This window comes from Panthera pardus, unplaced genomic scaffold, assembly GCF_024362965.1.
Source record: "Panthera pardus isolate Hobbes unplaced genomic scaffold, ASM2436296v1 HiC_scaffold_13, whole genome shotgun sequence".
Classification (NCBI taxonomy): Eukaryota; Metazoa; Chordata; class Mammalia; order Carnivora; family Felidae; genus Panthera; species Panthera pardus.
Genome location: NW_026526688.1, coordinates 142,433,617 through 142,494,564, shown reverse-complemented (window position 1 = coordinate 142,494,564; position 60,948 = coordinate 142,433,617). Strand labels below are relative to the sequence as shown.

At 37.5% G+C, this 60,948-nt stretch overlaps 1 protein-coding gene across 2 annotated transcripts; it reads right to left on the bottom strand.

Moving 5' to 3' along the window:
• Nucleotides 1-1,617: 1,617 nt before the first annotated feature.
• On the bottom strand, nt 1,618-36,818 carry CCNI (cyclin I). Of its 2 annotated transcripts, XM_019466870.2 has the most exons (7): nt 36,263-36,817; nt 27,286-27,442; nt 13,604-13,732; nt 10,531-10,605; nt 10,236-10,376; nt 9,717-9,947; nt 1,618-3,183 (listed from the first exon to the last, which is right to left on the bottom strand). In XM_019466870.2, the coding sequence occupies exons 2-7, from the start codon at nt 27,397-27,399 to the stop codon at nt 2,734-2,736; spliced, it is 1,140 nt and encodes a 379-aa protein (XP_019322415.1). In that variant the 5' UTR covers nt 27,400-27,442; nt 36,263-36,817; the 3' UTR covers nt 1,618-2,733. The 2 variants fall into 2 exon arrangements, with proteins under 2 accessions (XP_019322415.1, XP_053757445.1); XM_053901470.1 differs by lacking the exon at nt 27,286-27,442 and having other exon boundaries at nt 36,263-36,818.
• Nucleotides 36,819-60,948: the final 24,130 nt, after the last annotated feature.

Genomic DNA, 60,948 nt, shown 5'->3' with positions numbered 1-60,948 from the left:
CTTTTTACTGGCATTTGGGAACACTCCCCATTCCCAGCCTTCCCCCTCCCCCACACTAATACATCATCTGTGGAAAAAATTCAGTTCTCCACAGATAACTTTATACTCTCAAATTGAACAAAAAATATTTAGCTTCTTCGCTATAGTCTGATCTTCAAGAGGTAGAGCATTCACTTTAACTTTTTCTGTTAAATGAAAGATTGGATAATTTATACCCGTTTATTCCCTTGCCTTTGTGGAGGTTTCATGGAATGATAGGCTTTCTAACCACGTGGAGATACCAATTACCCATAAAACTCAAGTTTCCAAATACTGAAAGAATAATTTGTGATGTGATGCCAAGATTTAAGACAAGTAACTCGGGACAGAGTAATGAGCAGGAACATATTCAATGAAAAACTCCATGCTGTTCAAGAATATTGTGCTTTTTCTGTCTCGATCCATGAGTTCAGGCTCCTCAGAGCCAAGAACCCATGGTAGCTCAGGTCTCTGGAACAGTGAACTTTTTGAAAAGGGTGCTCAGGAAGGTCTGGTCCCCTAAGTACCTTCATTTAATTGAACTATGGGTTAAATAGCTTTGAAGCATGAAAGCTGGCAGCCCAACCATCCCAACTCAGTTTCCCATAAGAACTACCATGTTCTGGGGCACCTGGGTGGCTCAGTCAGTTAAGTGTCTGACTTTGGCTCAGTTTATGATCTCTCGATTCATGATTTCGAGCCCCACGTTGGGCTCTGTGCTGACGGCTCAGAGCCTGTAGCCTGCTTTGAATTCTGTGTCTCCCTCTCTGCTGTCCTGCTTGTGTGCACTCTCGCTCCAAAATATTTTAAAAAACACTTTTTTTTAGAAACAATACTATGTTCCAAACTGATTTATCAGTTTTTGGTAAGATTAGAAAACCTCAAAGTCAACTAATTAAAATCTTATTGCCCTCTTATATTCAATCTGTAGTGGCTGGACTAGAAATATTCTGATGTTAAGAGTTTCATCCCTAGCTTGAACATCTGTTAAATGGAGGTAGGGGGGATTAAGTGCCATTTATTTAACAGAAATGGTGAACACATGTAGTTGTAAATTTCTTAGAGCTCCCCAATGCAGGAGAATTAAGTAACAGACCAGATGAAAATTAGGGTAAGTGTGATTTTTTAAAATGTGTATCTACAAAGCCAATCTCTTGCTATCTTCACCCATAAACAGTTCATGTTTTTAAATCTTCCCTCCCACTGCCTGTACTTACACTGAAGTAAAAGTTTCCCATTTGAATGGATTGCAAGGTTGTGCAGGCAGTCAAACCTTAGTAATTTCAAAGAAGTCAAGTGGTGACCTAAGAATACTCTTGCTCTGCTAAACCAGAACGAAACCAGTGGGCTAAAAATGATGTCATCCAGACATGGGTGCTCTCACAAACCATTCCATCAAATGAAAATTTACTATTTGGAAGGTAAGAAAAAGAGATAATAGAAAAATTCTTTACGTCAAAACCTACATTCCTCAGTCACATTTAAATCCTGTTTTATTTTCTGTGAGCATATTTTGGGATTTTTATCCCAATACCAGTGTCTAAGCAATCAGGAACTTATACCTCTTCACAAGCAGAAAAAAAGTTAAAGATACAAAGGTTAAGGACAACTTTTATTGCTACCAGAGGCTTTTTATCATCAGCACATGGTTCTGACTGCAATACCTTCTTCAGACTGCACAGGGAGCTGAGGATCCAGAAGTCATTAAGAGAAATACAGGGAGGGTGAATAACTTCCATCAAGAAAATCCTAATAGCTTAACATAAATCTAGGGCACTGAATTCAGTTATTACATGTTATAGACCCGAATCATAGAGCTGCCCCGACATCTAGACAGTCTCTCCTACTGATTACAAATGAATGAAAACTGATCAGTTACCAAAAAAAAAAAAAAAAAAAATCTTAGTTGTTACAGGTTTCTTTGGTGAGCACCTGGATACATGAACTTTATCACAAATTCTTTTATATAAATTTCAAAAATGCTTTCAACAAATCTAATAACCATATCCTAATTACATGCCACTTTTAAGCTTCAATTTAAGAAAAACAAAAATAAAAACAATAATTTTGTTTCCAGACTCCAGGAATTGAAATAAGAAACCCAAAATCAATGTGGTAATGTCAGTCCTTTTTCTATTACCACTTCTCATTCATATAGGGCAATTTTAAAGTACCCTTTTGGGATTAATTTGAATCATGGATTAAACATGGCTGTCACACTGAAATGAATTTATTCACTAAATTGCTAAAAAATAATTTTGAGGGTTTCCTAATCAGTGGAAGTCAGGCTATAGATCAACATGCATAAAGTTCATTTAGTATTCAATAAACAAGCAAGCAAAAATGAGGAAAATTAAATCAGGATGCTGGTGACAGAGTGTGCTAGCTATGAATTTTGGAACTTAAAACACTTGAATATAAATTTTTGACATGGGGTCAATCTCCATTACATCTTAGCAGAGAAAAGAATGGAACTGACAAATACTAAAAAAACTTAACTTAAAAAAAATGATCTTTTCTGAAGTTTCTTTTTTGGTCTTTAAATGCTTAAATAATGTTGATTATAATTTGCTACCCAAGTAAATGGGTTTTTTTCTGGCTCACTTCAAATCGGCCTGATAAGGTATGTAACTTTATAGAACCTTTCCTGGTTTTCCATGTTCCTAATTCCCAGAGTAGTCTACCTTAGTTTGCACTTGAAGGTAACACTTGAAGCTACATGACAGAAACTGGCTGCAAAGGTGGACAAGGAGAGGTATGTCCCTCTTGCCTTGACAGATCAGTGCCACAAACAGAACCCACACTTTCTGAAGCATTATCTTCATTATAGAGCCGTTTGATTCCATCATAGAAGTCATCCACTTCCATTTCCTCTACTTTGCGTTTAGCAGAGGTATGCTTGCACCCACTGGCAGCTGGGAGATGATGGTAGAAGGCTGCTGCACCTCTGACTGGCACTTCTGGTTTGCTGTTGTCCTTGGAGAAATCTAAATCTGGGCCTGGGACAGAGGAGGGATGTAATCTGAACACTCCTTTGTCACAGGTCACCAGGGTGTGCTTGAGGGGACGGTAGACATAAACGGAATTTAGAGGCAGGGAAGACTGCAGAGAAGAAAGGTGATGTGCCACAAGCTCCCGACAGTGGATCAGCTGGGAGCTAGCCATCTGGGCCAGGAAGAAAAAAAACAAAGGTTGATCGTTTAATTAATATGCTGGCAGCTTTTCCTCACTGCGCCCTCTGTCCTCCCCAGCTTTGTCTCTCCCCACATCTTCTACTTGAAATCCAGCTATTCCTCCAGTCTACCCATCATCTTCTTAGGGATTATGTCCAAATCTGTACTTCTAAAGGAAGTCTCTTTGGACCTTTAATTCTGTAACTGCAATTATATGCAACATCTTCATGAAAACAGAAACTATTCTCTTTTGTTCACTGTGTATATGCAATGTCCACTCTTGTCCAGTGTATTCCTCTTGTCTACAGGGCCCTTCACTCTACCCTCTTTGCCACTTCCAATCTCTTCATGAGGACCAAGGAACAGATAAACACAAAATTCATTAAAAATTTAAGGAAAAAACCAGAGGCACAAAAAAATTTAAGTAAGGGATGGGGAAGATCATCTAGCTAAGAATTTAGAACAATTTAAGTATTTTGTTTTTAAAACAGCAAATGAGAACTTTTGACAAATTATATTTTTGTAGAAATTAGCAGGCTTGACAACTTTAAGAAGAAATGTTTTTAATTTGGGGTTTGACTAATTTCTTCTTAACCTTCAGGATAGTTCAGGTATCCTTTCTGAAGCTACCCTTAACTCCTCTTGCCACCACACACCCAAATTCCAGGGCCATCTATATCTATTTCAACCTGTCATTACACACCACATCGTATTAAAATAATCCATTAAACATTTACTTTTTCCATTACAGACTATAAGCCCCCAAAAGGCAGCCATTGTATCATATTCATTTCTATTCCCAAACTTTCTTTTCTAGCACAGTGACTATAATAGGAGGCTTTCAAGGAGTCTAATTAGTCTCTGTGTCCTCCTTTCCCTGTAATTATAGCTCTAGTTAAAATAATCTTCCTCTAGGCAACATACATTTCTTCCCCTATTCAATTTTTTTAGCGGCACCCCAATGCCTACCAGAAATAAGCTAACCTCTTTAGCTTGGTATAAAGGCTCCTACAATCTGACCCCAACCCTCTTTTTCAGCCTTATTCCCTGACTTACCCCAATTTCTGCCAAACAGGCGTGCTTTCTCTATTCTGTGTAAATCTTGCCCTTTCTTACTTTATCCTTGCTCATCCTGTTTCTACCTGTTAAAACTGGATTACCAATTCCATCCAGACCTGGCTAACTGCCACCACCTCCAGGAAGCCTATTTAAACTATTAACTATCGGGGTCACTTTCTAGTCTTGTATATTTTACAAGTATTTTTGGACATTTCTTAACCACATCTTATTTATACCTATATAACCTGCAGTACACAGCATAACTATGTGAAATACCAGAGAGAAAATAAAGTAATATGGTCTGCGATAACAGAAACATATTTGGTCACAATACTATTTTTATCTGTAAGAATATTATTTGTTATGCAGGAAAGCATCAGTGGAAAGAAGAAATCAACAGCAGGTGCTTTCACAGTACAAATGTTAAAATGCCTAAAACTGTCAGAAATAATACACGAAAATGACCATTTTTAATATCTACTGTTTTGTTCACTAAATTTTTTCCTAGTTTAAAAAACACTAGGTAACACCTTAAGGGCAAAATACTATTAACTAGTCTTAGAATTTCTTTTCTTCCCTTAAAAGAATTTATAATACTTAAAGATAGTCCCCAACTATTAAGCTTACAACCATAGGCTAGGGCTTATCATGTCTCAGGGATGCAGAACAAGCTGAGTCATGCTAAGAACAGTGGAACAAAAAACACAGAAGAGGAATGGGGCTTTAAAAGTTCTTTAAAGAAAGAGGTACCCTAGCCAATGCGTCAAGAAGCCCACAAAAGAGTGGTAACAGAAATGAAAGACACAAATTGGGAAATGAAAAAAGGGCTAGAGTATAATACTGTTCTTAGCAAATGACTAATGCTCGGGGGCCCACAAAAGTATCATACATACTCTCATGCCTTGGCCATGGGGCATAATACCACAGCAGAATCCTGAAAAGTAGAGTTCATATAGATGCTATTGGTTTGAAAAAAGACATGTATTTCAAGTAAAAGGAAGAGTATGCCACTATAATCTTTCTCTGTGAAAAAATTAATAAATTTTAATAGAACGTTACACAGTTGACCCTTGAACAACATGGGGCGGTTATGGGCACCAACCCCCAAAGTTGAAAATCTGCATCTAACTTTCAACTCCCCAAAACTTTATTAACAGCCTACTGTTGACCAGAACCCTTACCAATAACATAAATAGTTGATAAGCACATATTTTGTGTATGCATTATACACTTACAATAAAGATGGAGAAAAGAAAATGTTAAGGAAATCGTAAGACATATTTATAAGAGCGTACTGTAAAAAAAAATCAATTTATAACTGGACCCATGCAGTTCAAACCTGTGTTCAAGAGTCAACTGTATTTTAGAAAATGACAGAGCTAGAAAGACATTATTCAAACCAATACCATCTATATGAACTCTATTTCCATCCAATTAAATCCTTTTTCCAAAATAACATATCAAAAGAAATTCCTTCTAATTTACTACCTGAATTTGTTCTACGTAAGAGTATGACCCTTGCTGAGATCCAGTGGAGGAAACAAAACAAGCACATAAACTGGAATTACTACAACTTCATACACCAGACAAGTCCTCTAATGAAACTGTTTTAAAGTGAACTCATTCTAATTGTAGGATGTTAAGAGAACATCTATTGTTATTTTTCATGACTACGTTCACAGACTTCAAATACGGTAAACATTTTTAAGTATCGCTTGCTAAGAAAACAAACACAACTGTAATGTAGCTCACCAAGGAAGGTGGGGCAATTATAGGACAGACATCCAGATGGGAAAGGGGTGAAGAATACCATCACATAAATGATAGGTTTTGAAGGACCCATGTTTGGTGGACAGCATGAAGGACTGAAAACACCTGCTGCAGCAGTCTGATCTTAGGCACCTTAAAGAAGAACTGGGAGATCCTGGTGAGGAAGGCCTGCTTCTTTAATTCCCTACTCTAGTTAAAAAAATTTTTTTTTATTTTTTTTAATTTATTATTATTATTTTTTTTTTTTTTTTTGAGAGAGAGAGAGAGAGAGAGAGAGAGAGAGAGAGAGAGAGAGAAAGACAGAATCTGAAGCAGGCTCCAGGGCCTGAGCTGTCAGCACAGAGCCTGACACCAGGCTCCAACCCACAAATCACAAGATCATGACCCGGGCTAAAAGCTGGACCCTCAACCAACTTAGCCACCCAGGCACCACATAACACCCTCCTCTAGTTTTAAACTACTGGAGAGAACATCAACTGTGACTACTGCTTGGCTAGGGACTAGGAAGACCACCACACTCTTTCAGCAAAGTTAACATCCTGAGATTCTCAAAGGTGGGCCACATCAGTCAGAAAGAGGAAGATGTGAGTACAGCTACAGAAGTAGGGCAATGAAAAAAGGGGTAAGAGAAAGAGGTTTGGCCATCTCAAAATGGCGACCAACATGTAGCTAAGAGGCAGGGGTGGTCAACTAGGAGGGAAGCTTGCCTTTCAAACCAGGGAAACTTTGTCTGAATTCCAGAGGGAACAAAGGCAGAGCCAGTGACAGTGGCCCCCGCACAGCATGAAGTATCTAGGATAAAAATGAGCAGTCCTCTCAAACCAGGATACTGGGAAACATGTTATAAGTAATTCTGGCATGGTCTCACCAATATTCCACAAAAATTTCCTATACTAGACCCAAGAATCCAGGAGGAATATTTATTTGAACCCATCTAATTACAAAGATATTAGACCTCGTATTCCTACCTAAACACAAATGAACTTAGCAAACATAGCACTGAGCCTTCAAGAATCCAGATCCACCAGGTTTAGGCCACATATGTTGGCTATCAGTCCCAGCTGGTTTTAGAGAACTGTTAAGACCAAGTACCAAAATCTCAAGTGCTGTGACAATTGTTTTTATCTTCTCCGTTAGAATTTGAATACTACACGGGGCAGAACCTTTTTTTTGTTTTTTTACAACCACTGTATTCCCAGTGCCTGGATCACAGATTTTCCAGTAAAAATTTGTGGAATATATTTATGTATGTATAAGAAAATTAAACACTGGTTTTCAAACTATATCCAAACAACATGCAGAAGGGAAGGGGCCATGTTCAGACTCTGCATCCAACAGGTCTCTGCCCCAAATACATTATTACAAAGAAATACTTTCCTACCTTACATTCTGGGATTGTGTGTGTACAAGATTTTACTGGAGTCAAGGGAAGGATTCCAGTTCTAAAAGAAATTCTGAAAACCACTGAACTAAATCTTTAAGGTTTGTATGGACAAAGCACTGGTCCTTTACTAAGTAGTCCTGTGGGTCTCTGAGAAAGTACCAAGTACCCTGAACTGCAGATTTAAAATAAAGGAGTTGAATGGAATTTCTAAGAAGATCCCTTCAAATTCCAAGAATTCCAAGTCTATAATACTACTTCAGTAAAAAAGGAACAAGTTTCAATGAACATTTTCTTAACACAAAACACCAGAAGACTTATGAAAGAGAATAAGCATATTTCCCAGTGTTTTTTAGAAATAAACTCTCAAAGCTACAGAATACATACGCTATTTATAACATTCTTATTATTTATGCTTCAAAGTCCGTCCTTTCTTTTTGACAGTAACAGTTCATATAACAACTTTTCCTGTACTAGCTTTGGGAATTAGCACAGAGATCAAGTCAGAGCATTTAAAGATGTCATTTGTCCCAATAAAAAAATGAAAAATGAAATGTAGAGGTTTTCTATTAACGTCCCATACCCCACTTCCACAGTCTAATGTAAATGATTAACATTCAACTTCACTTTCCAATACAATAGATAAGCAAATTTCCTGTACCACACTATTCTCTTCTATGATTTGTGATAGTTTCTAAAAATTCTCACTAAATAGCAACTATCTCCTAGAATCTACTTTCACTATAGCATTAATTTCAATGGAAAGAAATACTTTTCAATTATAACAATCTAAGGTACGCTAGAAGAACTTATCTCAGGGTGCCTGGGTGGCTCAATCGGTTAAGCGTCTGACTTCAGCTCAGGTCACGATCTCGTAAGTTCATGGTTCGAGCCCCATGTCGGGCTCTCTGCTGACAAATAGCTCAGAGCCTGGAGCCTGCTGCAGATTCTGTGTCTCCCTCTCTCTCTGTCCCTCCCCTGCTCATGCTCTGTCTCTGTCTCTCTCAAAAATAAACAAACGTTAAAAAAAAAAAAATTGAAGAAAAAAAAATCTCTCTCCTGTAAAAGAGAAACAGCCTGTGTTTCTAACTAACATCATATGCCTATCTATCCCAGGGATATAGAACAAGCTGACCCATGCTAAAAACTAAACAAAACAGAAGAGGAATGGGCCGCTAGCTAATATACTGTGTTGATCACCAACCTTTTATGAAAAGACCCTCAATCCTTCTCTGCTCACAGACTAGGGCCTAAAATTTTCAGAGCTAAGAGGTAGCACTGAGGTATTTCTATGTCTGCTAACTTTCACAGTTCATATCTATGACATCAATTATAAGCATCTTACAAAACACCAAATTCAAGTATTATTCTCATTTTTCTTTAATAGTATTCTAAGTTTTATTAGTTCAATAACTGAAGCTCTTTGCTAAGACTAGTTTTTTTATTATAAAATATAATTACTTTAGCTCAGAATTTAAGTCTCTTCTCTAAATAAAATCCAATAAAATATATCAGAATAACTACTACCAAATAAGAATAAATAAGGACATATAAAGGGAAAGTGAATTCATAAGTCTTTTATGGACTCAGTTGGCAGAGGCATATGGTTTGCAGATCTAAACTTTACATTCTATTGGGTGACATAAGATTATTCAAAGCATTTGCTAACATATAGTACCATTACTAACTATCCATTTGAGAATTTTCTCCATTAAAACTCTTACATTTTATATAGATAGTTGACAAAAAATTTAACTGGCCTGTAAAATTTTATACGAATTTGCAGATAGAAGTGATTGACTAATTTTAGGCAATAATAGGAACTACCAGGACAAAACCTCTTTCAGAAAGTTAGCTTCTACTTGACAAAGTCTAGTACAAATACTTCACTTTCTAGTCAATTATTTGCTTGTCTAAAAAGCAAACTTCTTGCCATTTATGTTTTTGATTTTTACAAAATAAGCGAAGTATAGATGTACTATGGTGAAACCTACAAATATAGCTAAGAAGGTTCTTCATACAAAACTAAAGGACAATATATTATAGAGAATCTTATTAATTTGTCAAGATTCTTAAAAATTTAAGTAACTTAGAAGGGTTGAAAAGAAGCAAAAAAAATACTAAGCTTTACAAGAGAAAAAAGTTCACCTAGCCCATAAGTTTGAAGTGTATATTACTTTACTCTTGTCTCCTCTTAAAAGCAGTTTGCCATTATAAGATTAGAAATGTCTCTTAGTTTTATAGTCATCTAGCAACCCTACGTATCCCAATGAGAGATGAACTTAAAATGAACACTTAATTTGATTGGCACCTACCTGTGCTTTCTGAAGCAGTTCAATTGTAAGAGGAAGCCAATCAGGAATAAGTTTCTCCATTTCCAAACTAACCATGGCCAGAGCAAGCATGGATCCTTTGAATTGCAGAAGTTGGTTGCAGGCCATACAATGAAGGAGTTGCTTGGTAAGGACTGCCAAATGTTGAGATGGGCTCAGTTTGGGCAAACTGAAAAGTAACTGAGGCCTAGCTGACACTGCAATGGCATGGAACTGAAAAGAAATCGTAAGAACATCATACTAGTTTTATTTAAAGTTTTAGGTAAATTATGCACAGAAACTGATATTAACCTCAGGTATTACTCAATTTCTTAAGTCTGTAGTTTTAGTTTCATGTAATTTGACATATATGTTAATTTCCCAGTTTTCCTTGGTTATCTATAGTAATTTTTCTTTTCCTAAAAATCACAACAAAAAAAATGAGTTGGCAATCTACTTTCTAGGTTACTAAAATAAGACTACATATTCAAATAAAAATCTGAGAGATTCAGGTATACTCACAATGTGAAGAAAATCCAATGGCGTAGCTGTGTGAAGATCCCAATTCAACTTATCCAGAATAATTCTCTCCATCCTCAGAATTTCAGATGAAGAACATCCACAAAAACTGTCTCTTGCCAACACCTTTAATACTGGAATTCTCTGTCAAAAGCAAAGAGGAACACGGCAGGGCGAAGAGGACAGAAAAAAATAAGCTAATTTTCAATTTTTGTTCACATAAATAGAAAGCAAGCTAATAAATGGAGAGAAATTTTCAAGAAAAAGACATAACTGATCTTTAAAGGAAAATATTTACCTCATCCTCCTCAACAGTCTTGGCAGCTAGGAAAAAACAGCTGATTGCAATACAACTCAAGTATTTTGGGTGGGCCTAAAATTTTGAAGAGGAGAAAAAAGCAACTTCAGTGATTTTTCAAAAAGCTGTAAGAGTTTGTTAAAAAAAAAAAAAAAACCAAACAAACAAAACTAGATATATAGGTGAGACAGTATGCACAAAATTCTAAGGAATAATTAATCTGATTCCCACCCATTGTTTTCTAAGACCAGGACCAACTTTTTTAACTTCACAACCCTAGCCATATTATATTCTATGAAAATACTATACTACATTGCTAGAAATTCAACCAATGCTAGTTAGCTAAAGTTAAATTTCTATCCAGCAAAAAAGAATTTAATTTTAGAAGACAATTTTTTATTCAATAAAGTTCCAAAAATTAACTCTTTGTACATGTGTGTATTTTTTGAGCTAATTTTAATCTTACTCTCTTTACCTGTCACGTCAGTAATATTAACATACTAGATGTTAGGAGAATTAAACCGAAAGAATATAAAAAAAAGACTATAAACACATTCGAAATGCTTTAAAAATTATAGGCTGGCAGATGAATAGAAATTTTCTAATTAAGTGTCCACAAAAACAAGTGTGTATTGTGTGTGTGTGTGTGTATATATACATATATACATATTCATATATTCATATGTATATGCATCATACATATACATATATACATATACATATATTCAAGTTCCATAAGAAAGGTTCCTAAATACATACAGAATCAATTAGTAGGGGGGAAATCTTTCTAAAGGGTTTAACACACATAGGAGGGCTTGAATTTGCCTGTTTTCCTGATCTATGACAAGGTAGGCCTACTTTCTATCTTATTGGTAGTATAAGAGTTTGCCAACCCAGCATCAGAATACAGTTTCAAATAACCAGAACAATTAAGTCCAATTATACTGAATGACATAGATGTAACATAAATAAGCCAGCCCTGTTTTGACATTTATTTTATACTCAAATATTACATTCCTGTGAAATTATGGAAATCTTCAGGTAACCTGATGCAGCTTTGATTAACTTATTTAATAAACACGCCAGTGACCACTGTCTTAAAGTGGCATACTGTCTAGAACCTTCTAGTCCTCTGCCTACATGAAAAATAACAGCTGGTTCAAAACTATCAACATTTTTAGGTAATCATTAATATTAATCAGAATATTATGATTTAGAAAGCACTTCCAAAAATATTGTCATGTCTATTATGTCTCAGCAGTTAAGGGACATCACACAAGTGATATAGGAAGTGAAGGCAGATCTTGCAGCTAAGACCATTTTCCAGGCTCCCTTATCTCCCCAAGTATACAACAGACCAAATCCTTGAGGTAATCAGAGTTCACTACAAAGAAGAGCCCAATAGTTAACAACTTTAGGTTAGGTAATGCAACCCTTAAATCAAGGGCACCAATAAATTTTATAATAAAAAGAATCCCAATAGCAAGTGTGATTTTTTTTTTTTTTTTTTTTAAAGAAACAGTAGTTCTCACTCCTGGATGTACATCAGAATCATCTGTGCAGTTTGTTTTGTTTCTTTAAATACAGACATCCAGATATCACCAACTAGAGATTCAGATTCAGAAGCTAAATAGGGCTCAGGGTTCATACTTGTTTAAAAAATTTAAATTTATTTAAGTAATCTCTATACCCAAAGTAGGACTCAAACTCATAACCCCAAGATCAAGAGCTGCACACTCTTCCAACTGAGCCAGCCAGGTGCCCCATCAGGGTCCATACTTTTGAATTCAAGAGCTACGTAGCATTTTCTTCTGCACAGCTAGGATTCAGGCTCCATTCATTGCTGCAGCCTTGTATGGTCTGCTTTTATTTAAAACATGAATACATATTTCAACACAGATTAACCACCTAAGAGAATCTTATGCTAATAACATGACAGGACCCATTAAATAAGAAACGTGAAAATAATGACATTATACTTGGCAACATTCTCTAACTGATCCAGAAACTCCCCCAAATTTGTTTAAAATGTTCAATAATAAGGTAAGAACCTTTTCTGTGACAGAAGCTACAATAAGGTTATTAATAATTTGTGAAGGACATAAAAATCAATAAAGGACACTATCTTTCTCTGTAAGGGAGGTTAGCTATAGTAGGGGGAATGTGAGGGGGGGACTTGATACAGAGCTAAAAGTAGACGTCTCAGATTACCTACATTTCAGGCAATTAGTATCATTATAATTAAAAATTCTTTAAGTCTCTTAAGAGTACAAGTGTGAAACTTTATAAAAAGGTAACTGAGTGGCCATCCAAATTCTTCCACTGGCTTCTATTTTTTATAACAAAGAGTACAGCATCCCCGACACTGAATTCGTAGTTCCCCCAGCTTACATATTCCTAGGCATACAAATGACAACAAATGATTTACTCTTCTACTTTTTCATGCCTTGCCATTAAATGAATGCTGTATTTCTGATTTAAATCAATTGAGGGCCTACTATGACAAATTTCACATAATATAGCCAATGATATGTTACACCAACAGGGACAATATAAACTTCTTTATGTATTTTTGTATGCTGTCATTCAACAAAAACATAACAAACTTATTTTACGTTGTTCATCTTGTTATACTCCAAATGTATGCCTCTAGAATGTATTTATATATTTTCAAAACACTACACAATATGGATATTCAATAAATAAAGAAAAAAATGTGCAACAGGCTTATACTTTTCTAGTCTAGTTCACTGTCCACTTCTAGTACACCAATGTGTTTAAAGACAACGTTCTGCTGATATATGGTATTTAAAATCAGGAAATCAAAAATTTCACAGGTTAAGTATAAGTTATGAATACTTGTAGCAAAAAGAAAATTACAGAATACAATTAGAAATATTTCCAAAAATGTAAAGCAATGGCAAAAAACATCATGTCTTAATAGGCACATATACCATTTCCAGGAAGGTTTTCCACTCTTTTTCACTTTCCAGAATGTTTACTAATTGCCCCTGGTTTAGCATATAAACCCTCAAACAAGAGGTTGTGTTTAAGTGTATCCTAAAATATTTACCTTTACAGTAGCTAAAAACCTGTCCAAAAGACTGCTAGCCAAAGCAAATGTTTCTGGGTAAAGGTTGAATTGGTACTTGAGTTTGGCCAGCCACTGAATCACTTCATCTCTCTGGGATGGAGAAACATTCTATAAGGGAACAAGTAAAAGAGAAAGAGAAAAAAAAAAAAGAGAGAGAGAGAGAGAACAAGTGAAGTTCCAAGTTACCATCAAGAATGAATTCTCTCTTATAAAAGGTTAGCAAATGCAATGGAATACATTTAGATGCTAAAAATGTTAACTTTACTCAAAATCTATCAAGCTTGAGATGAATGAAGATAAAATGTTATTTACTGATCATAGCATTTATTATCAATATCCACCAGTCTCTTTTTCTTTATTAAATAATCTTCATTATGTCATTTCACCATATACTTATACTTCAATTAATCTAAGGTGTCCAGGGAATATATAACACTTTAAAAGTTTAGGTATCACTATTATCAACTGACAGTAACTTTGGAATTAAGTTTCCCAATTCTAGAGAATAAGAAAATACAGGGAATTTCTTTCTAAGGCAGCAAATAGCCATTAAACCATCTTAGAAAATACAAATGGAGTATGGCAATAGGATTAATAGCCCATTAAAATTAAAACTAAAATCAACAAGAATAAATGAAAGATACCAGTGACAACAGATGAATTACAAATTTAAAGATCACAGAAAAATACTGAAGAGAAAATCACCTGAATTAATTTACCAATGGAGATATTACTATACAAACATATAATGTTACTGCTTCCTATGTATTATTTTAAACTGCTTTATAGGCTTAATTTTTAGATGGTACACACTTTAAAGTAATTATTATTTAGATAACTTTACCCTTGAGTTTTGCAGGCCCCACAAAAAAAAATAAATAAAACCTAATACTTATAATAAACAAAATAGATCTGTAAGTACTACTTCTGCCAGGTAAACACAACAAAGTACAGAAATGACTGTGATTAGTGGAAAAAAGTATTTTTAGTAAGTGAGGGTTCCAGACAAGTAAAGGTTTAATCTTTAACCCAGATTATAAAGCACTGCAGTCTTTATAATCATAACCATTTTAGATGGAAAGCTTTTAAAATATATTATTTATCTAATTCCTTAGAAAGTAGAAAGGTCATAGCTTAAACCTTTTTCCTGATTACTCTGGGTCAATTTTATGAAATTAATTCTTATAGCACAGAAAGATACATTAAGAGCTATTAAAACATGGAGGGCTGAGGTGCCTGGGTGGCTGAGTCAGTTGAGCGTCTGACTTCGGCTCAGGTCATGATCTCGGCAGTTTGTGAATTTGAGCCCCACTTCGGGCTCTGTGGTAACAGCTCAGAGCCTGGAGCCTGCTTTGGATTCTGTGTCTCCTCCTCTGTCTGCCCCTCCTATGCTCATGCTCTGTCTCTGTCTCTCAATAATAAATAAACATTAAAAAAAAAAATTTTTTTTTAAAACATGGAGGGCTGTATATCTTAACAACTTTATCTCCTCCAAGTTTAAGTTGGAATTTCTCTCTCTCCCTCCTCCTGGCTTTCTTTAGTCTTGTGAGAAATACATGACTTGGTGCTCATTAAAATCTCTGCCATTGAACTAGCTAGCCAATTTCTCATTTTTTTCCAACTTCTCTGTCACTTTTCACTTTGGCACAACATAGTAAAGTGTTTCTTAGTGTGGGTCAAACCAACTAATCACACTTATTATCATTTTTACATCTAACTCTAAACCCAGTTTTAACTGGTATTTTAGAAGATTAACTGCCATATCTACCTTCTGGTCAACTCCTTTTGTCAATAAAGAATGACCCTAGAATACTACACAAGAAATACGGACAAGAAAATGAGATAAAAATGGTTTACAACCTCTTATGTTAACATCTCACCACCAAACTGGTGTTAAGACTATGACCAATAATCTGAAAACATCTGACAATCAAAACATTTAATTCAGTTCATATTAATAAACATTTAGTGTCTATCATATGACACATCCTGGGAATACAATGATGAATAAAAAAACTTCCTATTTAAACTCTGAAACTTAAAGTCTCATGGTGAGGCAAACTTAAGAAAATATCAATCAACTGTGATTAGCGTAAAAGAGAGGTATGTACGAGGCACTAAGGGAGCATACTGGAAGGGCACTTGGTCCTGTGTGGAAGTAGAATGAAAGCTTCTTATAAGAGACAACAACACATCTGCATCTTAAAAAGTGAGGAAACAATATGATCATTTTAAAGGCACGGAAAAGAGCTGTTTTTTTAAGCCTGTGAACTTTACTCTGAAGCATAGGAATGATGTTAACGCAGAGGAAATAACCTATTGTTAAGCTCTTCTGACTTACAAATAAAATCAAGGTGGGTGAAAAAGACTGCTAGAAACAGATACTCTGAGAATCAGTGGTATAATGCCACTGATCAAAAAGAAACATAAGGCAGTTCATGAAACTGAAGCTATGGGCTTGACAGGTTCTGGGTGCATAGAGTAGCAAGGGAATTTATATCCTGCACAGACTATTGTCCAACATGACAGAGGAAACTGGAGTTACGCTATTAGAACCAGGAGCTTCAATTCTCTCTCAAAGAGTCTCAAAAAGGTGGCAAAACATTATCATCTGGAGCTGGAGCTTCTTGAGAAAGGCGAGAGGAAGCAGACACAGACTGACAGCTAGGCCCTGAGTCAAAAAGCAGTTAGCATAGTCACTGGTTATAATATATCATTTTCCACAGAGCCCTCAGGTGCTACTTTAAGAACTAGTTCCGGTCTAGGGGCTCCCTGAGAGCCAAATGAAGGCAGTCACGATACTTGTATATGGAGAGACTTAAGCATTCAAGAGAAATTAAATTCCTACCAAGATGAGCTTTTATCTAAAATGCCAAAACAGAAAAGTAATGTTAAGCAAGCCATCCAAACAAATCAATGACATGGAAATACATTCATGCAAGGAGAAACAGATGGTGACAGAATCTGATGGAACTGGGGAGGTTTTAGGGAGGTGAAAGAACAATGATCTAGAGTATCAATGAAAGAACAAAGACACCATTAATTCCACCTTCAGCTCAGACATCTACACAATGGGGATAGAGGAGAAAAAGATCCCTAACTCATAAATTATATTACATAGTGTGTTTATTTGGTATTTTTGAATTAAACAGATAACACAAACATATAACTGTAAGAAGTGCCACAAAAGATGAACATAATGTGCTATAAGAGTATGTAACATAGGGAACATGGTTATATAGATTTCATATCGTAGCTATAAAACTAAATGTAGAAACAGAATGCAAAAGGCACTTAAAATACTAGTTTTGTTCTTTCCACTTCTAAAAATACCTGATGCTCTAGTGATGCCAGAAAAAATTTACAAAATATTACATATAATTTTTAAACCAAGTATAATACAACTAGTTATAAAAGAGATAACAGGATCTTTAGACTTTACATCTTATATTAAAATTTGGGAACAGAGCCAAGAAAGCATTCCTGCATGGCTAGTATTAATATCACTAGTCAAAATTAACAAAAATAACAACTACAACAAAAAACTCACAAAAGGTTAACAGTTTAAGACTCACTCTTAGGGAAGTCGTACTAACATCACTTTTTCAAATCGATTCAAGCATGTACTTATGAAACAGTAATATTATTAGGATAGCTTTAGAAAAATTAAGTTCTGTGTCTAAGTAATCCCATTCAGAAGGAAGGACAGAAGGAAGAAAGGAAAGCAGAACTGCCTGCCCACCGCAGATAGTACTTCTTGATCAAGGGATGTTTTCTTTTCCGTGGATTCCTCAAATAGGGTTAAGAGAGTTCAGTTCATTGGTTAACAGCCAATCCTCAAGAGAATTTATAATGCATTGATTCAACCTGGTAAAACATAGGGCTTTATATTTCACATGTTACATTCTGATCATTAAAATACAAATCCTCCCCAGCTTTAAACTCTAAAAGGCTCACCATTACCTAAAAGATTAAGTACAATCCCCCAGGCATGGCATACAAATCCCTATGATCTACCTCTCCAGCCTCACTCACCTTCCATCTCTTTCTGCCTTAAAATTCATACTGTAAGGATAGCATTTGTATATTTATAGTCCTTCCTTGCTTCTGCCATGTTATTTTATTCTATCACTGCTCCTCTGTTCATACTGTTCCCTCTGGTTGGAACACACCCCTTCTCTTTTACCTGTCCTATTATTTATCCTTGAAGAGCTATTTCAATGGTCACTCCTCACTACACTTTTCCTAGTAATTCTAGTTGAGCAAAGTACTTTCCTCTGCTCCCACAGCCTCTCCTGTCACATCTCTAAAGTTGAACATTAAGAAAAGTTACATTTCTGCTTTTTGCTATGACAGATTAGGTAATAACCTACAGTCCAGCGGAGAACTAGAAAAGCTATTCACCACCACCACCACCACCACCACCACCACCACCTGTTTTGAAGTCATCAAAACTTCTAGGACCACCAGGCTTTGCAGATCTAAGATCCTGGATGCGAGGTACAGGTATCCTCAAATTTCAAAAGTCCATGTTATGTCACTTAGCTTTTACTGAAAATCTACATTAGTACATGAAAAACTCTGAAGAGAATTTTCACTTTTACGAAAAAAGGCAAAAAGTAAACACAGCATTCAGCACTTGTTTTGCAACAAGATGTTAAGGAGATGGTGATGGTACACCCAGAGCAGCAGATCGGTACTGCCAATCTCCTTTCCCCAGAACTACACTCAGTATCTCAGCATCAAGCCACCATGGCTTTGAACATTGTCTGAGAGCATCAGTACTATCTTGAGTTACTTTGTCCATCTGTTAGCAAGATGTGTCCTAAGGTATCAGAAAAGCCAAAGAGATGGTCTAGGAACACTCAAAAAATTTCCCTGATAAGTTAATGGTAATTGTTTCTTCACTTTACAACATTTCAGCTTACAAAAGTTTTCACAGGAGTGTTCTATTCACTTTTGAGTATGGGGAAACCTTAAATGAGAGGAATCAATATTCTATAGTAGTTTTCCTTCAGGGCATCTGCCCCTCCTGTGAGTATGCCAAAAGACTGAGTATGGGCAAGGAAACCTACAGAGCTTTTGAGGCTTTTATAGGGCTAGAGACAAAATATGGAGACTTGAGGAGCCAAGAACCTAGAGGGACAGGGAGGGTCAGAGAACTAAATGTGACACTCAGTTGATTTCCCCCTTAATTTTGAAATGAAATTTTAAGTTTATTATTTATTTATTTTGAGAGAACTAGAGAGCACGTGGGAGATAGGCAACAGAGGGAGAAAGAATCCCAAGCAGGCTCTGCACTATTAGTGCAGAGCCTGACATGGACCTGAACTCATGAACCATGAGATCGTGACCTGAGCAGAAACCAAAAACAGGACTCTTAACTGAGCCACCCAGGAATCCCTTGAATGAAATTTTCTGAATAAAATTCTGAAGTTGGGAAGGATAGAGATGTAAGAAGCTAAGCAAAAGCCTCTGAAAAGGAAGAATGAGTTCAGCACCCTTCAGCAACCTCCCAAGTTCTCAGGTGGAATTCTTGGTTACACTCTAGGAGGGGGGCAAACCATAGGGAGATGAAGCCATACCCAACTGCTGCCCAGACTTCAATCAGCACCATCTCTGACTGGGTTAAAGTGATTCATCTCCTACTCAGTTTGCCCACCAAAAAAAGACTGAACCCTTCTGTAACAAGAAAACATCTAGAGCCTTTACAATTTTTCATAATGTTCAGCATCCAATTAAAAATTATTGGGTATGCTATATAGTATAATGCTAAGCAAAGTCAGTCAGAAAAAGGCAAATACCATATGATTTCACACATATGTGGAATTTAAGAAATGGAACAAACGAACAAAAGGGGAGAAAAAGAGAGAGACACACAAACCAAGAAACAGACTCTACTACAGAGAACAAGTTGATGGTTGCCAGAGGGGAGGATGGTGGGGGGGGGATGGGTGAAATAGGTGAAAGGGATTAAGAATACACTTATCTCGATGAGCACTGAATAAGGAATAGATATACCGAATCACTATATTGTACATCTGGACTCTAACACTGTATGTTAACAATACTGGAATTAAAATTAAAAACTTAATTAAGAAAAATTAAGCAGGTATGATAAAAGAACGAAGTGACCAAAAACCAAGAGAAAAAAGGGATAGCAACAAAAAGACCTAGATCTTTGAAAAGGACTTAAGGGACACGTGGGTGGCTCAGTCAGCTGAACATCCAACTCTTGGTTTCAGTTCAGGGCATGATCTCATGGTTCATGGGACAGGGCCCCACATCAGGCTCTGTGCTGACAGTGCAGAGCCTCTGCTTGGGATTCTCTCTCTCTCTGCCCCTCCCCTGCTCGTGCTCTCTTTCAAAATAAATAAATAAACATTTTTAAAAAAAGGAAAAAAAGGACTTAATATACAAGAAAATAGAGGAAAAGCAGGAAAATAAATGAAAAAATGAAGAATTTCACTAGAAAAATGATACCTATAAAAAAAATCCAAAAGGAAATTCTAGAACTAAAAAATATAGTAACTGAAATTAAGAACCCCATGTGAGGCAAATGAGACATGGTTGAACAACTACACTTCGAGGAAACCTTAATTTTAAATGTGTATCTTAAAATACAAGAATCAATTTTTTAAGCATCTACTTCAAGATAAAGAGCAGCAAATTACACAAAGGTAACAGAGGCAAGAAATGAAAAAAAGAGCAAAACTTAAAAAGAAAACAAATGTGTGGGGTGCCTGGGTGGCTCAGGTATCCAACTCGACCTCAGCTTAGGTCTGGATGCCACAGTCTTGAGTTCAAGCCCCACAATGGGTTCTGTGCTGGGTGGGAAGCCTACTTAAAAAAAAAAAAAAAAAAAAAAAAAAAAAAGCAAATGTACAACAGGGAGTATCAACAGAACTAAAAGACTAATCCACAGATCTCTAGAAACACTAATCAAGAAAAAGCACAAATCAATAAGTAAATGAAAAAAGAACATTATTATGAACTTTTTCAATGTTAAAAAGATATTATAGGGCTGCCTGGGTGGCTCAGCTGGTTGAGCATCTGACTCTTGATTTACTCTCAGGTCGTGATCTCATGGTTGTGAGATCAACTTCCATGTGGGGGCTCTGTGCTGGGCATGGAGCCTGCTTACAATTCTCTCTCTCCCTCTCTCTTTCTCTGCCCCTCCCCTGCTCATGTGTGCACTCTCTCTACCTTTAAAAAAAAAGAAAAATGATATTAAACAACTTTACACAAATAATTTGACAATTTAAATGAAATAAATGAATTACTTGAAAAACACAATTTACAAAACTAAAATAAGATTTAAATGAAGACCTGATTAGTCTCACGTTTACCAAAGAAATTGAATTATTTAATACTTTCCCACAAATAAATCTCTAGGCCCCCAGTGGAACCTGCCAACCTTTAAGAAAGAAGTAACACCGACCTAAACAAATTGAGAGAGAGCATTTTTTTTAAAAAAAGCAGGAACATTTCCCAATTCATTTTACAAAGCCAGCATACTTTATTATGAAAACCTGACAAAAGGCATCACAAACCAATCTTACCCATGAATATAAATGCAAAATTCCTAAGCACACTGTTAACAAAATCCAATGATGTAAATAAAAAACCTTAACACCTATTTAGAAAAAAATCTCTTGACAAATTAAGGGAGATAATCTTCCTAATCTGATCAAGATGACCTAAAGAATATATAACAAATATTATACATAATGGTGAAATACTCAAAACTTTCCTCTCAAACTAAAACTGAGACAAAGATACTTGCTGCTTATATTCAGTGGGATTCTGGAGGCCCTAGCTAATTCCATAAAACAAGAAAAATAAATAAAAAGTATTAAGAACTGGATAGGAAGAAACAAAACCATGATTATTTACAGTAAACATGTCTATGTATAATATACAAAAATACAAATGAGTCCAGGATGCCTGGGTGGCTCAGTTGCTTAAGTGTGACTTTGGCTCAGGTCATGATCTCATGGTTTGTGAGTTCAAACCCCACCTTGGCCTCTGTGCTGACAGCTGGAGGTCTGGAACCTGCTTCGGATTCTGTGTCTCTCGCTCTCTCTCTGCCCCTCCCCAGCTCATGCGCTCTCTCTCTCAAAACTAATAAACATTAAAATTTTTTTAAATAAAAAAAATACAAATCAGTCTGTAAGCTAATTTAGTATGATCAATATATAAAAAGCTATTTTATTTCCATATACCAGTGTACAGAAACAGCATATTAAAAAAATAAAAAATCTAAAATACCATTTGTAATAGCCTCACCAAGACTCAAATATCTAGAAATAAACCTAAACTACCAACCATTATTAAAAGAAACTTAGGACCAACTTTAATTTTTTTTTTTTTAACATTTATTCAGTTTTGAGAGACAGAGCACAAGCAGAGGAAGTGGGGCTAGAGACAGAGAGAGAGAGAGAGAGAGAGAGAGAGAGAGAGACAGAATCTGAAGCAGGCTCCAGGCTCCGAGTTGTCAGCACACAGCCTGACAAGGGGCTCAAACTCATGAACCGTGAGACCATGCCCTGAGCCGAAGTCAGATGCTTTACGGACTGAGCCACCCAGATGCTCCGGAGGACCAACTTTAAAGAACATGGCGAGATAGTCTATGTTCATGAAATGGAAGACTCATATTACAAAGAATTCTCCCCAAACTGACAGATTCAGTAACTGACTCCCCAAACTTTTTAACTGACCAGTGCATTTTAAAATATATTCAAAGAGCAAAGGGCTAACAACAGCCAACACAATCTTGAGAAAAACACAAAGTTTATGCCACCAAACACTTATTATAATGCTATAATAACTAAGGCAGTGCAGTATTTAAAGAGAGGGAGGGGCACCGGGGTGGCTCAGTTGGTTAAGCGTCCAACTTCGGCTCAGGTCATGATCTCACTGCTTGTGAGTTCGAGCCATGCATTGGGCTTTGTGCTGACAGCTCAGAACCTGGAGCCTACTTCGGATTCGGTCTCCCTCTCTGTCTGCCCCTCCCCCCTCTCACCCTCTGTCTCTCTCTCTCTCAAATATAAATAAACATTTTTAAAAAATGTTTTAAAAAAAAAGGCGGCTTTAAAAACAAGTTCAATAAGCCAACATGACACTGCTGCCAAAACTAAACTAAACAAAATTTAGGCTGCTTTAATGAAATTATCAAACCAAGATAAAGTAATAGTTTCACTTCATTGCTTATTATTAACTACAACTGAAAGATCACAACTTAAGAAACACACTAAAAAGAGTAGATCTTGAAAAAGAAACCCTGGGGTGGTACGAGAGAAATCTTAATCAAAAAATGGTTAAAAAACAAGAGAGATGTCGCACAGTGAAGGAAACAATCAACAAAACTAAGAGGCAGCCTACAGAATGGGAGAAGATATTTGCAAATGACTATCGGATAAAGGGTTAGTATCCAAAATCTAGGAAGAATTTACCAAACTCAACACCCAAAAAACAAATAATCTAGTGCAGAAATGGGCAGAAGACATGAACAGACACTTTTTCAAAGAAGACATCCAGATGACTAACAGACACATGAAAAGATGCTCAGCCTCACTCGTCATCAGGGAAATACAAATCAAAACCACAATGAGATACCACCTCACACCTGTCAGAATGGCTAAAATGAACAACTCCGGAAACAACACATGGTGGCAAGAATGCGGAGAAAGAGGAACATTTTTGCACTGCTATTTGGAACGCAAACTGGTGCAGCCACTATGGAGAACAGTATGGAGGTTCCTCAAAAAATTAAAAACAGACCTACCCTACAACCCAGCAATTGCACTGCCAGGTATTTATCCGAAGGATACAAAAATGCCGATTTGAAGGGGCACATGCACTCTAATGTTTATAGCAGCACTAACAACAAAGTATGGAAAGAGCCCAAATGTCCATCAACTGACGAACGGATAAAGAAGATGTGGGGTGTGTGTACATATATACATACAATGAAATATTACTCGCAATTAAAAAAATGAAATCTTGCCATTTGCAACAATGTGAATGCAACTAGAAAGTATTATGCTAAGCAAAATAAGTCAGTCAGAGAAAGACAAATATATGATTTCACTCCTATGTGGAATTTAAGAAACACAATAGATGAACATAAGGGAAGGGAAGCAAAAATAAGATAAAAACAGGGAGACAAACCGTAAGAGACTCTTAAATACAGAGAACAAACTAAGGGTTGCTGGAGGGGAGGTGGGTAGAGGAATAGGTTAAATGGGTGATGGGCACTAAGGAGGGCACTTTTAGTGATGAGCACTGGGTGTCATATGTAAGAGATGAGTCGCTGGGTTCTACTCCTAAAACCAAGACTACACTGTATGTTAACTAACTTGAATTAGAAAGAAAGAAAGAAAGAAAGAAAGAAAGAAAGAAAGAAAGAAAGAAAGAAAGAAAGAAAAAAGAAAGGGAAAGAGATGACTTTTTGGGCTTAACACATCTTTGAATAGATAAAGGGCTACCACTCAAAACAAGGAGATTTATTCTGTATTGCTCCAGTGGACAAAACTAGAACCAGTAAGTGGCCACTAGAAAGAAGGAGTTTTCAGGTTCAATTTAGGAAAAACTTGACAATAATTTATAGTTTTTCCATAGTAGAATGAATAAAATATCCAAAACAGAGAATCACTTACCAGAGATGTTAGAAGGAGAACTTTTCTACTGTGTGGTTAGAGTAAATCAGTGATTCCCAAATCTAATTCATGTTAATAAAACTATAAAGCTTTTTAAAATACATATTTCCATAATTGCCACCACAAGCCCAAGAAGTCTGAGTGAGGTCTGGAATCTCTGTAAGAAGTCTCCTGGGTGACTCTGATACACTCAGAAGCCCAGTGGCTCGAGATCATGTATTGGAAACTACATAATTATATGGCCTTTGAAGATTCCTTAGAGTTTCAAACTTCTAATGAAAACCATCTTTATAGTAACGGCTTCAAGCATAGTTTTGTCTTTGCATATGAAAAGCACTTTAGCAAAATAAAGAATATCTGAAAGTGCATGTCACTTTGACCAGTCTTCAATTTTTCCCCCAAATTCATATAACAAAATTATCGTGTAATTGAACGTACTATTATGTAAAAGAACTTCTCTAACCTGAAATAATTACAAAGAAATGAGATGTTTACTACTATATTATATGCCAGTAAATGTTTACTACTATATTATATGTCTATTATATGCCAGTAAATAAAATAACACAACCCTAGCCCAAAAGAACTCACAATCACATCATTAGGAAATTATAATATTGTGTGCTATAAGGGAAGTAAAAAGTGCTGTAGGAGCACACACACAGGGAGTGATAGGTGTATAACATTCTCGTGTGACCACTCTGTTCTAAACTTGGGGATACGAGCTGCAGATTAAAAGAGAACTGTAAGAGAGTGATCCAGAGGTACAGTTTAGGTAGAGAAAGAAACATAAGGAAACTGAAGGAAAGACACAAAGCAGAAAATTAAAATATTTTATTTTTCCATTTTTACCAGCACTTAAAAAAACATTAGAAAAGTTGGACAAAGTATGTATATGGCTTAACAACAAGACTGTTTCTTTTATGCAAGAAATCAAGAAGGGAAAACATGATTAGAAGTAATAGTGGAAAAAGAAGTAAAAAAGCCAGTCCGTGAAGAGTGATAGAAGAAAATAAAAAAATTAGAACTAGAATACAGAAGTGTCCTTGGGGGTTACCATAGAAAGTGGCTCCAGCCCTTACAGCTCTTTCCTCTTATCTCTACCTTATTCCCTATCTCCATCAGAACAAGCCCATCCACATTTGAGAATTAACTTTGGCTTCTACTTGATGTTACTAAAAGCAAATCCTTAAGTATTCCCTCTTAGAAGTTTAATACTGTTCTATTCTCTGGTATTACCTCAGTAGTATTTACTAAGTCACCTATAGAAATAGGCCAGGTTAAGTGATAACATAGCAATATACTATAATCTTGGTAGAGTACCACCTTTAAAGACTATGTTGTAAAAGAATATTATTGTTGGTTACATGCTGACTCAAGGAGACAGCAGAAGAAGGAAGAAAGAAATGGTTCTAAAGCCAGGTGTATTTAAGCTTTGAGGCATACCAGAATGTCAGAACATAAGGACAGGAATTTCAGTTTTCTCACTGATGTATCTTCAATGCTTAAAGTGCTCAGAATGTAGCAGATACTTAATGAACATTTACTGAATGACTGAATTCCCAAGTAATCTAAAAAAAATCACACAAGATGGGGTGCCTAGGTGGCTCAGTTGGTTAAGAGTCCGACTCTTGATTTCAGCTCAGGTCATGATCTCATGTTTCATGGGATTGAGCCCCACATCGGACTCTGTGCTGATGGCGCAGAGCCTGCTTGGGATTCTGTCTCTCCCTCTCTCTTCCCCTTCCCAGCTTGTACTCTTTTGCTCTCTCTCAAAATAAACTTTAAAAAAATAGTAATAAAAAAATTAAAAATCACACAAGTACATAAAAGTAAAAACTGAAAACAAAGTATAATGGGAAGAGAACTACCTCAGGTTCAAATTATAACTCTACTACTTATTAAAGTCTTGAGTCCTGGGGCACCTGGGTGGCTCAGTCAGTTAAGCGTCCGATTTCGGCTCAGGTCATGAATCTCAAAGTCCGTGAGTTCGAGGCCTGCATCAGGCTCTGTGCTGACAGCTACAGCCTGGAGCCTGCTTTGGATTCTGTGTCTCCCTCTCTCTCTGACCCTCCCCCATTCATGTTCTGTCTCTCTCTGCCTCAAAAATAAATAAACGTTAAAAAAAATTATAATTATAAAGTCTTGAGCAAAGGGACTATTACCTATTTCAAAGGATTAAATACGGTAACACACTCCAGATAACTAATTTCAATCTGCTAAATGACAAGTAAGTAACAATAAATGCAAAACATTTTTCATCAGCTTGTGACAAAGAATGACAGAAATAGGTTAGAATTAGAAGATGCATTTAGATTTCAAAAACCTACAAACAAAGGTTAACCTAAACCAACAAAGGAGGAACTCAGATATTTGCTATTCATTTACCTACACAGATCAAAATTTCTTGGCCACTGTTCTTTATCCCAAGCACAATGCAAGATACTAGGGATAAAAAGAGCTTATACAATAAGCTTTGGAAGTGCATAAACTGAATAATTATTTGTTAAAAAAAAAAAAACATTAATAGGATTATATGTTAGAAGCATATACATTTCTAAAAGAAAAGGCATATGGCTAATAGTAATTGAGTGGTAAGAAGCCTATCTCTCTAGAAGCATCCAACATTGGCATTATCTTAGTAGCTTACTTGAACCCCTTATAAATATTCAAGAAAGAAAGAACAATTTTTGTGTACTAAAGATAATTTCAGCTTCCATAGCTAACTATATACCTAGAAATAAAGAAGGCTTATTGGTGTTAGCACTGGGCTATAGTGAAAGAGAACAAATGTATCTTCTTAAAGCTGTAACTCAGATAACAAAAGCTAACAAAAAGTTCATTCTTGTTTCAGAATGAAACAAGAAGTTTCTTAAATAAAAAATAGAGCATATCCTTTAATAGTATGTATTTCTCCCAGGCAGTGTCAAGACACCACTATATGAGAGTAGTACACTTATTTCTAAGTCATCTATCTAGAGTGAAGAGAAAAATTATTACCTGATTGGTAGGCATTTTCGGCACATTCACCTTCCACATCTGGGCTTCCCTAGAGATTGCCTTTTCCAACAGGAAAGACAATCTCTGGTTTTCCAAAGGCCCTGGAAACTTCATGATATCCTTTGGATCTGCCTGCCTCCCAGCTTGATGTAGCTACCTATAAAATCAAATATAAAACAATGCTTTTTCTTTAATTATAGAGTACATGTAGCATTGTACAAATATGTTGTTCTTATTAAGCAATTCATAAAACAAAATAAGAATGTTACAAGGCAGTATAGGATTTCATAGGTCTTTAAAATACATTAAAACGTTACAATAATTATGTTACCTAAACATATTCACTTTTAATATGAAACCCAGTAGTAAAGACAATAAAAACACGGACATATAATTGATAGAACCTATAGACTCTGAAGAAAATATATTATTACATCTCAAATTGTGCCAACAAACTTTAAGTCATTGGATTTTCATACTAGTAATTCTTAGAAGTAGTTATCTCAAATATTCCTCTTAAAAATCTAATCAGATAAAGGTTACTAACCTTTTCTTTCATTAAAAAAAAAATGAAATCCATAGCATTATATCCCACTCATACCCATATAATCAGTATGAAATCGCCTTTATTTGTGCTTCCAATACAGTGTCCGCTAACACAGAACTATTTATATTAGAATTAAATGAAGTTAAAATATAATTCCTCAGTCACAACTGCCCCATTTCAAATGCTCAATAGCCACATGTAGTTTGTGGATACTGCATCAGATAGTGCAGAAAAGGAACATCTGTATCACTGCAGAAAGTCTACTAGAGAGTGATCATCTAGAAAACTCAACAATAAAGTGACAGGCACCCTAAAATAAGCAAGTCTAAAGAGCAACAGTCCAGATCAGTGCAGTGCAACTGAAAGTCCAGGAGAAAGGTCTTTAAGTTTTTTTTGTTTTTTTTGTTTTTTTTTTAAATAATAGAATAAAAGAAAGAAAGAAAAGAAAAGAAAAAGAAACTAGAGACTGAGAGGTACAACCATGCTTAGAAAATTGGATTGAGGGGTGCCTACGTGGGCTCAGCTGGTTAAGTATCTGACTTGATTTCAGCTCAGGTCACTATCTCAAGGTTTGTGAGATCAAGCACAACCCCACCCCCCCAACCCCACCCCCAGTGCTGACAGCACAGAGCCTACTTGGGATTCTCTCTCTCTCTGCCCTTCCCCCACTCACACTCTGTCCTTTTGTCTCTCTCAAAATAAAAAGAAAATTGGATTGAGAAGCTAAGATGTGGCAAGACTCAACTAGATTTGATAAAAGCTAAGGAAATGAAAGGGTAATGAAAGGGTAATTAACATCAGAAAAAGATTATGCAAGAAGGCAAACGTAATAATATCGACATTTACATAACAATAATGAATATACTAAATAGGGATTTTATCAAACAGATAAAACTGCACTGAGAAGATGAGAGGTATTACAAGGTAAAACGAGAGCCACCCCTTTACATGTCACAGTAGGAAAACTATTATCTAAAACTGAAATATCAAAAAACAGTAGGGCAAGTTATTTGAAAATATCTTAAATAACAAGAGAAACAGATAAGTGCTCAGAGATTCACCTCAAGAAAGTGAGAAAAGGGTGAGAAGTCCAGAAGCAGGAGACTGCAGTTCTTCATTATAAACCTTATATAACAATTTCATTTTTCAACTGTGTATATTATGTATGCACTTCAGATTTATGGGATTTAAAAAAAATTTAAATGTCTAGAATTGACATGAAAATTTGTTTTAAATAAAATTAAAAATTTTTTTAAACAAATAAACTTATTCAATTTCCATGCCACCCTTATCCTCAACTCCAGGTACTCTTTCTTTTCTGTAATTTAAATCCAAGTTAGTTTACAGCATAGTAATGGTTTTAAGAAAATTAAGTGACTCATCACTTACATATAACACCCAGTGCTCATCCCTAAAAGTGCCCTCGTTAATGTCCATCACCCATTTAGCCCATTCCCCCCAATCAACTCCCCTCCAGCAACCCTGTTTATTCTCTGTAATTAGGAGTCTCTTGTGGTTTGCCTCCCTGTTTTTCTTACTTTTCCTTCCCTTCTATTTTCATGTTTCACTTCTTAAATTCCACATAGGAGTGAAATCTTATTTGTCTTTCTCTTATTTTGCTTAGCATAATACACTCTAGTTCCATCCACACTGTTGCAAATGGCAAGATTCCATTTTTTTTTAACTGCCGAGAAATATTCTGTTGTATATATATACCACATCTTCTTTATCCATTCATTAGTTGATAGACATTTGGGCTCTTTCCATACTTTGTTGATAGTACTGCTATAAACATTGGGGTGCATGTGCCCCTTCAAATCAGCATTTTTGTATCCTTTGGATAAATACCTGGCAGTGCAATTGCTGGGTCACAGGGTAGTTTCTGTTTTTTGGGTATTTTTGAGAAACTATTTTCCAGAGTGTCTGCACCACTATGCATTCCCACCAACAGTGCAAAAGTGTTCCCCTTTCTCTGCATCCTCGTCAACATGTTATTTCCAGAGTTGTTCATTTTAGCCATTTTGACAGGTGTGAGGTGGTATCTCATTGTGGTTTTGATTTGTATTTCCCTGATGATGAGTGAGGTTGAGCATCTTTCCATGGGTCCATTAGTCATCTGGATGTCTTCTCTGAAAAAGTGTCTGTTCATGTCTTCTGCCCATTTCTTCACTAGATTTGTTTTTTGGGTGTTGAGTTTGATAAATTCTTCCTAGGTTTTGGATACTAACCCTTTATCCAATAGTCATTTGCAAATATCATCTCCCATTCTGTAGGCTGCCTCTTAGTTTTGTTGTTTTTTTCACTGTGCAGCTTTTTATCTTGACGAGGTCCCAATGGTTCATTTTTGCTTTTGTTTTCCTTGCCTCTGAGACATGTCTAGTAAGAAGTTGCCACAGAGAAGTCAAAGAGGTTATTACCTGTGTCCTCCTCTAGGATTTTGATGGTTTCTTGTCTTACATTTAGGCCTTTCATACATTTTGAGTTTATTTCGTGTACAGTGTAAGAAAGTGGTCATTCTTCTGCATGTTACTGTCCAGTTTTCCCAACAACACTTGCTGTCTTTTTTTTTCCATTGGATATTCTTTCCTGCATTGTCAAAGATTAGTTGGCCACACATTTGTGGTTCCATTTCTGGGTTCTGTATTCTGTTCCATTGATTCATGTGTCTGTTTTTGTGCCAGTACCAGGTTCTATCCCTTCCCACTATACCTCCTATGAAATAATAAACTATAGGATAATGAAATGATACCTACCAATATTATCTTTTTATCACTCATAGAACCCTGATAAAACTGGGACTCAACCAAAGGCTGGTTTCAATCCTTGGGGCAAAAAACAAAAACAACCAAGAAGCAAAACAAACAAACCCAAATCTAATCTTTCACAAGCCAATCCTTCAAATGTTTGAAAGCGGCTACCATGCCCACCAACTCATCTTTTTCATAGCTGTAAAACTGTTCAAGGTTTCCTCACATGACATGATTTCTGTTCTTCTAAATTAGCACCAGTTTAAGTATTGATACAGTCTAAGATCATTAGCTATTTTTTCGGAGTCTGCATCACACTATCAATTCAGATAGAATTTATGGTCAACTACAACTCTTAAGACTTACTAAGGTACACTCAGGCAAATTCTCTTCACCTGCCCTACTCCATTGTGCGTGCAGTTTTGGTGCCCTTTTTTTGAAGGTAGAGGGGACCTTGTTCAGGACCATAAATATACTCTTTCTTTTTAAAAAAAGTCATCTTGAAGGAGAGTCACCTTATTAGATTCTAACTATTGTTACATTATGCTGAGGTGTTCTGAGATTCTAATTTTGTTGCCTTGGTAGTTTTCCCAGATTCTCTAAAATTAGATGAACAAAGTCACTATAATTTCATCTGAAGCAGATATAAATATTAACCTTGGAAATGGAGTATAAGCTAGATGACCATCTGTTAAGAGATATTTAGAAAAAAACACCTATATTAGTTGGAGATTAAACTTCATTGGTTCTAAGGCTTCTTCTTTACCATTTTAGTACATAATTAACTCTTGTCGAAAGTTACCTGTTTCATTCCATTAGCTATACCCAACAGGGTGGCTCACCAGGATCCCCCAACTTTCTCAACATTCTCCAATGGCTAGCTGCCCCTGTGATTACTCTTCCCTCAAAATGTTTGCTTTGAAAATTACTTTTAAATCGGATGAATAGGGGACAGAGATGCACGCACAGCATCAAATCATGTAAAGAGTAACCTCAGATTCAAGAGATTCCTGTTCTTCAATCTTCTACAGTTAAGATTCTAAGTAAGACTTTCAAATATTTAGATGCTTTAACAATTGTTTTTAAAACAAAGGAATCTGGGTCAAAGAAGAAATCATGAGGGAAATTAGAAAATACTTCAAGATGAATGAAAAAGAAAACCTAATATGCCAAAACTCATAGGGTGCAAGTGGAGCAAACTATACCAAAAGCAAATCAGAAAAAATATGAGCAGAAATTAATGAAGGAATAGAGAAATAGAGAAAAATCAATGAAACCAAAAGTTGGTTCTTTGAAAAGATCAACAAAATTGGCAAACCTTTAGCTACACCAACCAAGAAAAAACAGAAAGGTTAAAGTACTAAAATCAGGAATAAAGAGAAGACATTACCACCTATGCTGTAGAAATAAAAGGTATTATAAAGAAATTTTATGAATTGTTTGCAAATAAATTGGACAATTTGCATGAAATGGACAAGCACCTAGAACCACAGATTATCAAAATGGACTTCAAAAGAAACAGAAAAAGCTGAACAGCCATACAAGAAACTGATTCAGTAAACAAACAATTGTCAAAGAAAAGCCTATGCCCAAGTGGCTTCACTAGTGAATTCTACCAAACATCTGCAGAAAAATTTTAAAAATTCTTCACAAACTCCTCCAAAAAATAAAGAGCATTTCTCAACTTACTTTATGAGGCCAGTGAAGCAAAAACAATAGCACTAGAAACTATTGATGAACATCTATTCTTCTTTTAATTTTTAATTTTTATTTATTTTTGAGAGAGAGAGACAGGCAGAGAGCAAGCAGGGGAGGGGCACAGAGAGAGAGAGAGACACAGAATTCGAAGCAGGCTCCAGGCTCTGAGCTATCAGCACAGAGCCCAATGCAGGGCTCGAACCCATGAACCATGAGATCATGACCTGAGTCGAAGTCAGACGTCTAACCGACTGAGCCATCCAGGTGCCCCATGAACATCTCTTCTAAATGCAGATGTGGAATTCCTTAACAAAATACTAGCAAAAAAAAAAAAAAAAAAAAAAAAAAAGATTATACACCATAATCAAGTGGGATTTAGCCCAGGACTGCAAAGTTGCTTTAACATTCAGGAAATCAATTTATGTAATACACCACATGAAAATGAGTAAATAAAGGAACCATTCTTTGTTCACACTAGGGGAATGTAACAAAAAATAAAGAGTTAAAACTTCCTTTATCTTTCAAAAATAAGACATAAATAATCCAAGTGAAAGAAAAAAGCACGGAGGACACTTGCAGAAATATTCCAGATCAGAGGCTACAGAAAAATGGAAGTTCAGTATCTGACCGTAGACTCAATCCTGTAGTGGGAAGATAAACTGCTAAAAGTCATTACTGGGTCAACTGACATAATGGGAACAGACAAATTAAAGTAGATGTTATCAATGTTAAGGTCACCTGGGTGGCTCAGTCGGGTTGAGCTCAGGTCACGATCTCACGGTTGGGAGTTTGAGCCCCATGCCAGGCTCTGTGCTGATAGCTCAGAGCCTGGACCCTATTTGGATTCTGTCTCTCTGCCCCTCATGCTCTCTCCTCTCAAAAAGTAAACATTTTAAAAAGATTTTTAAAAAATGTTATCAATGTTAAACTTACTAATGATAACTTTACTGCGATTCTATAAGAGAATATTCGTATTTTTGGGGAAATACACAGTAAAATACTTAGGAGTAAAGGGCCATAATGCATGCAACATATATATGCGACAAAGAAAGAGAGGATAAATGATAAAACAAGTGGGGTGATATATTAATGACAGATGAATCTAGGAATAGGGTTTCTTTTTGAAATTACTCTCAAGTTAAGAATGTTGGAAAACCTCCCCCCCCCCCCCCAACAGAAGACAAGTTATGGAAGTATTTATATTACCAGGACACCTTTTAGGTTCCTTTTTTAAGATTCTAGTAAGACAAATAATGGTACAGTGAAGAAAACATTAACTTGAGTTTTGTTTCTCTGATAATGTACAAGTTTGTTTTCTGATGTGTAAAATAGATTAAGTTAGATGAATAATGAAACCTGCTGAAGAATAAAATACAGGGGCGCCTGGATGGCTTAGGTTGTTGAGCGTCCAACTTCGGCTCAGGTCATGATCTCACTGCTCATGGGTTCAAGCCCCATGTCCCGTCGATGCTAACAGCTCAGAGCCTGGATGGAGCCTGCTTCGGATTCTGTGTCTCCCTCTCTCCCTGCCCCTCACTTAACGCTCTCTCCTTCTCAAAAATAAACATTAAAAAAAATTTTTTTAAAAAGAATAAAATACACTTAAAATATAATTTTACTGTTTGAAATACTAGAACTTTATGGTTATGTATATGTTATTATTTTATGCCATTAGTTACATCCAAAACTTTGAGTGCTCAGACAGCTAGAAGTCTCTAGGAACTAAGAAACAAAAAGACTGTTTTGGTTGGCATATTCCATACACTTCTAACTTTACAGTAGTTTCACATTTCTCTTGCCATTCTTTCACTTACCACTGCTGCTTCTTTCTCCATGTTTATCAAATAACTTAATGTATGAGTGAATAGTTTATAAAATGCCTACTGTACAGCATAAACTATATTACAAATCTACATACAGAGCCTCCTGCTCTTCTAAGAAAACGTGCTGCACAGGGCTGGATAAACAACAGAAACTTTATTAACACAGAATTCTTATCTTTATTATCACCATAACACCGACTCCATTAAAATAATTCTGTACTGATGCTGACTTCTGGAACTAAGTTCCTATTCTAAAAAGAGGGATTTTAATGTGACCATCTTGACTTTATGTTCCTAACCTAATAAAGAACTGCAGGTACTTGTAATTCCAAAACAGCCTGCTGTTTGCTTCCCTAGCTCCATGCCTTTCCACACACTGTTCTTTCAACCCGAAATGTCCTTCTCTAGCTGGCACCTCCCTTTCTACAGAGCTGTCATTTGCACAGGTCTGTAAATAGTACCCTGCCTTCTCACATCTGTACTTGGACATAATCCTACTTTTGAATTTATCTGCTGTGTGATAGACCTGTCTCTCCCACTAACCCTGAGTTCTTTGATAGCAAACACTCCAGAGTTTAGCACTATGCCTAATAAATAGCTTATGCTTAAGTTCTGAATAAGAAAAAGCAATCAGTGCTTACAACTCAGCCAGGTATTGTTCAAAGTATTTATTACACCATATGAACTCATTTAATCTTTATACAACCTAACAAAGTTGGTATTATTAAACCCATTTTTAAAGATGAAGAAAGGTACAGAAAGGTACCTTTCGTTTTTAAAGCGTTTTACAATCGGAATAAAACGTGTACACGCTCTCAGCTTCCAATCTTCACCAAAAAACATCGTAGAGCTCCATTCTAACCTACTGGGAGTCACACTGTCGCTTAAACCCAGTTATTCGTCGCTGCAAATCATCGCTACCGTGCCTTCCCCACACATGCTGATTCTAACTAGTCTGCTCTACATCAGTAGTAAGAAATTTATCCCAGTCCAGAAGTTCAGAATCTCCCATCCTTCGGGTTCCAAATCTGCAAACCTAAACCCTGTTCATTCTTCACCTATTTGTCCACTACCTTCTATCTCATCTACCACAAATCACGTGGAAAAAGCAGAAGCAGGTAATCCTATCGTTAATGTTTTCAACAAATGCATTTTTCGGTAAAGAGAGTCTACAACATAGGCTGTTCGGGTTTGAATTCTGGCCATCCGGCTCTAGCTGTCACCTACAGGGTAGATTACTTCATCCTGTGGACCCTCAGTTTTCCTCTTGGATAAACTAAGGCTCCCGAACTACCTGCCTCACCACGAGTCCTTTTGAGGCTTCAGTGAGTTGCAAACTGCTTTGAACAATGCCGTCAGATAAAAAGGTTCAACAAGTGTTATTTATTAACATCATACCCTGCTCCTCAAAGGCTGAGGCGCTCTCCACTGAGAGAATAAAAAAGCTGAAGACTTGAGCTTGACATTCAGAGGCTTTCAGTGACTCCATTCTACCTCCCCAGGAACACCTTCCACTACTTTGCTACCCAACTCTCAACCCTTGCCCAAATGACCTGCAAAGGAACCTCGAGCTCAAGAGGGGGCCGTTCTGTCCTCTTTTCAAAATTTCGGGTACTTCAACCCCGCCTTTCTAGCTCACCTCCTTTCCAATTTCCCCCACCCACTCACACCCGGGGTAACATTCCCCTCCCGCGAGTGCCCGCAGTACTGGCCGTTCAACGGATCGTTTGGCATTCATTCCGCTTTGCAATGTCAATTATCTTCCTTTGGCTCCCGCAGTAGCGTTGAAGTCTAAGGGTGGGGGTGTGTCTCCTTCTTTGTGTGTTACACAGGCTCGAGGTGCCCAGTGCACCAAAGTAGACAATTTGCTGCTGCTACAAAAAAGTTCCTCGCTGACAAAAAACTAGCCCGAAAGGGAACACAGCAGTGCCGTTTACAAACTGGGCAGGTGCTGAACCGTTCTGGCGTGGAGAGGGCGGAGTGGGGGGGTGGTCGCGAAGGTTTCCTTTGGAGGGGGAGGCGGGGGCCGGGCCTCAACCGGGGAGCGCGGCTCCCGGAGCTTCCCTTCGAGTGGCACTGGGTGGAGGGGCAATGGGGGCGCGGGGGGCGGGGCGCGAGCGCGGGGCGCGGAGACGCGAGTCCCCCCCCACCCACCCCCTCACCTTCTCCTCCTCTTCCTCCTCCTCCTCCTCCTCCTCCCCGGCGGAGCTGTAGGCCTCACAGTGGTGACGCGGGGTCATCCGGGGGCCCGTTACCACCCCATTTTCCTCAGCGCGCGTCGGCGGGGCGCGCGGGACGAGGACCGGACCGACTGAGGAGGGAGAAGAGGGGGAACCGGGCCGGGGGAGCGCGGGCGCTGGCGATCGAGCGGGACGCACGGCTGTGGCCGGTGGGTCAGCGAATTAGTTCCATGACTTCCCCGGACCTGAGGCTGCCGCGGCCACCGCCGGTCCCACTCCTCCAACCGCCGCCGCTAGTGCCCGGGTGGGGAGGGGGTTCCCTCTCGCCATAGGGCGGCGGGGGCCGGGGAGAGGCGGGGGGTGAGACCGGCTCTGCCCCTGCCCGGGGGAAGCGCCTCCGAGGGGAAATGGTGAAAAGGGGGGAATGGGAGAAAAAGGAAAAAAAAGGGGAAGGGGGGGGAAAATAAGAAAAAGCGAGACAGAAACGCTGCCGCGTCCGCTCGCGGGGAAGGCTGGGGAGGGAGGGGAGGGAAGGAAGAAGTGCCGGTTCCTCGGCTCCGCCCTCGCGGACCGATTCCTATTCTTGCTCACTCCCTGTAAACAAGGCTGAACTGGTCTCGTGCCCTGTCGTTTTTCCTCTCCGCCGCCTTCCTCGTCCTACGAACGTACAGAGGAGCCCGGCAAAAAAAAGCTGAGCTGTTGGAGACGGGAGGGAGAAGGCTTTAGCACTGGGGTGGAAGAAAGGAAGACGTTTTCTGTATGCCAAGGGAGGTCAAAAGTGCACGGACTCATTTTCCTTGGAGAAGCGGAAGGGCACATCATCAGCTTCACGGTGACGTAAGAGCTCTCCACTCGCTGGCAGAGGCGTGCGGTGGCCGGAGAGTGCGCTGCGCATGCGCCCCGGGGAAGAAAGAGGCGGCTGAGAGCTCCGCTTGGGGGGTGGGGTTTTGTCTGGATGCCCTCCTGGAAGACCCCAGAGCTACCTGATTTTATCCAACCTAATAGGTCTCTAGAGCTTGTAAGAAGGGTTTATTGGGAAGGGGCTGGTACTCTGTTGTGTAAAGATCTTGCATTCTTTGTTGACCTCGCAAAAAAGTGTCTGACAATTACGTATAAGTAGAATTGCGGTTTTTCTCTGGCGCATAGTGGATGGAGGTAGATTCTCAAGGGCTTTAGAAATCTGGCAGTTCGGAGGTTCATATCCATAAGCACCTTCTTGGGTGCTAAAGTCGTCTTTTACAACCGTAAATTATACTCCTGATGGTGGGGAACCTTCTTGGTAATGCGCCAAGGGAATTCTATACACTTAACCAACACATCTGAGTATTTGAGTAGGTTTTATTACCAGGTCTTTAATGAGTGTGTGGGGACATATAAATGTGTTTTATTTGAGGTTCTTTCATTCACCTATGATAATTTTGGGCTCATCTTTTAGTTGCTGCAATTATAGAAAGAATATGTGAAATTACAGAAAGGAAAAAAAAGCCCTCAAAGTCAACTATTTACAGGAGTAGCTCTTATTTTTTATAGGCCTATTTTACCAGTCATTGACAAAAATTATATTGAGCATATTCAGCACTTAGACTCAGTGCTAAGGTCTAGCAAACTGGAAGTAACCAAGACAGAAATAGCTCCTGCCTTCATGGAGTGTACAATCCAAACAGGATAAACATTAATCTGATTATCACTATCTAAAATTACTCAGTACATTTTTACCCAAAGATTACAAAACACTAATTTGAAGGGATATATGCACCCATGTGTTTATTGCAGCATTATTTACAATAGCCAAACTATGGAAGCAGCCCACCTGTCCATTGATAGGTGAGTGGGTAAAGAAGATATAGTGTATACACACACACACACACACACACACACACACACACACACAATGGAGTATTATGCAGCCATAAAAAATGAACTTGCCATTTACAACAACATAGTTGGATTTATGGAGTATAATGCTAAGTGAAATAAGCTAATCAGAGAAAGACATATATCCCTTGTGTGGTATTTAAGATACTAAACAGCTAACAAAAAAAGACAAACAAAAAACAGACTCAGCTATAAGAACAAACAAATGAATTACCAGAGGGGGGGGGGGATGGGGGAAATAGGTGAAGGGGATTAATAGTACACTTAACTGGGTGAGCACTGAGTAATACATAGAACTGTTGAATATATTATACACCAGAAACTGATATAACACTGTATGTTAACTACACTGGAATAAAATAAAATGAAATGAAGAATAAAATTACCCAGTATATTGAGTTGTATACATGTAGATGTATTCCCACCCTAAAATACAAGATCTAGGATGACAGGGATCTTGCATATTTTGTTTCACCCTGTGTCCCTGTCCCTTTAATAACCTCTCAATATTTGATTACTAAAAAATTACCAGATTCAAAAGTATTAAGATGGAAAATTGCAGACTGCAATGGAAACACTTAACCTTAGCCTAGTTAGGGATATCAGAGAAGGTTTCTCTGAGGAAGTGACATTTAAGATGAGACTTGAAACCACTAGGCAAAGAAGTGGGGAAAAAGTGATACAGGCAGATGAAACAACATGTACAAAGGGTCTGAAGCTGAGATGTTCTAAAAATCTCTGAAAGGTAGTATATATAGCTGTCTTGAGAATTGAGGGGGAGAGAACCGAGGACCACAGGTCCATAGGACAGAGCAGAGAATGGGAAGCCCAGGAAGGATTTTAAGTGAGTTGTATCCTGCTTTTTTTTTCACTTCATGTGGCCTTTTCCCATATTACTATGTGGTTTTCCTTCTACATGGGAAACATTTTTCTGCAGAATACTTTTGAGAGTGTAACACTTCTGCATAATACCTTTGGGAGCACAGCATAATTACATTGTTGGACCATGATTTTCACTCCTGTAAGAATCATGATAAATTTTACTTCTAGATATGTAGCCAGGAAAAATCAGAACATGCCCAAGCAAAAACTTGTTCATGGGGAGCACCTGGCAGGCTCAGTCAGTAGGGCATGCAACCCTTGATCTCAGGGTTGTGAGTTCAAGCCCCACGTTGGATGTAGAGATTACTATAAAAATAAAATTTTTAATTAAAAAAACACCTGTCCATGAATATTCATAACAGTATTATTCATAATAGCCAAAAAAGTGAAATATCACAAGTGGCCACCAACTGATAAATGTATAGATTAAATGTGGTACATCTAAACAATGGGATATTTGGCCATAAAAAAGGAGGTACTGATATATGATGTAACATGGATGATCCTTGAAAACGTATGTTGTCTTTTGTGCCTGGTTTCTTTCACTTAGTGTAATGACTCCATTTATATGAAATGTCCAGAATAGGAAAATCTATAGAGGCATAAAGGATTAGTGTTGCTTAGCACTGGTTGCAAAGATGGAATTGGGAGACGATAGCCAAAGGATGTTGGGTTTCCTTTTGAGGAAAATGTTCTAAAAATTGATTGTGATGATGGTTGCACAACTCCGAATATACTTAAAACTATTGAATTGTACATTTAATTGAATGGAATGAAATGTGAATTATATATCAATAATGCAGTTGTCAAAAAAAATGAAAGAAACAAAAAGAATCCAATTAACATCTTCATTTGTGACCTTTTTTGGGTTATTACTGGGTCCAATAGTACTTACAGCTTCATGGCTTTTGATGAATACCAATTTGCCAGGCCATTTGGCAGAGGGGTTAAACCAATTAAAATGTAACTGGGAACATTTAAGAGCTTCTACTTCATTATGTACTTAACCCTTTTGAACTTTATGTTTATTAAAACTGTCTTACTGTCTGTCAGAGTGCCAGTGACAATTTAATCTACAATACTATAAACGGAATTTCAAGTAATTAATAGGTGGTAAGAACAAGTTTCAGTTGTCCCAACAAAAACTATCAACTTTCTTCTACCCTGTTCACCCATAAGACCTTGCAATCAACATCTCTATTTTCTTAATAATTGTGAAATTGCTTTTACAGTGAGTATAGTTGTAAAAAAGGAAAGCCTTTGAAGTTCCCTTAGAAAAGAAATAAGGCATATGAAGTAAATATATTAATATCTGTGTATTGGCAAGAAATTCATCGTTTTTCATTTTTTTCAGTCTTTTTAGAAATGTTTCCCTTTTGTCCTAATAGTAAAAATAAATATCTTTCCATATGGCACTTGAAAATAATAATAACTAAAATACATTGATTACTTACTATGTACAGGCAGTGCACTCATGTTGCATTCTCTCATTTTTATTCCCACAGCACTCCTCCTCCTCGATAGTAGGTATTTTTTGTTGTCCCCATTTTACAGAAGATAAGGAGGTAAAGTAAATCTGCAGGCGTGAAGAGGCATAGCCAGGATTCAGACCTAGGATGTCTAACTCTGGAGCCTGGTGTGCTTCCAATTACTACCCTTTCCTGCCTCACCCTGTGGATATTTCTGGCCTACATTAAATCTTTGAACAAAAATACTAACCCTCTGGTTATTTTTGTCTTGCCTTTAATCTTAGAACACATAATTTTTTTTTAAGTTTTTAGTTAGCAGTTTATATTTGTATTTCTAGAGAGTTGATTTCTGCTTAAAAGGGGGTTATTAAATTTTCTTAGACCTGTTTTAGTTCATGACTGGAATATTGAATCTTGAAATAATAAACCTGCCTTGCTCCAAATGCAGAGTGGTAGAGTAGGGAAACACCTGAGAAACAGTGTTACTGTCATAAGAAATGCTCTGTTCGGAAATGCAAAATAGTGTAAAGTGAGACAACTGAAGGGAATCAAGTTGATGAGCAGAAAATGGTTTGCCGTCCTTAATCTTTAAAGAAAAATAATTAGAAGTACACTGCTTACATTTTTATGAGTATAGAAGACAGGCTATTAAATCTTTAATGACAGAAATTTCTGGTCTCCTTTGTCTTAAATGAAACTTTTAGGATAATGTTCCCAGCAGAAGATTTATGAAGGTACTGTCTTGAGGGAGAAATACTGAGGCCTACAGGAACCAAGGAAATGATTTATTTCCACTATAACCACTCATCTTTAGCATCTGCTTACACTTAAGGATCCTTTTTACAGCTTCCAAAATATGTTTTCATTAATCACTATGGTGACAGAATGTAAGAGGAATAAACCTCCCAAATAGACATCAAGAGAAATCAAATAATATAAAGACCTCCTACTTACTAGTAAGTGGGGAGAAAGGGCTCAGACAAAACAAGTCAAAAATTCAAAAATAGGAAGCCACAAGCCGCTTTCCAGACTGACCAACTCTGAAGGCAAGCTGGCTTTAGTTTAGGTTTTTCATATTCAGGTGCTAATTTAGAAAGACCTCACCCAAAGGGATCATTGGTTGCATGCTTCATTAAGAAGGGCCTCAGAAGTCAAACAGCAGTCACCTATTTTAAATTTGTAAGTCAAAGAGTCTTCAGTAGAAATATTCTTTTGTTGTTCTTGTTGGAACAAAAATACACCATTCAAATGCCGCCACTTTACTCTTTCACAAACTGTTTTGAATCTTGAACGACCAAATTTAGTAACTTCAGGGAAAAAAATCTTTTTAAACATATCTAATATAATCAAACTACCAATACATATTGTTTCTTGTCAAACATTTATGGGGGATGTATGGACAGAGAGGTAAATATCTTCCAAAGTTTTAGTCTCATCACAACATATGTTTACTGCAACCCTTCTTATAAGTAAAGGAAAAGAACTATTTGGGGAATCAATTGAAATTATCCACAATCAGGGTTTCCAAAACTTCTTTCTCACATAGCTAAGCTACTTTTATTACCAGACGGTGATTTAGTAAATACTGAGTCCCAGTCGCATATTGGGCTAGGCACTGTATGGAAGGTGAGTCATACATGGTCCTGTTTGTAAGAAACATATTCATTCATTCTGTAATTCAGCAACATTTACTAGCTGTGTGCCTGTGAGCAAGTTAATCAGCTTCTCTATAACTTGACCTCAGTTTCATCATCTGCATCATCTGTAAAATGAGGGTAATAATATGTCTCGTGGTTTTTATGAGGATTAAACGGGAAAATATTTGCAAAAGACTTACTTAGATCAACGTATGACACTGGAGACACTAACAGGCTAACTATTGTAAGAGTCCTTTATGTGCCAGGCTTGAGTGTGATTTTTTTTTTTTTTTTTACACTTAATACAGTTAAAGATGGCCACCCTCAAGCAGCTCTCAGCCATGCAAGTGAGACAATCGCATTAACGAACATTATTCATATAACATGAAAAGTTTTATAATAGTTTTATGCAGAATGCTATGGGTAAACAGAGGAGAAATTCTGTTGATCAGGGGTGCTTTTATAAACTTGAATGTGGCATTATTTGCTGTGTATCAAATTTATATTTACAAAATAACAGCCGTATAAAACAAGTATTTAGGGTCTTACACAGTCTTGGAGGCTCAAGATCCAGGAGTATCTTAGCTGGGTAGTTCTAATTCAGGGTTTCTAATGAGACTACAGGGAAGTTGTTGGCTGGAGCTGATGCCATGAGGGGCCTGGAGAACCTGCTTGCAAGTTCATCGTGTGGCTGTAGTCAGGAGGCTTCAGTTTCTTGCCACAGGGCCTCTCCAAAGGGCTGTTCATGTTAGCTCCCTCATACAAGTGATGAGAGAGACAGAGGCAAACAGAAACAGAGAATCAGAATACCAAGGTGGAAGCTGCAGTCATTTTATAACCTAAACTGGGAAATGATGTACCGTCACTTCTGCCATATTCTTCTACTAGTTAGAAGCAACTCACTAAAACCAGGCCATACTTAAGGAGAAGGGAATTAAACTTGAAGAGCATCAAAGAATTTGTGAACATATTTTTAGGACCATCACAGGTATGGAAAGAAGAGTAAGGTTTAGCTCAGTAGACAGGAACAAACTTATGACAGGCAAGGGAAGAACAGAAACAAAAGAATACAGAATTAAGGGAGTTATTGTTATTCCCATTTTAAAGATGAGGAAACAGGCTTAGAAAGGTAAAGTAACTTTCCCATCATGTGTTAAACGGTAAGTGGCAGAGCCAGATTCTGAACCCTATTTTCAGTTCTAGAATCCAGATCTTATCACTACCTGTGTTAGGCAAGTTTCTTCAGAGAAACAGAACCAAAAGGATGCAACTCCATCTATATCTACATTTATCTCTATATGGAGAGAGAGAAAGGGGAATTTATTCCAAGGAATTAGCAACCATGATCATGGAGGTTTGGTAAGTCCAAAATCTGCAGAGTAGGCCGGTGGTCTAGAGACCCAGGAAAGAGTTGCAGTTCAAGTCCAAATGCAGTCTGCTGGCAGAATTCCTTCTTGTTCAGAAAAGGTCAGTCTTTGTTCTAGTAAGGCCTTCAACTGATTAGATGATGCCCACCCATGTTATGGAGGGTAATCTGCTTTATTCGAAGTCCAATTTAAATGTTAAATCTCATCCAAAAAAACACCTTCACAGAAACATCCAAGATAATTGTTGACCAAATATCTGGGGACTACAGCCTAGCCAAGATGACAGATAAAATTAACCATCATATTACCCTGTACAGTACAGACAATTTGGGGTTCAGATTGCAAAGGGCCCCAAATACCATACTCAGCAGATTGCTGAATTTACAGAAATTAACCAGTGGCTCTCTCATGGCTTTCTGATGTCTAACCAGACATGACTTTGAACATCTGATATTGGTGGGGCATTCCCATAGAATATTGTAATTCTATTAGGGAAGGTATATTGGAATATTTGTCATGCTTCATCTTCAGTACTATTTTGACAAGTGAAAAATTTGGTTTTATTGACATTACACTTTTTCCTTTCAATGATTTCCTTTCCAATCCACATAGTTTTAGTAATTAGCCTTTCCCATATTTCAAAATGTTTACTCATTTCAAAACTATTTTTCTCTATTCTCCTCACTTGGACTTTTTTCTCTTAACTTTTTCTTTTGTTTTCGTGCCTTTTTTCAAGGATTCCTTTTAAGCCATGCCTCCTACCAGACTGAAATGCAAAACTAGGAAGAAAGACAAAAATGTAGGTGGGAACTAAAGGACCCAGTTTGTATACCAGCTGGACTTGGTGGTTCTAAAAGTATAAATATTGTTCAAGCATCTTTTCTTTGCAGAGGGTGCATAAAAGAAAAGCTGTTTCATCCTTGTTGCTGGAGATATTTTTCTTTGTAGCTAACATCGAGCAGGAAATTCTTTATGTTTATCTCGGAGCTTCAGAACTTGAAGTCATAATGGTTCCAGCCTATTCTTTTGGCCCACTCCATTCTGGGCCTTCGTTGAGAACAAGACACATATAGCGTGGGCAGGAGTCTTGGGAGGCCACTGGAAAGTGATCTGAATTACAAGTCTGTGGTTACATCCCGCCATAGCCGGAGAGAACAGGAAGCAAAGTCTGGACAACCAGCAGAGCCAAAGATGCAACAAACTAGAAGGGAAACAGAGCTGGACTTGCAAAATAAATGGGGGCAGAGACCTGGTGGTAAAGCATAAAAGAAGGTAAGAGAGTTTGGGAGTTAGTTCTATGGATATAGGCCAATTTTCACTTTCCCTCTTAAACACATCATTATATAATTTGTGAGTTTCAGAGCACCCATGGGTGGATAACACCACTAGATGGGTTGGTGAATTCTATTAAATGAGCAGATTTTTTGGGTGAGTGAAGAAGACATCAACATCGTTTGAAAGAGATGCTAGCTTCCTAAAAAAGAAATATTTAATGCATCAGTGCTGCTCTGTGTTCTTTTCTTTCCCCCACCATCTCCTCGTTGCTACTGATCATCCTACAAGCTCAACCAAGTGTGATTTCCATATTTAGTGTGTTAGGAAAAGGGCTTCATTAACAGTATGAGGAAACAAAGGTTTTATCAAAATCAGTTTCTTTTATTTTCAAATATATCAACACAAATACTAGGTCAATGAATAAAGGAGATTTTGATCGTTTCTTTATCTTTCTGTCTTTAGTAAAATTAAATCTAAACCATCTTGGAAAAATAGTTTTCCTGTTTTACCTAGAAAGATTGCCACTGGAGGTATTCCATAAATCCTCTTAACTAATCCATTCTAAAGAAATATACTCCTCCTTTTAATTGTGTTCCTTTGCATATTTCAGAAAACTATTCCTTATATTATTACTCATTTGAAGTCTGTGATGGCAGAAATGAAGACCCCAAAATCTAACGAAACAAAATATACTTTGGATCAACCTGTGTAGAAAATGATCAGCTAATTTTGACTTAAATCTTATCTATATTTATAACCACTTGCATTTTAAAGAAAAAGAAAAATACCCCAAACTCACTATTCTGTAAAATAATTTCTATTCCTGAGTCCATATTGTCTTCTGAATGCTTGGGGATGAGGTTGGTAAGGAGGAAAAATAATGCAGAAATAATATTGAGAGGAAACAACTATTGTGCTAAAGAGACTGCAGTATTCCATGGGACCTTCCATTCCTCCTAGGATATCAGATATTCTCCATCATGCCTCTCAGAGAGAGCCACTGATCAATTTTTATAGGTCCATTGAAACTTGGCTTCCTGACCACTATAAGAAATTTATAACATACATATAAATAGGTAATGAATATTAAAAGACTGATTTGAATGCCAAGTCAGGTTTTTTTTCCACCCAGAGAATTGTTGAATAGAACAGACTTCTTTTGACAACTACTCCCACATGCATTATAATATATGCACCATATTCTTTACTGTAGAAAGTTATAGTTAAGGCCACAGAAACTGGATCTTGTCTATGTGAAAAAACAAGGCTATCTATGTTACTGATAATGTTGCTTTTATATTTATACATAGTATCTTGCTATTTGCCTTTGCTTTTAACATATTTTAGTGCTTTAGTTTCTAAAACTATTCAAAAGCCAAGTAGTTATTCACTAAGTTCTCACTATTCACTGAATTCAAAATGAATTTATAAAACTTTTAATGTCAAGTGGTAGCTGTTGACTTTTATAAGTTTGATATACATTAAACTAAGGAACCGAGACAAAATGTAATTTCTATGCTAACAAAACCAGGATCCTTTATCATAATACTAAAATTATTTCTAATTCCAGGAGTTGAATTACAGTAAAAGCCAGCATGAGAAAAGATTTTCAACAGGTTTTTTTGAGTGGGGGGCTTTTTTTGGATTAAGAGTGAACCATCTTACATTAAAAAATTTCATTAAAGCTTGCTGCAATCAGTACGTAGCCTCATGTCCTACAGCAGCTTGAAGGGGTATAACCCAAGGGGTAGATGCCATGACAACAGGAATTGCTGGCTCTGAGCAACCCCTGTCAATGCTGGTGCCCCAATCCTCCTGGCACTCAAACTTTCTACTTTCCCTTGACAGGTTCGAGAAGAGTAAACTTTGATCTGTTTGATAGACGTTGAAAGAATTTCATCTCTGTTCTCTGCCTGGTTGCCTTTGCACAGCTGCGCTGCTGGCTCTCTTCAGATGTGTACTGACCTTGGCATGACCTGTGGGGGTCACTGCCTCACATTTTATGCTTAGCCAACCATCGCTGTCCTCATTGCTGTTGTTGGATTAGGTCCCTTGCAAGTCAGTATCTATGCTGTTCTAAGTAAAGAAAGAGTGAAGTGAACTGAGGGATTCTCTCTTTGCTGGTGTTATAATCCTTTCAATGAATTTCTAAACGGTGTGGACTTGCTTTCCATTTTTATAGAGCTCACAGTGTCCAATTTTATGTTGACACATTTCTTACAGCTTTTAGCTCTTAATGCTCTGTTGTCGACTTATGTGGCACTGGATCAGGTAACATTTAATGTGACACTACTTAACTCCTGAAGTGTCTGTGTCTGGACACTTTAACTTGCAGCTCTGCAGAGTGAGTTCCCTGCCCACGTTAGGTAACCCCCAAAGAAATTAGGGGGCAGCCTCTCTCTCACCTGATCCTTTCCTATAGAGACTACTGTGAGTTCCAAAGTGTTCTCTCTCTCTCTGACCCTCTCTCCATCTCTCTTTCTCAAGATCCATTAGAGCCTTTGGTGGCCCTACTTTCTATAAAGTGCGTAAGTAAGTAAAGCCCCCGTGTTAAACATAACTCTCACTTTTTAAGAGAAAAATTCACTTTCTGTTAACAAAGGAGTAGAAACATAAAATTCTTTTTATAATAGACTTATAATTACTTACTAATAGAATTATTACTATGAACAATAATATGACTTTTCATTTAATATTATGGTTAGATAAGAGAGATAAGGAGAAACTGTTGTAGCTGAAGATTATATATGAAATCAATCTTTATTATTCAGTTTTGTAAGTTTTATTTTTCTTATCAGAAACTTTTTGTATTTAGATTGACCATCTCCATTCTTTAGAGTTAACTGGGTTTTTTTAAACTGTTATCCACTATCATTCAATAGCTTTTTTTGGGTCAAGCCTCTTTTCTGAGTAGGACCCCCAGAGAAGCTGCTAGAAAGAATTATTTCCTGGGATGAAATATCCTGGCCAGAGCAACATCACTCCATGTTGTATTTGCCAGTAAGTTGATGAGATTATACCTTTTCATTAGAGCCCCCCCCCCCATTTCTCCTTCTTTCAAGAGTAGGTATTGTAAAAGATACATTTTAAGTAACTTCCAAATTCTTTAAGATGAATGCAATAAATTCTTGAAGGCATATTTAAACATATCCTGGTACATCGTGTGGTACAGACTGAGGCTAATGTCAGTTGATTTTGCAAGCTACATTTACTAGTAAGAGCTGCAGTCATATGGGACTCCATCTGACTCTGTAAATACCCAAATATTTATTGAGTATCAACTGTGTATAAGGCCTTGGGCTGAGTTGAAACATTAAGCTGAGCACAAGCTGACCACAAAAGCAGGAGATAATGTTACAAACACAAGTATACTTATTGGGAAATATGCAGTGATCATAATTTTAAGGGAAAACTGAGAATAGCTATGCAAATATTTTGTGTAACTTTCCTATGTATTCTTAGAAAATACTTAGAGTTTCTGTTTTCCTAAATATTCTTTTTTTCTTTTTTTTTAGTTTATTTAATTTCAAGTTAGTTCGCAGTGTAGTATTGGTTTCAGGAGTAGAACCAGTGGTTCATCACTTACATATAACACCCAGTGCTCATCCCAACAAGAGCCCTCCTTAATGCCTGTCACTCATTTTGCCCACCTGCCCACCCCTCTAGCTAGCACATCCCTAAGTATTCTTAAATATTCTCTTTATTCTAAGATCCTGTTAAAATCTCAGTGGATCTATTTCACCTCCCGGGGCTCTGTTTCTTGCCCCTGATACGGATTTACTGTGCATACCTACCATCTCTTCAAACATGTTCTGTGCTCTTCCCTTAGATTTATGTCAGGTTCCAGTAAATGGGGAGAGAATCATCTGAAAGGTCTGCACAATGATGGCCTTATTTAGGATACTGCCTAGGTTGTTGAAACAAAAGACTCAAAAATAAAGATACCAAAGTGGTGGCTCTATAATATAGAGAATCAACTCTGTCCGTCTTGTTGGTTTTCCAGCCTTAGAGATTTGGCTTCATTTTTGTGCCCCGAAAAGAGCTCACCAGCACATCCTGATTCCAAGCTCACTTTGAAGGAAAAAGAGTGAAGAAAACACCTGACCCAGAAGTTGCATATGTCATTCTGCTTACATTCCATTTACTATGCTGTCTTTAGCTATATTTAGATGTAGCTTAAACTGTCATTAGTATGGAAGACAAAGGATGTTGAGAGGACAATTAGCAAACTCTGCCACATATTAATATGATCTGTATCTCTTAAAAACATTTTTTCGGAAAACAACCTAGCAGTTGGTGCTCTGGCAGATACATCACTTTCATCCTAGTTCCCTTGAGGTTCTTACTAGTCTTTGGAGCAAAGGAGTGGAGGTAGTAAGAAAACAGTAAAGAAAAATCTCAGCCCACTGTGCAGCAGTATCTCTTAATGCTGACCGTCGCTGCAAAAAGTGTCACCTTTGCACCGTCACTGCACTGTCACAAAGGGCCAGCCCATCAGGCTGAGCTTCAACACTCGACGTGCATCCCACAGGAAGCCCTGCAGTCTTGAGCACATTCACAGGATGTGTGCTTCCTTCCTAGTTAACTCTGAAAACTGTGGCTGATAAGCTCAGATAGTCTTGCTTAGGGATCTCTGCCAATGGCAGCAGAAACCCCCTCGACTTAATTCTCTCACCATGTGTGGGAAGGTTATTTATTGAAGGGATGCAGGGAATATCAGGGAATCTAATTTCAGAAGGTAGAGTCCTATTTCACAGGAAGTAGCTGGCCATCCAAAAACTACTTTTTCTCATCTCTGTTCCTCTGGGTATGCCCACTTGTTCCATCTCCTCTACATCCCCATTTCTGATCTTTCCAAAGCTTTGGAAGTTCACTCCCCTGTAATTCTCCTCTGAGACTTTGATTTGCCATGGTATCATATTTGCCCCAATCCTTCATGGCTAAGAGCTCCTCTGCACAATTTGACTAGTCTCAATCTCTGTGTTCTCATTCAACTTCTGACATGAGAACATCTAATTGGCTCAGGCTGAATCAGATGTCTACCCCTGGTTCAATCAGTTGTAGCCAGGAAAGCAGAGTCACCTGAGACAAGCATGACCAAAGGCAGAGTCTTTTAGAATAGTCATGGCCAAAGGCTAGAAGGCAGATTCTCTTAGAATAGGCTGTGAATGGAAAGATGACTGATATATCTAATACAGACATAATATTTTTTTTTATGTTTTTAATCCCAGTTCAAATTGGGCTGATCAGAGTTGGTCCTAGAATAGTGTTAAACCTCTGGTTAGTTACAAAATACCATCTGACCAAATACCATAACTGGTACCAGGGGTGATCCCCCAAAAGGCACTATAGGTCGTCTATTCCCATGACCGTATAACTCTCTTCTCTTGCCTTAATCCACTTTATGCTCTAGAATTGCAGCTTCAGTCTCCTCTCAGGTGGCATCAGTTTATGAAAATGTGATGCATTTTATCACCAGAATTTCTTCTTTAGTTTGGATAAATAATAATAGATAGGAAGAAATAATAGATTTCTTTATCTCCTTTTGAAATCTTTCATGATTTCCATCATTTCCTTTGAATTACATGATCTGTGAGTAGCATTGATAAATGTCCTTGGCATTGGTCTTGGCAATGATTTTTTGGATTTGACACCAAAATCAAAGGAAACAAAAGCAAAACTTAACAGGAGGGACCACATCAAACTAAAAATCTGCACAGCAAAGGAAACAATCAACAAAATGAAAAAGCAGCCCACAGAATAGGAGAAAATATTTACAAAACACACATCCAATAAGGGGGTAATATCCAAAATATACAAGGAACTCAGTTACATAGCAAAACAAAAATGGAAACAAAAGAACAACAACAACAACAAAACAAAAACAAAGAAACAAAAACAAAAAACAAACCCACATAAAAAATGGGCAAAAGACCCAAAGAAGACATAACAAATGGCCAACATCTGAAAAGATACTCAATATCATTAATCATCCGGGAAATACAAATCAAAACCACAATGAGATATCACCTCACACCTGTTAGGATCTCTATTACCAAAAAGACTTGTCTTTACTGACCTCTCCCCATTTCCCTCATTGCTAGTGAGATATGGAGGAAAAGGGAATCCTTGAGCACTGTTGGTAGGATGTAAACTGATGCAGCCACTGTGGAAAGCAATATGGAGTTTCCCTCAAAAAATTAAAAATATAACTAACATGTGGCCCAGTAATCCCACTTTTGGGTATGTATATTCAAAGGAAATGTAATCATTGTCTTGAAGAGATATATGCACTCCCATGCTCATAGCAACATTATTCACAATAGCTGAAGTATGGATAAACCTAAGTTTCCATCAGCAGGTGATAAGAGATATCTGTATATCTATGTCTATGTCTATATATCTATATCTATATCTCTAAATCTACAATGGAATATTATTTAGTCTTTAAAAAAAAAAAAAAAAAGCAAATCTTGCCATTTGTAATAACATTGGTGGGCCGGGAGGGCATTGTGCTGAGTGAAATAAGTCAGATAAAGACAAATACTGCACGGTATCACTTATGTGTGGAACTAAAGGAAAAAAATCAAACCCATATAAACAGAGAGCAGGATGGTGGTTGCCAGGAGGGTAGGGGGCGTGGACAGAGGTCGGTAAAGAACACAAGCCTTCAGTTATAAGATGAATAAGGTCTGAGGATCTAAAGTATAACCTGGTCACTATAGCTGTTAAATTGTATTGTACGATTGAAACTTGCCGAGAGTAGAAGTGTTCTCACCAAGGGGGGGGGGGGGGGGCGGGGGGGGGGCGGGGAAGAAGGTAAATATGTGAGGTGATGGATGTGTTAATAAAGTCAAATGTGGGAATCCTTTCACAATGTATACACATATCAAGTCACTTTATATACTTTAAATATATTACAATTTTATTTGTCAATTATAGCTCAGTCAAGCTGAGTAAGCACACATGTGTAAAAGATGTTTGTAAGAGTGCTACTTGTTGGCTACTTTGAGAGAAAAACCAGATTCCTGGGTCAGGTCTGGACTACTGAATCTGAACTTCTGAGATGAAGTCCTGAATCTGCATTTTAACTGCTGCACCCTCAGGTAGGCTGAAGATTGCATTTTGAGATAAGCTAAGTGAACTCTGGAGTGAATTAATAAGATTTTAATGATACATTTACTACAGATTCCAATTTATTATTATTTAAATGTTTATTTATTTTTGAGAGAGCACAAGTGGGGCAGGCAGAGAGAGGGAGACAGAAGATCTGAAGCAGGGTCTGAGCTGACAGCGGTGAATCCTATGTGGGGCTTGAACTCACGAACTAGGAGATCATGACTCGAGCTAAAGTCAGATGCTCAACCAACCGAGCCACCCAGGAGCCCCATAGGGATTTCCATTATTATCAGTGCCTGAAAGAATACTAATTTTGTATATGGAATTTAAGAGGGATTTGTCATAAACTTGTATTTTAATTTAGCTGTTTTATAACCAGAAAGAATAAGTCAATGAAGAGAAGGAAAATCAGAAGCTTCAAAAGATAACAATGAATATCATAATGTTTCACAGAATATTTGCTGTATTGGGGGAATAAAAATGCCCCACAGATGTCATTTTTCCATATCATAAAATAAGAAATAAACACATGAATACCAAATGTAACTTTAAAAAATGAGGGGCACCTAGGTGGCTCAGTCTGTTAAGCGTTCAACTCTTGGTTTCGGCTCAGGTCATGTTCTCACAGTTTATGAGTTCGAGCCCCACATTGGGCTCCATACTGACAGTGCAGAGCCTGCTTGTGATTCTCTCTCTCTCTCTCTCTCTCTCTCTCTCTCTCTCCCTTCCCAGCTTGCTCTCTCTGTCTCTCTCTCTCAAAAATAAATTAATTAAAAAAAATTTTAATGAAATTAATTTTTTAAAATTACTCCAAGTACTATAATGATTGTGAAAGAAATATAGAATATGTTTTAAAATGCGAAGTGTTTATGTTACATGTATAAAGCATACACACACACACACAAAGATTTAATAATAGTATAAATATACTCTGGTTAACCTTACGAGTTAAGGATATTTTGAATGAATAATTGCTAATTAATTCACACTGATTATTAATATGCATAAAGTTCAAACCACACATGTCTGAAAAGAGGACTTACATATTTATTTGTGACAGAAAAAAAAAATCAGTTAATAGAGTTGACTGACTTATGTTACTGAACTAACTTGACAGCCTAAACTGTTAGTACTCAAGCAAAATCTCTGTGCATCTCATATTTATAATGAAAACATTCCTGAGCTAAGGAAAAAAAAGAAAAAGCCTGCCTTTATAGCTTCAGGGAAATACTGTTAACTAAACTTAGGGGACTTCCAGAGGTAGCAAAATGAGGAGGGGAAAACCATAGAATGATCTCACTTTTCTGATAATTGAAACTCAAACTCCTGGAACATAGCTGCACAATTTCTACCCTTTTCTTTTAAGGTTCGAGGTCCTCCTGGACCTTGAAAATAAAGGGCAGAGAGGTAGTACCTCAGAGTTGGGAATCAGAAATCAGATCCTGAGGGTTTGGGAGTCATAAGTCAGCCAAGGATACAGAATTCTCTAGAACGGAGCTTTCTTGGGACATGAATCATGTTTATTTTAGACGCAAAACTTTCTAGCTCCAAATAGAAAAAAAAAAAAAATCATTCTTACTTTATGAAAAATGTCTCTGCCAGAATGTTAGGAAACAAGTGAGTCGTCCAAGCACTGAGGCTCTGTGGCTCATTTGCAAAGTTCCTCTTCTTCATCTGCTCTCAGTGCCTCCTCCCTGGCCCCTGGCCAGTCTCAAATTCTCAGTTCTACCATTGTGCTAAGGACAAAAGTATGTCTGAAGTGTATGCTGCATTCTCTAATGAGTTTGTCTACCTATTCCAGGTAAATCAGAATGTCTCAAGAGGATCCTTGGGACACAGAAAACATGTTGTGCCTGATGAATGCAACCTGTGTGTGAGCCTGCTTCAGAAACTGTCATTGGACAACACCATAGCTCTCTGCTTCCTGGAGAGGTTCCTGCAGGAGTTTTAAAGTTGTTACATGATGTGCAACTTTATTAATTTTAGTTGCAACTGTGAGCGCATACACAATGCGCTATTTAAAACACTATTTTAAACACTATAGTGAGGGGGGTTGTATTCATTTGGGCCCTTGCAGTTTACTATAGTGTTGTAAAGATAAAGTCTCAACTCTTAAACTAAGATCTCGATCTCCAGATGTGGTGCCTATTCCTGCACAGCCTCTTTTGGGCAGTACCCATATATTTACCACTACCACTTTTAAAGTTGGTTACCAATAGAATTTTGAGGTCATGGATCTAGAGTACCGTAATCTGATTTGTTGTCCTCAGACCTAGAAACTGGAGCAAGTGATAGCCTCCATTTGGAGCAAGGTTTCTCAATCTTGGCAATATTGATGCGTTGAGCTGAGGAATTCTTTGTTGAAAGAGTTGTCTTGTGCATTGAAGGATGCTTAGCAGTATTTGGTTTCCTCTAGGCCCCAAGCTTGTTAAATGCTGTAGCTAAATGTAGTCAGCAAGTTTTGTTTTGTTTTATTTCCTCCTTCAGGCAGTAAGAGCTGATCTCTGGTGCCTTCTGTTTAAGTGGAATACTGTGAGCCCATTTTTCCTTTAGGAACCCTAGTCTAATGATTGCCAACTTCTGAATCCGAGCTCTCCACCAACTGGGAGCCTCAATCCACTCTTTACATTTCTTTTTATTCTCTTCTGTGGGCTACCCCATATCCTTCTAATGAATTCATTTTACACTACTAATTTTCCCCCCAGTTCAGTAAATAGCAACTCCATTCTTCCAGATGGTCAGACCAGAAACTTCCGAGTCATCTTGGACTCCTTTTTCACCTGCTGTGACCTCAGGGTCCCTGCAGGATACAAATAGCACACTAAAAGGGTATCTGAGGAAAATTCAAAAGATTGTTTAGAAATATGTGGTCTGGTTAAGGGAAACTAGTAAGAAATGGTGAAGTGCCCAAGAGGTAGCAGGAAGACTTTACTCCCTGTAGGCAGGAAGGAGCATTGGTGGGGGGGGGGGGGGGGGGGGGGGGGGGGGTTTGCCAGAGCCAGCAAGAGCTATAGCTATGGGAGATTGCTGCCTAACAGGAGAGAAGGGTAGTCTTTGCCAGACTGAAGGGTGGCAGGGAAGGATCCAGGAGAATAACCGTCCTGGTCTTGTTCTCCTCCTGCCCTCCAATCTCCAGTTGTCTGAACCCAACCAAAGAAGGACAGGAGAATCCAGGTGTGTGGTCTGTGGAGGTCAGACTTCCAGCCTATGGGAGAGAATGGAGTGTGGATCTGAAGGGGCAATCAGAGAACATCTATGCACTCTCACCAGCAAATCTGTCAGCTCTACCTTGAAATACATCCAGAATCCAACTCTCACTACCTCTTTCATTACCTTCCTAGTCCAAGCCACGATTTTTCACATTGACGATTGCATTAGCCTCCCACCTCCATCCCTCAGTTTTTTAAAAATGTTTATTTTGAGAGAGAGACAGAGAGAGTGCAATTGAGGGAGAGGCAGAGAATAGGGAGAAAGAGAATCCCAAGCAGGCTCCTCGCTGTTAATGCAGAGCCCTATATGGGGCTCAAACCCATGAACCATGAGATCATGACCTGAGCCAAAATTAAGAATCAGACACTTAACTGACTGAACCACAGAGGTGCCCACCAGTTTTATTTTTTACAGCATTTATGACTCCCCCCAAAATATTATATATATATATATATATATATATATATATATATATATATATATATAATATGTCTCTCTCTACTGGAATGTGAATTCCATGAAATTATAAACTTAATCTGTTTTGTAATACTATTAAATTCCTTATACATTCTAGGCAGGCAATAAATATCGAATTAGTTAAGTAATTAATCTTAAATTAATCTGATTTGGTTTCTGTTGCTTATATCCAAAGAACTTTAGATGATTCAAGTGTGTATAATGTAATCTCATTTTGTTTTTTGAAAAGTTTATTTGTGCACAGAGAAAATAATGAAAGTATATTCAAAATATTAGATTTGATTACCATTGGAGAATGGAATTTGGGGTAATTTTAATTTTCTTCTTTGATTTTAATACTTCTGAAATATTCTACCATGACCATGTATGATCCTTGTAATCAGATAAAGAGAATAGCTTTATTTTAACGTATGGCCTAGATCAGCTGGATCTTCCAGAGAAGCCCAGCAATTCTTTTTCATGTTTTGGCTCCTCATCCTTTTTCTCACTTGTCATTGCTGAACCTTTCCCACTCTTCTTAAGCAGTTGTGTTGGACCCATTCTACACCTTACCTACCCTGCTCTGTGCCCAGGAAGCTGACCATGAGGTTGCAACAACCTGGATCCCTTGCCCTATGGCTTCTAGTTGAGTTCCACGAATGATTTTAGCTAAAATCTAGAGGGTGGGAGGAGAGTGGGTCAGATTATTTACTCCCGAGCTACCTCCTTACCAGTTCCCTGCAGGTGGGCTATATCCCTTTACTGAAAGGCCATAGTTCCAGTCAGATGGTCCTCTCCAAACAGCTATCTCTGGTCCCAGTAAGTGTCCCTCCTTTTGCTTCTTCAGGCCTACGGATGGTCGTAGTCCCACCTACTTCCAGCCCTGGGGTAATGCCCCATCCCTTGTTCTTCTTCCTAAGCCTTGCTCACAGCTCTATAAACTCCCCTCAAATTACCCAAATTCCAATGGTCTGTATCTTTTCTTCCAAGGTCCCAACTAAGCATTCAGCCTCATCCTCTTCCATTCACTCTCAGCAACTGGTCTTGCCTTATTGTTTTTTACTGAGGTTGAGGCCTTTATTTCTCAGCTTTCTTGGCATTCCTTGAATGTCTGCACCATCACTTTACTAACAGTAGTCCATGTAATGGCCTGCTTTCACCTCTAATCCTGACCTCTCAGAGCACATAACACATCTGGCTCATTAGCAGGGCTTTACCCTGTTTTCCTCTTACTCTAAGAACTTTTCATACAGAACAAACTGGTGGTTACCAGAGGGGAGGTGCGTGAGGGGATGGTGACATAGGTAAGAGGATTAAAGAGTACACTTAACATGATGAGCATAATTGTACAGTCAGCCATGATAATCTTCTTGCTAGTCTTGCCATTTCTGGACCCAAAGCGCTCTGTCACCTTGCCAAAGACCATCCAACCACTCAGTCTCAGTACACACGAAAAGCTGGTTTGTCTTGGGTCTAGCATTTGCCATGGACAAGATAACAAGACTAATGTGATTTGGGATGAAATTCTATTCATCAAACTTAATCCCCATAGGTGAATTTACTAGTCCATTATGAATGAAGTCGCCACCTGGCACATAAAGTGCAGAATAATTCTGTGAAAACAAAATTCTTTCCAGTGCTCACAACTTGAAAGTTTTCTGCTGTCTTTGGAAATTTGTCTGCAAACAGCTGGAAGGAGATGCATCCCAAGAGCTCACCATTGATGCCATGTTGAAGAACATTGGGATGACCATGACCGGGCAACACAGGCAGCTCAGGAGTGGTGGCTTCTGCAAGGCAGGAAGAATTTTAGAACATTTAGGAAACTCCCAGGATCACCTAGCTACTGGTGGTTGTGGGATGCAAGCTCCACATGAAACTAGAAGTCTGCTTTTAATCTTTTTTCTATGCTATCCACATCCTTCAACATGACTTCCAAAGCATGCCACAAATTGCTCCCACCCTTCTGAGCTAATCTCGCTTTTATTTCTCTCTATTACACTGAGTTTGCCAATATACTGTAAACACACCATGTTCATTTCAGTTGTTTGCCTTTACTTTTGCACCTGCAGCTTTTCTCTTGTCATCAAATCAAATCTCTTCTTGAGTTAAGGTCTCATTCCAGAGCACAATGAAGTCTTCACAAATGCTATAGTACAGCTGGATCTTTTCTTGGAGCCCCTAAAACCACTTATTGTCTGTCCCATTAACTTTCACATTCAATTATGGAGCACCTTAAATTTTTATTTAACTGATACATGTACAATTGCTATTCATTCATCCCAGAAGAAAATACTGAGCCCTTGTCATTTGCCAGGCACTGTTTAAGTGCTGGAATACAAAGATGGGTATGATTCAGACTCTGAAAGAGTTTAATCTTTGGGGGTAGTAGATACATTAACTAAACTATTACAGTATGCTCTAAGTGATAATATTGGAGCATTGTGTTGCATAATAGTTTAGCACATGAGTTTCAGAACTGCCCAGATCCAGATACATTTTCCAGCTCTGCTCTTCAATCCTCTACATTTGTACTTGCCTTTCTCCACTGCCAACCAGTATTTTCTAAGGTAAATGCAAACTAAGGGTGATATTAATCTAGAAAACATAAAATTAAGAATATAAATGGCCTGTTATAAAACCATTCAAGTATACGGTGTACTTTTTAAAAACACTTATTTGTAGATCATTCTTATCTTTTTCACTCTGCATTAGGTTGACATATTTATCTAATTCTTGTCTCAATTTTTTTCACTTTATATAATTTGAGGCTATGGTATTAATAATGTTATATTACTGGTGAAGTGAATTTTCCATCATGTATCTCTTTTATCTCTAATATTGTCTTTTAATCTTAAAGTCTATTTTAGTATAGTGACATCAGCTTTTGATTTTGCTTTTTTTAGTTGGTATTTGCATGCGCTAACATTTTCAACCTTTTCTTTTCAGCCTTTTAGTGTTACTATGTTTTAAGTGTGTCTCCTGTTGTGAGTCAGGATTCTGGTAGGAAATAAAAAGGCAGTACCCTCAAAATGTTCATTGAGGAGAGTTTAACAAAATTTCTTTAGAGAGGTATTGACAGCATTAAGGAATAAGCAATAAGAGATAGTAAAATACTCAGACACTAAAAATACAGAAAAACATTTATACCCTAGTTCTGAAGGGTCAAAGAGAGGGAGCACTGTTAGTAGAACCCAGTATAAGCTGTTGCTGGGAGAGGGGACACCTGCAGGATCTGTGATCTTAAGTAGAGATAACACTAAAAAACTCTGGCGCAGCGTAAGGGAAGCTGGGGGAATTAATACCCCTACTTCTCTCTCCTCCTGCCCTGTGATCTTCTGCCACTATCAGCTACTGACCAAACTCAACTGGAAGTTAAAGAGCAAAGGATCTCAGGAATGCAGAGCACAGACCTGGGCATAGAGCCAGACAGAGAAGAGTAGAGAAGACCCAACACACATGTAAACAGTTCAACAGCTGGACTTTGTTGTTGTTATCCAGTCTAATAGCTTTCTTTTAAATGGAGCATTTAGTCCATTTACTTACATTTATTGAGATTGCTTTTGTAATTTATTTCTCAGCTTTTATTTCCCACATTACCTATGTGTTTTTTTTTCTTCTGTCATGACTTCTTTTTTATTATTTGAGCAGTTTTTCTCATTCCATCTCTATTATTTTAGTGGTTACTTTAGAAATTTATACTATCTTTAATTTCCTGCTAAACCATAGAAAGATCTTTGGATCACCTTTGCTTTGATTACCCCTCTCCTGACTTATATACAATTGTTGTTGGCTATTTTAACCCAATAACACATTATTGTTGTTATATTATATCTATATATGTTATATTTAGACAGAACTATATATTTATGATATATAGGCAATATTTATTTAGATGTATTTTCTTTGCTCACCATTCATCCTTATATCTTAGACTTTTCACCTGGAATTACTTTTCTTCTTTCAATCTTTTGGACATTCTGTGTTAAGATATATTGGTGATAAACTCTGCATTTTCTTGCTTCTGGAAATGTCTTAATTTCACCCTTTTGCTAGATATATAATTTTAGATTTATATATTTGAAGATTTTATTCTTTTGACTCAGGGCTTTCATATACCTATTGAGAAGTCTGATGTCAGCATAACTGTTAACTCCTTGGGAGAATAGATTTAAAAAAATTTTTTTTGTTTGTTTCTGGATTGCAGTTTCACTATGATATGTCTAGATATGGATTTCCTCTTATATATCCTGCTTGGGATTCATAGATAATTCTAAAACTGTAGACTGGTGTCTTTCATTGGCTCATAAAATTATCAGATCTTATCACTTCAAATATTGCTTCTACCTTATTCTCTCTCTCTTCTCCTTTTTGAACTCTGAATGGGTAAATATTAGGCCTTTTCCTCTATCCTCCATGCTAATCCTTCTTTTATATTTCAAATGCCTTTAACTTTTTGTGCTACACTCTCTGTAATTTCCTCCAATCTATCTTCTAGTTCATGATTTTTTTCTTTAATAGTGGCTAATCTGATGTTTAGCTCGCCCACTCAGTTTTACATTTTAATGCTCATATTCTCATTTTTAGAAATTCTTGGTTCTTTTTCAAATTTGCTTTGTCATTTTTATGGTATTTTCTTCCATTTTCATATTTTTGCCTTTATTTTATTCACTGGAACACATTAAATAAACAATTATTTTATTTTCTGTGCCTAATAGTTCCAATATCTGAAGGTTTGTAGGTCTGATTCTTCTGTTGGTTGCTTCTGCTAACTTTGCAAAAATGTCTTCTTTATGAATTTTATGTATTTTGTGATTTTTGTGCTGCTATTCCTTGGGATGTTTTCTGGGGAAATACTTTGAATTCTGAGTTGAAAAAATGCTCTTCCAAAAAGAAATTGCGTATGCTTTTGGATAATGGATTGTATGTGCCAAAGATGGTGACAACAGTATCATGCATTCCACACGCTCTTCTTACAATGTGACTTTGACACTCTTCCCATTGAGAAGTGGGGTCTATGTTCTTGCTCCTTGAATCTGGGAGGCCTTGTGGGTGAGGGTGGAAATGATTCTATGGGACTTCCAAGCCTGGAAGATAAAAGGCAAGATAGTTTTCCCCTGGTTCTATTGGGATGCTTTGCACTTGGAACCAGCCACCATGCTATGAGAAAGCCCATGCAGCCACAAGGAAAGGCCATATGCAGGTATACTTGCCAACAGGCTCAGCTGAAGTCCTAGCCAACAGGCTGCATCCACCACCAGACATGAGAGTAAACTAGTTTACAGATAATTCCAGCTTCCAGCCCCTCAGTGACCCCCTGATCTCAGTCTTCTCAGATAGGCACCAGACACCATGGAGCAAAGACAAGTTGTCCCTGT

Excerpts from the sequence above, each read along its gene's own strand:
- CCNI (XM_019466870.2), bottom strand. The coding sequence starts at position 27,399 with ATGAAGTTTCCAGGGCCTTTGGAAAACCAGAGATTGTCTTTCCTGTTG. Across the intron at positions 9,948-10,235 it reads CATTGGATTTTCTTCACATT|TTCCATGCCATTGCAGTGTC; the intron begins GTGAGTATACCT and ends ATTTCTTTTCAG. Across the intron at positions 3,184-9,716 it reads AACTGCTTCAGAAAGCACAG|ATGGCTAGCTCCCAGCTGAT; the intron begins GTAGGTGCCAAT and ends TTCCTGGCCCAG.